Below are 72,089 nucleotides of genomic sequence, written 5' to 3' on the forward strand. Positions count from 1 at the left end.
TATCGATGCAGGAATCGTGTGTATCGATGCATGTGAATTTTACACTAATATGTATCGATGCTCAATGCGTATGTATCGATGCACAGGCTGACTCAAGTAGTCATGTATCGATGCAGGTGTCGTGTGTATCGATGCACAGAGTTTTTGGCTTTCCATGTATTGATGCATGGTTCGTATGTATCGATGCATACTGAACAAGAATTGTTTTGTGATTAATCACAGGCTACATGTATCGACGCAAAGGGTCATGTATTGATACATACTGACATAAAATGCATTTTAATTGTTATTTTAAAGGAAATTTTCAATGTAGGCTTATATGTGTGGTTATGCAACAATAGAATGGGATGAATTACAAAGTAAGAACACAAATATATCATGTAATGCAATGCATAACCAATTTGGATGATGATCACACAATTTGCTATCATTAAAAGTTAATTCAAGTTAAAGAATTCTTTCACAAACTCCCCCTTTTTGATGATGGCAAATTCTTGGCAAGATGTGTGATACTCCCCCTGAGTTTGTGCATATCTGCATTTTTCTCCCCCTTTGTCAACATCAAAAAGAGGAAGAACCATAGTTATCAAGCAGAAAGTGAAGCAGGGCATGGCAAAAATGGATAATAGGCTATCAATCACAAAGAAAGAAGCTGCAAGTTAACGAATCATTCACAAAGAATCATTCAAACAGTAAGGGCAATAACAAATAGAGGTAAACAGAAATTGAAAAGCATTTTAAGTGTGCGAACAAGTTTAAGAGTTACATACGCGAAACCATATAATGTGCAACAAAATAAAACATGAGCAATATGAAATGAGATGCAGTGAGATGAAAGGGTGATTGGTTAATTTGGATTGTTGCCACCACAGGACTCCTCATCATGTCTGTCAGGATCTCGGTAGCTTGGCGGAGGCGGAGGAGGAGGCATTGTGTCTGGATTTTGGCCCATGAAGGAGTATCGCCTAAATCGATTCTGAACTTCAATGCTTCTAAAGCTGTCCATAATCCCAGGATTTTCACGACAATCATCCATAAAGCCGGACATTTCGTTGTAGAACACCTGATGCCATTTTACCAAGTCTTGGTGCCAAGCGTGTTGATTATGATACATCCGTGTATGCTCATCATGCCAGTCCCGATGCTCGTTGTGCCATTCAGTTTGTTGAACATGCCAGTACCGTGCTTCTTCATGGCGTTCTTTGTTGACGATTTCCATCTGTTGAAGCATGTGAGTGATGTCCGCATTTGGTGTTGAGGCTGAAGTACCACCGGCGAATGGAGGGGCTGTAGGTTCAGGTACGTAGTTGGTGGGAGACCACCTTCGTGGCACCCACTCACCCCAACCAGTGTTGGCCTCAGCTTGAGGCACATCTGTTTCAGGCGCATCCTGCATTTCTTCATCAGGCTGTTCTTCAGCAACATGGATGCGTTCAGAAGGCACGTCAAAGTTGTAAATTCTGGTTTTGGATTTTCTTTCAAAAAAGTAGAAGCATTTGCGGTCTTTGTCCCATCGATATCCCATATGCGATAGAGTGGCAGAGTCAAATTCTTGAGCTGCAGATGGAGATAGGAGAGGCACAATAGGTAATGTAATTTTCCAAAACTTGAGAATTTTCATTACTTGAGAGGCATACCCTAGAGCCACAGTTTTGGAGCTGTCTCGCACATGAAATAGACGTTTTACAAAGTAGTTCGCCCAATTTAAGTGAATCTTATTTTGCAGAATGTAGAGAAGATGAATGCTAGGCCTATCCAACCGAGAGTGGCCACTGTTGGTTGGACGCAGAATGTGAGTAATGATCCAGTGCAGAATACGCGGAGTTTGTTTGATCATACCTGACGTGACGTGTTCGTCCTCACTCAACAGTCTATCAATCTTTAGGATAGAAGTTGTAAAGTCCTTCAGGTCAAATTCAGGATCAAAATGCAGGTCATGCCAGGACTTGAAAGCCATCGACGGAAGCGGCATTTGAAACACTGTTTCCCAATTACAGGCTTCAAAGGTATATGTTCTGACTCCGATAGAACACCGGAACATATAGCCTGTACCAGTTTGTAAACCAGCATAAAAGGCCCGGATGAAATCCTCATGATAGTCATCTTTTGTAGATAGAAAGGACCCAAGTCTTTGTGCATGTAACAGTTCAACTACTTCATTTAAGTGCAGATGAACAGCATCTGTTTTATCAAAGATATGAGGTTTCATTACCAACCTGGCCTTGAAGGATTCCTCAAATTCAGCAGCAATGGCAGGATGAAGAATGTCTAAGGCATTTGAAGGAACATCTGGTGGTTGCTGAGACGTACCGGCTGCTTCCTTTCCCTTTCCTTTTCCTTTGGCTCTGGCTGGAATGGTGCGTGGAGGCATGGTGATATGAGATTTAGGGTTTTACCAAGTTTGTGAGAGAGTGAATATGAGAAGGATTAGGGTTAGCCACTGGTTTTGGGGTTTTTGAGGGCAGATGAGATGAAGTAATGAGATAAGAGATGATATGATTGGTTGATGTGTCGATGCATGAGAGAGAAAAAGAATGCATTTAATTCAGATGACAGCAGTAAGTATCGATGCAGAGAGTTATGCGTCGATGCCAAGTATTTCAAAATTGTCATGTGTATCGATACATGCGATGGATGCGTCGATGCCTAGTGTTTTCAATTGCCTTGTGTATCGATACATGCGATAGATGCATCGATGCATACTGAATCAGTTTTTCAAAAAATTTAATTTCAGAGCATATGTATCGATGCAGGCTTCGTATGTGTCGATACATACTGATGCTGAACTGGTTTTTAATGAGTTTTTATGCAGTATGATTATGCAGTTGCACATTGTCATGATAATTTTGCTCAGAAATCAGATTGTTAATGAGCACACATTATAGACAGGAAGTATATTCAAGCAAACTTTACATCAACTAGAGTAAGCATATTTGTTCTAACAAACACAATCACTAATCAATAAGAAAATTGTAGAAAGGTTTGATATTACCTCTGTTGGAGAGATCTTGTGAAGGATAATTGACATCTAAAACAGTGCTTGTCACACACGGTGAGGCATAATATAATTAAGATGTAACATGCTTATGACATCAAATGAGATAGATCTAAGATTCCTAATTCACGACGTATGTTGAAGAAAGGTTCCGTTGCCAATGGTTTAGTGAAAATATCAGCAAGCTGATTTTTGGAGTCAACGTGCTCAAAGACAACGTCTTCTTTTTCAACATGATCGCGAAGGAAATGATGTCTAATCTCTATGTGTTTCGTGCGTGAGTGTAAAACAGGGTTTTTAGTAAGGTTTATGGCACTAGTGTTGTCACATTTGATAGGAATACGTTTTAGTTGAATGTTGAAGTCTTGTAGTTGCTGCTTAAGCCATAAAATCTGAGCGCAACAACTACCGGCTGCAACGTATTCAGCCTCTGCAGTTGACAAAGCCACAGAAACTTGCTTTTTGCTGTGCCAACTGACCAAGGAGTTTGAAAATAGGTGACACGTACCACTTGTACTTTTCCTATCTGATTTGCAGCCAGCAAAATCAGAATCGGAGTACCCTACTAGGCTACAATCACTTCCTTTAGAATACCAAAGCCCATATTTAGATGTTCCATGAAGATATCTAAATATGCGCTTCACCGCTTTTAGGTGCGATTCTTTAGGATTTGATTGATAGCGTGCACACATGCAAACACTAAACATGATGTCAGGTCTAGAAGCAGAGAGATACAAGAGAGATCCGATCATACCTCTGAATCTTTTGACATCTACACACTTACCGTGCTCATCCTTTTCTAGATTTCCGTTGGTAGGCATTGGAGTGTCGATTGATTTTGAGTCATTCATTCCAAAGCGCTTGAGTAGTTCTCTGCAGTATTTTGTTTGACATACTGCAGTACCTTCATCAAGTTGCTTTATTTGTAGTCCTAGGAAGTAGTTTAGCTCCCCCATTAGACTCATCTCAAATTCACCCTGCATAACCTTAGAAAATTCTTCGACCAAGTGTATGTTAGTTGAACCAAATATGATGTCGTCGACATAAACTTGAACTAAAAGAATGTGCTTCCCTTTGTGTTTAATAAAGAGAGTATTGTCCACTTTACCTCTTGAATATCCATGATCAATTAGGAATTTGCTAAGCCTTTCATACCAAACCCGAGGGGCTTGTTTAAGACCATACAAAGCTCTTTTTAACTTGAAAACATGATCTGGATTTTCAACATTTTCAAAACCGGGAGGTTGTGAAACATACACTTCTTCATTTATGACACCATTAAGAAAGGCACTCTTTACGTCCATTTGGTAAAGCTTAAAATCCTTAGAACACGCATAGGCGAGCAAAAGACGTATAGCTTCGAGGCGAGCAACTGGAGCATAAGTTTCCTCATAGTCTATGCCCTGCTCTTGGTTATATCCTTGTGCTACTAAGCGTGCCTTGTTCCTAGTAATCACTCCGTTTTTATCAAGCTTGTTTCTAAAAACCCACTTAGTGCCTATGATATGATGATCTCGCGGACGAGGGACAAGTTCCCAAACGTCATTTCTTTTAAATTGATTAAGCTCTTCTTGCATGGCCATTAGCCAAAATTCATCAATCAAGGCCTCTTTGGCATTTTTAGGTTCTACTTGTGAAACAAACGCGAAGTGAGAACAAAAGTTACTTATCTTAGACCGGGTCATTACTCCCTTTGAAATGTCTCCCAAAATGTTGTCGATGGGATGGTCTTTTGAGGATCTCCAAGCTGTTGGAAGATCATTCACTTCAGCTGTCTTTTCTTCCTCAATTTCTTCATGACTTGTATCTTCCTCCTTCTCATGGGCAGCTGTTTTGGACTGATCAATTTCCTCAACAGCTTCCTTGAGTATGTCTTCTGTAAATACACCTGCGTCATCAAAAGAAATACCTTTTCCGACATTTTTCGGATAAGACTCATCAAACGAAACATGAACCGACTCTTCAACAGTAAGTAAACGCTTATTATACACTCTATATGCTTTGCTTGACATTGAGTAACCAAGAAAAATACCTTCATCCGCTTTTGCATCAAACTTCCCAATGTTTTCCTTACCGTTATTCAAAACAAAACATTTACAACCGAATACGTGAAGATGTGACAAGTTTGGTTTTCTTCCTTTCAAAAGTTCATAAGGAGTTTTGTTCAAAATAGGGCGAATTAAGATTCTGTTTAGGACATAACAGGCTGTGCTAACAGCATCAGCCCAAAAGTATTTTGGTAATCCACCCTCATTAAGCATTGTTCTTGCCAACTCCTCTAGAACACGATTTTTACGCTCCACAACGCCATTTTGTTGTGGAGTGCGAGGGGCTGAAAAGTTATGCTCAATGCCATACTTGTCACAAAACTTCTCAAAGTGATAATTTTGAAACTCACCACCATGATCGCTACGAATTGTAACTATTTTGGAATTCATTTTGTTTTGGGACAGATTTGCAAAATTTTTAAAAGCAGAAAAAGTTTCATCTTTGCTATGAAGGAATATAGTCCAAGTGAATCTAGAGTAGTCATCAACTATTACAAAGCCATAGTAGTTTCCACCTAGGCTCTTTGTCCTAGAAGGTCCAAAGAGGTCCATATGGAGAAGCTCAAGGGGTCGTGAAGTTGAAATTACATTTTTAGATTTAAAAGACACCCTTGTTTGCTTTCCCATTTGGCACGCGTCACATAGGTGGTCCTTTGAAAATTTATTTTTGGTAGACCAACTACTAGATCCTTAGATACAACCTTGTTTAGCAGATCGAAGTTAACATGAGCTAAACGTCTATGCCAAAGCCAAGAATCATCATTCAAGGTGACTAGACATTTAGTATTTGTTAACGGTACATCAAACAAGTCAAGCATATAGATGTTGTTTACTCTTACACCCTTAAACACAATGTTTTGTTCAGCATGTTCAATTATGCAGCAAGTTTTTGTAAACGAAACTTTATAGCCCATGTCGCATAGTTGACTTATGCTTAACAAATTGTGTTTACGTCCCTCAACTAAATGGACATTTGAAATAGTAGTGGTGGAGGGATTACCTACACTACCTTTGCCGAGTATAGCTCCTTTGTTGTTGTCTCCATAAGTAACATATCCCTTTTTCTTTGCCTTGAAATCTATAAAAAGCGATATGTCACCGGTCATGTGCCTTGAGCAGCCGCTGTCAAGAAACCACCTTCTATCTACGGAGGCAAGGCACTCATCCTACAACATCAAAAGAGAGAAGTTGGTCCCCAATTTTCATTGGGTCCAAGAGGGTAAGTGTTAACATAGTTGCCTTTTGGCTTCCATTGATAAATACCTTTAGGGACTAGAAATCTCCTAAATTTGCATTTCTCAATGGTATGGCCAGCATGACAACAATAATGACATAAACCATGATGATGTGTTTGTTGTTTCTTGTTCATTGAATCCTTTAAAATAAAAGAGTATTTTGCATATGGAGGATTCAATGACTTCTTAAACAACTTGGGGTCAACGGCATAAGTAATTTTAGGTTGTAGCGCTTTCTCTAGTTTGACCTTAAGAGTGTTTACCTCTTTTTGCCAAACATAACAAGCGTCACAATACCTAACTCTACTACATCCGTCACTGTCAATAGTTTTTGAATTTTCTGCAATACTAGTTTTCAATGCTTCTAAATCAATTTCAGCTTTGTTTACTTTACCTTCCAAAAAGGAGAAGATATGTTTGTCGGAAGCTAGTCGTTTAAAAGCATCTACAGCTTCGTTATGCAGTTTTTCAAAAGCTATTTTTAATTCCGAAAAAGACATAGAGGAGAAGTTATTGAAGTAGGCTTGTTTTACCTTTTTGTCATTGTTTTTCTTCTTGTGGTAGGACTGAATTTTTGAGTGAGCCATAAGGCACAGATTTGCAGCTTCATCATCATCACTTGAGCTTTGTGTGCTTGATGAATCACTATCACTTTCCCATGCAATATACGCTCTCCTTTGCTTGCTGTACCCTTTTGGTGAGTCTTTTCTTTGGTCCTTATACTTCATAGGGCAGTCCGTTTTAAAGTGTCCGGATTTACCACAATTAAAGCATGATCCTCTTCCTCTACTCTTCTTGTTTTCTTCTTGTTTCGAATTTATGGATTGTCTTCGAAACTTCATGAGATTTTTGTCGGAATGCTTGACTCCATTTTTTCGAATGAATCTATTGTATCTCCTTACAAACAGTCCCATTTCCTCATCATCCGAGTCTTTGTCACTACTTGAATCTTTGTCGCTTTGCTCTTTTCGTGAGGACTTAGAGCTAGAAGCCACAAGAGCTATTGGCTTCTTCTCTCCCTCTTTGTCTCTTTTCTTTTCCTTCTCCTTCTTACTTTTATTCTCATATTTTTCAAGACTTTCCAAAGCTTGCTGATGTTCTTCCAGCTTTCCAAACAGTGTTGTAATCGTAAGTCTTGTAAGATCGTTGGCTTCCTTGATTGCTGTAACTTTAGGTTGCCATTCCCTGCTAAGACACCTGAGAATTTTATTAGTAGCAATTTCATTGGAAATAGGTTTTCCAAGAGCATTCAATCGGTTAGTTAGATGGGTGAATCTCTTTTGCATGTCGGAGATGGATTCTCCTTGTTTCATGCGAAAGAGCTCAAATTCTTGATTGAGTGTGTTAATGCGGGACTGTTTTACTTCAGTAGTACCCTCATGGGCAACTTCTAAAGCGTCCCACATTTCTTTAGCTGTCGTGCAATGTGATACTCGATAATACTCATCAACACCAAGTGCTGAAATTAACATGTTTCGAGCTCTCCAATCACACGACCACTTTTTCTCATCTTTCTCATTCCAATCATCTTCTGGTTTAGGTACTATGGCGCCAGCCGCATTAGTCATTGTAATTTGAAACGGACCGTTTTCAATGGCAGCCCATACTAACCTATCCACAGAATTTATATGAACTCGCATGCAGTCTTTCCAGTAGCCATAATTTTCACCGTTGAAAATAGGCGCTCTATTATACGCCCCCTTTGGTTCAGAATCCATACTGTTACAGGCAGCCACAGAGCACCAGCGAACCGGCGCTCTGATACCACTTGTTAGACGGTGTGGCTAGTGATCGAGAGGGGGGGTGAATAGATCACCTCTTTAAAAAGTTAACGGATTTGACGTTTAATCAGAGTTTTCAAAAATGGCGGAAGAATCGGTCCCGAATCGACTTCCGTCTATTCTGAACCGCTACTAGAAAGCCGGACACGCAAGTGCAGTTGCTGGATTTTAATGAGAATGACAGAATTAATGCACACAGAATATTAACAGATTGAATGCGCTTATCCTCAAATACTATTTCCAATGAACACAATCAAGTTAACCGTTTTATCAAACAGTTGGTGTGTGAGTGTTTGATGATAAACAACAATGGTGTATGACTAAAGGTTTTGTTATCACTGCTGTCCAGAAATATAATCAATCACCACACACTAACAGAATTTGCAAAACAGTATTGAAACGTAAAGAAGATTAAGGTAAGAGTAAGATACGCAGAGATTTGTTAAGGAAGTTCCCCACGTCGTCCTCGCGTGTGGGTACGTCTCCCTCTCAATTTCAAATGAAATTGAGAACTTTGATTATCAATTATTGCCGAATCCGTTGATACAAGGTTTTGATACAAAGACAGAATTTCTAAACTCCAAGAACCTCTTCTTGTATAAACCTTCACTTGATCTGAGCTCGATCAAGATTTTCCTGCACAAAGTTGCAAACAATTCACCGGTTCCACGACCTGCTTGCGAAATCCCCCGATCTCCAAACGCAACGCTGCGGCTGAATCTGTTCTGCAAATGTGACTCCCAAACCCTCAAGAACACACCAGTTCTTGAAGGACAAACCAGTAGGTTTTTCCTAGAAACCCCCTTCAATCTTCGACTTAGCTAGATCCTCGATCGTTCCACTGCAACCCACAGCTAGATCCTTGATCACACCACTGAACGTTATCTCGATACTTCTTTAATCCAAAGAACAAGAATTGTTATGTGTAATTGTTCTTGAAGAGAAGTGATTGAGAAGATGAAGAAGATGAAGTCTCTTTCAGGTTTCTATGTGCTCACTGACAATTGCTCCAACACTTCTTTGATCTTGTGTTCAATTGTCTTTTTGCTCAATGAATTCGTCCCTTTCACCTGCTGTTGAAACCTGTATTTATATCCTTAAAAAAAACAGTTGCTGTTATGACTTAAAATAACTCTGTGTATTGATACATACAAGGGTGCATCGATGCATACTGTAAGTTGCATAGATTTTTGGTGAAATTAACAAATCATGTATCGATGCAGGAATCGTGTGTATCGATGCATGTGAATTTTACACTAATATGTATCGATGCTCAATGCGTATGTATCGATGCACAGGCTGACTCAAGTAGTCATGTATCGATGCAGGTGTCGTGTGTATCGATGCACAGAGTTTTTGGCTTTCCATGTATTGATGCATGGTTCGTATGTATCGATGCATACTGAACAAGAATTGTTTTGTGATTAATCACAGGCTACATGTATCGATGCAAAGGGTCATGTATTGATACATACTGACATAAAATGCATTTTAATTGTTATTTTAAAGGAAATTTTCAATGTAGGCTTATATGTGTGGTTATGCAACAATAGAATGGGATGAATTACAAAGTAAGAACACAAATATATCATGTAATGCAATGCACAACCAATTTGGATGATGATCACACAATTTGCTATCATTAAAAGTTAATTCAAGTTAAAGAATTCTTTCACACTTATAACCATTTGTGGATCAATTCATGGTTGTGCTCTTTGTCATGAGGGTCTCAAGTCATGGGGACTCATTGATACGAACTTGATAGATCAATGGGATCATGCCTTACCTACAAAAGAGTAGCTAAATACAAAGACATATTTTTGGTATTTTGGTTAGTAAAAATGATAAGGTACAAGTATTATACAATCACATGGTGCTTGGTGATCTCTCCCAAAACAAACCCAATGAAATAGGGGTAAGGAGGATGACAAGGTATGATCCCAATGCTAATGCATATGATGAAATTGCATGAGGGATCTTAGGGTCAAAATTGGGGTCTTACAACCACCTTACCCCTCTTTCATAGGGTTTGTTTTGGGAGAGATCACCAAGCACTATGTGATTGTATCATGCTTGTATTTCATAATTTCACTAACCAAAATACCAAAACTATGTCTTTGCATTTGCTTAACTCTTTTGTAGGTAGGGCATGATCTCCATTGATCTATCAAGTTCACATCTAGGGTTTGAGACCCTCATGAACAAAGAGCACAACCATGAATTGATCCAAGAATGGTTTTGAACATCATATATGAGTCCCAATGGTTTCTACATGTTATATTGATCAAGCATTCTTAAAGAGTTTGAGGGTCATTTGCCTTGGAAACCCTAGTTTGACTAGGTATCTTAAGTAACTTCTTCAACAAGCTATCTCATTAATTGATTAAATTTCTCACGGGAAACTTCAAAATTCATAATTTTATGCATATATGATCTACCATGAGCGTAAAAAGTCAAGAGAATTGAAGATTAGCAAGTTGGTTGATGGTGGTTGGCCAGATGAATTCATTTGATCAAAACTAGGTCCCTAGACCCTATCTCCTACAATTTTAACCATATAAAAATGATTACAAGAGCAAAGTTACTCTAAATAACATTCCAAACAAAGTTCATGTTGAGACCTAGAGCTAGTTTTGCATGGAAAATCAATTTCTATGTTGAAACATTATAGGTCATTTTGCCTAAACCCTAATTTGAAAGTCAACTTCCCAAGGCCATAACTTTCTCAATTTTTATGAGATGAAAGCTTTCCAAGTTTAAAAATCAAATTCAATGTGTCTAATTCAACTTTTATGTTTGGAGTAAGAGCTAATTCAACTTTTATGAGCATGTGATATGAGGTTACATTATAGGTCATTTTTGACCTATACCATTGATCAAGTGATTTTTCCAAACTTCAAAAATGCATAACTTTATCATTTCAAATCCAAATGACATGAAATTGGTGACCATTTTGAATATATTTGAAATATCTACAACTTTGATGAATACACTTTTCTCATTTGAAGCTCACATAAAAAGTTACGCGAGGTGGAATATTGAGACATATGGCTTGACACTTTGAAAATTTTGGATATGTTAAAAATTTCCAAACTTCCACCTCAAATTTCTTCATGTTCCAAGCTTCAAATGAAAAAGTGTTGAATATGAAAGTTTCTCCTCTGGATCTTACCTTTCCAAAGAGCTCAAATCCATCCATTTTGGACAAGGAATGCATATGATGCGTATGGCTTGAACATGGTATCATCATTTGGCAAGGATCAAACTTCAAATCTTCACACACACTTGCCTTGCAATCCAAGTTGGTTTCAGACTCTCTCACACTCATTTATGGACCGAAGGCAATGATTTCATAGGCCTGTATGCACCTATGCACTCATGCATCATCAATGATCAATTTTGGAAAGTTATTTCAAGTGTGCAAATATCAATGGTTTCAGCTATAAATAGAGCCTCATATGCTCAACATTTCACACACGTTCGCGCCAGCTTTGATCCCAAACCTCTAACCCTCTCATTCCAAAGGATAATCCTGATAAATTCACTTGAATTTGAGATTGAATTTTCACTGTTTTGAAATTCAAAACCTCTAGGGATCCAATACCTTTTGAGGATCCCATTCTTCTTTCCAAGCATTTGGAGTGAGATCAAGCACGAGTCAAGGCAATATTAGCTGAATCCAGACCTACATTGAAGGTATTTTCCAGAAATTTTAATCTCTTCGATTCTCTCTAAATCTTGCTCAATTCCATTAATTCTTTGGTTGTCTAAAGTCCTACCAATGTAGGTAAGAAGATTTAGTTGCTTTGAGGTCAAATCATAGCAACTCAGTTCATGTTCCTCAAATTTCAACTCCATGTATCTCTTAATATACTTGGAGTTAGGATGAATTGAGGTCAGATTCGTGCTCAGTGACATTTTTACTTTAAAATCATGTCCTGCTTTTTAATTTTGGTGATGGTTATGATTGAACCAGTCCGACCAGGGTCGTTGGAGAAGACGACCGACCTTTGGACGCCGGTGGTGAGCTGGATTGTTCTGAGCCACAAGATCCTTTTGAAATGAAATAATCTCATGCGTTGGTTTAAATTACCAAGGTTATGGTTCGCTGACTAGAGTCCGTCGTGGATAGCGCGTTTGTGACCACTTGATCTGCCACCTCAATTAATGAGGGAGATCAAGTGGTCCACATTTTTTCTGATATTTTAATTTTAATTTTAACTGCTTTATTTTCATTAATTCATATTAATTTTAATATTGATCCCAAAAATATGGGAGTTTCACCAAAAAATTTCAAATAATTTCCTCTTTCATATTCTAAACTAAAATTATTTTTTGGATCATTATTAATATTTTTATGATTTAATTAATTTTGCATTTGTTTTTAATTGTTTAAAAATACTTTTAAGTGTCCAAAAATTATGAAATTTTTTCTCCAAGGTCATTTGACCTTGTTTGACCTATGATAAATCTCATGGTTATTTCTTTGGTGTTTTGATGAGGTTTTAGGAATTGGACAAACCATATTTAATTTAAATGCCCTATTTTAGTATTTTTAATTTGAATAAATGCCAAATAAATTTGTTGACCAATTGTGATGACTTGTTTGTGTTTGACTATTATTATTAGGCCTTGGTCAAGGTGGATTTGATTTTGTCAACTTAATATTATTGGATTTAGGGGATTGATGGAATGTACATTCCATCTCCCAAAATGAATGGATGATATTAATTTGGTAAAAGTCCTCCTTAGACCAATTTGTGTTTTGATCCATTCCCCTCCCACTTTATCTTATTCCCTTTCTTCATTCATTCATTCCATTTGGCCTATGATATATCAAAATCCTAAGGCTAGTTGATTGAAAAATTAACATGAGTATGAATGAGATTAGGCCACACCTTTTGCATATTCTTTTTGTGTGTGGTATGTTTCATGAGCATAGTTCATAATACTATGTCTCTAACATGCATTAACACCAAAATTCTATTGCCCGACCTCAAATAGTTATGACTTCTACATAAGTCCAATTACGATTGCTTAACATAACGCTAAATTTGTGACATAACAGCCATAATCATTCTAGTTAGTGAGATTGTAAGTATCCCCTCTTTCATGGTATTGTGTGGAAACTTGGACTTCTTTCCTTCTTTTGGAAGATATTTTGGCTCGAGGATTCATGCTTGTGATAAGTGGGTTGAGTGTTCCCCAAAGAATGTCTTAAAATGAAGAGCAAAAGCAAAACAATACTAACTTCTAACCTATTAACTACTAACATTTAAATTCAAGCCATTTACCTTAAAGCAATTTACTCTTAGCATTTTATTTCATTTTCCATTATTCATATCATTCTAATTGTTTATCTTAATGCAATTTTCTCTTTGTCCACTTGGACCATATTGTGTGATATATGTTGTTTGTGTATACTTTGTTTGTTTGTTTGGTCTTTGACCATTAATGTACATAATAACAACAAAAAACCCTAAAAAACATTTGTGTGGACTGTTGAATTGATCTTGGACAAATGAACTTAGAGTCTAGGCAACCTTCCTATGCTAAAAGACTTGGCCAATGCCAACTTATTGAGAAACCAAGTGCTTGCAATTTGAAACTTCATCTGATACATCATTCAAGATCTCGCTAAGTTCATCTGCAACATGATCATTGTGAAGTTGTTATTTTGAACCTGTGACTTGTTGAATTCATCTGTTTCATGGGCTACTCTGAAGAAGATCATGGAATGGATAAGCTTGGATGTGGCCATCTTTATTTAATGCCTTGCTCTTCAAGATAATATAATTGTGCATTTGTGTGTTGCTTGATTCTAAAAGTCCAAGCAAATTCTGGGTTTCTATTGACATTCTTGTCTATTGGAATTGCTACCCATTTGGTCAGATCTTTTCAACTCTAAATTTTTAATTTTGTACATAGGTGTAGCGGGGTATTCGTTACCTTTAGATTTATTGACTAAATTAAAAGTAAACCATACAAGTCGAGTCGCCACCGCACTTCTATTTATCCAAAGGAAAGGTTAGAAAGCGAACAAAAACCGAGAAGTTTTATCGAATCAAAACTAATAAAAATGTCAAAGATCAGGGTAAGGGGGTTGGTTACGCAATGGGAAGGTTTTAAGCACCCAAAACATCCTAGGTACTCCTAGGGAGCCCTTTTCACACTTGTTGTAAGGTTGGTATTTTTGTGAAAATTTGTTTGTGCAAACATGATTAGGGAGATGAGAAGAGAATATACAAGTTATTTACATTTTTTGTGTTTGAATGGATAAACCCATTGCCTACGTACCATCTTAAAAAAGATTAGGATTAAAACCTCGTAGTTCGAGGTAAAAATATCAAAAACAAGTTGGTGAATTGATTGGTCCAAAAGCCTTAAGGTCTTTTGTTATCCAAGGGAGAAAACTCAAGCTAAAACCATAAATCCACCATGTGAGGATAGCTTCAACATGCTAGTGAGGGGGTTAACCCTATAATAAGAATGAAAGACTCATTGTCCATCACTAAGGATATAGGTGAGTATTATATCTACCTCAAGGATAACTCAAACCTAATAGCTAAAGGTTATGAAAAGTTTTTGATAAGAAGGTTGCCATTGAAACCACAAAAGTATTTGAATGAGTTATATTTACCAATGAAAGGTATTTACAGAATATGGTCAAAGTTGACTTAAGGATTCAATTCAAGATAAGTATTATGAAAAGAAAATTTGAAAATCAAAAGCATAATGCTTAGGTTTCTAATGTTTGAAAACAAGAGTTAATGTTTGCACAAAAGTTTTGGCTTGGGTTAGAGTGGAAGGAAGAAGAATAATGGCTAAAGTCCTAATCATACAAGAGATGAAGGATAAGAAACAAGACCACAAATGGAGTTCATTTCTTGAGATCATATTGATGATCCAAGTAGCTCTCATCCATTGGAATAAGAAAGCAAATAAGTATACTCAAGCAATCAATCAATTAAGCAAAGCTCTTAGGAATCTTCCAATGGCTCTTGGATCTCTCACTTTAGAAGCACATGACAATGGTTCTTCAATTTGGCTCAAATAGGAATCCCTAGCACAAAATCACAAACATCAAAAAGGTCCATGAAGCAAATCAAGAATGGACAAAAGTGAGTTTAGAGATTTGGTCCTTCTAATCCATTTTCAACATTGAGGCATTTTTTACTCCATTTTGCATAGGGGGTATCCTAGAATCTAAGTCCATTTGTCCATTTTTTGCATTTAGTCCACAACAATCAAAATAAAATCACAAGCACAATAATATATACACAATTATGTGCTCAAGTGAGCAAAAGGAAAATTGCATTAACATAAACATGTTCTCAAATGAGCAAAGGGCAAAAGCAAATGAATAATATGTACAAGAATTGTAAATTGCATAAATGTAAAGTGCAAGAATTAAATGTTAATGATTAATGGTTAGTGTTAGAGTTAGTGTGCCATAAGGCAATTTAGCGCTATGTTAAGCAATCGTAATTGGACTTATGAAGAAGTCACAACTATCTGAGGTCGGTCAATAAGAATGTAGGCAACAACACAAGTTAGAGATTTTGATTAGTGAATCAAACTCCTACAACTTGTCATGCCAAAAAAAGATGAGACATGATCTTGTATTGATTTAGGTTCTTTGCTTGATTAGGAAGCAACCTATCCTTAATGCAAAGTCATTCACTTGATCCATGATCGAGATGAATTAGATTTGAATCAAGGAAGGTTAAACCTCCCATGTATCAAGGCTAACCACCAATCTTTAACTCATTGATAAAAAAAAAAGAAAAAAAAGAAGAAGAAGAAAAAGATGAATATTAAAGTGCATTAATGGAAATGGAATGAGATAATCAACAAGCATTGACCAAAGATAGGGGATATCAAGGTCAAACAATAGTAAACAGAAGTAAGATGAAGATTAGAAGTCAAGAAACAAATAAAATATTTTTGGTATTTTTCAAAATTAAAATAATACTTGAATTAAAATAAAGAAAGGTCAAACTCCAAATTCACTTCAAATCAACTTTGAAAAGTCCAAGTGAATTATCCTAAGTTCAACAAGGTCTAACAAAGTTTGACAAAAAATTTCAGCATTTTTAGAAATCAGAAACTATTTTTTATCAATTAAAAATGAATAAAAATAACCTAATTGAATTAAAATCTCAAATAAATCTCAAATCAATTAATAAATTGATGAGAATATTTTTCATAGATCTATCATCATTCAAAGAGATTGCAAAAATATTTTTTTACTTTTTGAATATCCAAAACTATTTTAAATGAATTAAAAATAACCAGAAAAGGGAAAATTCCTAAAAAATCTTAAATAATAAAATAAAAAATATTAAAAATCATTTTTAGAAACTAGAAACTAAAAGAAGAATAATGCAATTGGTCTCATGTTTTTTGGACCAATAATGAAGGATATATGAATTTTTGAAATGAAAAGGAATTAAAGAAATAAAAATAAAATTAAAAACAGAGATTAAAATAGCAAAAAATAACGTGGAGCGTTGGATGCAAAGCTCATTAATTGAGCTGGAAAATCGCTTGGTCCACACATGCGCGCCTACCATGCGCTTCAGTCAATGCATCACACCTTGCCTTTAAACAAGGCATGACATGGAACGGCTATGATTGAATCTGGAAAACAAAACGCACGACCATGATTTAATCTGGAGATTAGACGGTGGTGTACACCACCGTCTTCTCCGGCCAGCTTCCGGCGACGACCAAAGTTGTAGAGAATAAAAAGTTCATGAACAACCACGATCCAGGCACCAAACGAAAGATGGGGTGATGTACATCACCCCTGTACCAACCAAATTCACTCTAGAGTTTCATGGAGGAAGAAATCAGAGGTTGAATTTTGTGGAGTTCAACTGAAACTTGTTGGATTTTGAAAATTCAAAGCTCAAATCAAATGCCTCTATGGAGAGGACTTCAGATCACACAACAACAACAAGAAACAAGCAATATATAAGTAGATTCGAAGAACATAAAATCTGAAGTGAGGCTCTGAATTGAAGAGCTTGTGAGCATGATCTCTTGATGATTAAGCTTGCAGTGTGTTCTATGGATCAAAGTGAGCAAGGCTTAGGAACTGTAGATCTAAAAATCAATCAATGAAATTGAAGTTTATATCTGAAAAAATTGAGAGAAAATTGTGAGGTCCTTTGAGTATTGTTGAGGGATTAATCGTGCAGCATGTAAGGCGCCTTCAGGTTATTGAAATGAGAGGCATAAGGCACTTATTTATAGAAAAAGCAAGGTTGAGTGCATGAACAAAGCATTGCATGGATGGAAAGGGCCTCCATGCATGGGCCTGAACAGGAGCATGGAGGGCCCAATTCCACTTGGATTTGCAAGCTTATGTCAAATGAAATCAGAATAGATGTGCAGATTGTGTATGCTTAGCTCATGCAATGCATTTTTTAATGAGTTTCCAAAATTGTACCAATATGTTCAACCCTTTGAAAATGGCATTTCAAAAACTGAAGCATCACCTTATGGGTAATGGTTGGAAATATTTTTGCATGAGGATCATTTGTTATGTTTACCAAAACTTCATTTGACATTTGGAAATTGGTGAAAAATGATCATGAAGTGTAGGGTGCAAAACATGTACATGTGAAAATTTCAAAAATGGCCAAACTTCAAGCCCTTAAGTTTCAATGATGCAAGCTCCAAATGACAAAACTTTCAACATCCAAGTTGTAGATCGTTTCAATACAATCAATTTGGACTTAAACTTTGCATCATTTAGGTTTGTGATGAAGAAGTTATGGGCACTTGAAGTTGGACTTTTGCACATTTCAATGCCTTTGGTCCAAAGTGACCTATAATGTTTTGCATTATCACATGTATTTATTTTAGGATTATGAAATTTTGTTCAACATAACAATTGAAGTAGACATCTTAAAATTTCCAATTCATTTGATCCCACCTCAAAATCATGGAAAATGAAGGAGTTATGTCCTTGGGAAGTTGATCCAAAATGAGGGTTTCAGTCAAAATGACCTATAATGTTTTGAAATGGATGATGACCTTCCATGCTTCAAATAATTTTTTTACGAACATGAAAGTTGTTCATATGGTTCTTAAGAACATGTTTTCTTATGGGGTCATCTCCATTTGACAAACACATCAAAAGTTAGGTCTCATGGTACTTTCAAAATAGTCAGATGAATTGACTGATCAATTTCTCAAGTCCATACCTCAAATCTTGATGAATTGATGATTGAGGACACTCAAATAAGCTCAAATATGCATGAAATGATGAATTAAAGAACTTACCTTGATTGTATTTGATCATGGGTTGAGGTTGCTTCATGAGCAAGGCACAGTTAATGAACAACTGAATTAGGGTTTCCTTGGGAAACAAGCCTCAAGCCCCTTGGTTTGCTTTGATCAAATTGATGAATTGAGATACTTGGGAGGCATATTTGATGAATAAGATCTTTGTGAACCATTTTCATGCTTGCTTTCACCTTCAATTGGTCACATCAATGAGCATAGGGTCTCCTAGGAGCTTTGGATCTTGTGACTGCTCAAGCTACAAACAAAAGATGTTAGTGACATATTTTTATGCTTTTGGTTAGTAAACAAAATAAAAAAAGAAATAATATACAATTCAAGCATGCTTGGTGATCTCAAACCAACTCAATAAAAAGTTCCGACCCTAAGGTTAAGGAGCCAAGATGCTATGATCCTTAAGGCAAGATGAAAATGCAATGTTATGATGCCATGAGGGATCTTAGGGTCAAAATTGGGGTCTTACAGATGCCCCAATTTAAGGTCATTCTAGCTGGAGAAGTGAAGGTTAAACTCTTCATCTCGACGAGGTAGAATGGGCTTAAATAATAACAAAGAGACGAATTTTGGTCCCTAAGAGACCTCATGATGCAAATGTATGTATACAAAAAGGGTAATACTTTGTGGGGATATGTGTCTACAAAGAAGAAAAGAAATCAGGAGAAACTGACAATCTATATGAGTAATACACTCTAGGGGACTGAGACTCTGGGGACTCTTATGGGGATAAGAAAGGGAATAAAATGCGTGAGTAGGTCACGACTTAAGACTTGCTGAGAGACACAAGGGGAATTCCATGAAAAAAAATCAATGGATAGACTCGAGCTGACTCAAAGATGCGTGTATTGGGGAATATGCCAATACAGTAAAAACTATCCATAAAGCATACTTCAGATGAAAATCCGGACTCAGATGGGGAAAATCCACTAAGGGACTTCACCGGGGAATGTCCAACGAGGACTCATCTAAGGAAACAACAGAATGAGGTATTATCGGTTACTAGGTAATAAGCTCAAGGAAAACATGTGATCAAAACACCGGTATGAGAGTGAGAGAACAACACGCTCGGGGAGAATGAATATATAAGACCGTTATAAGGGTGAGAGATATCAAACATCCAAAATCATCTGAGGAAGACATAAAAAAAGGTATACTTAGACTCAGGAAATATGAGTCCACAGGGGACAAAAAGTCATAATAGGGAGCAGAAGGGAAGGAACACCAGAGATACCGGCTACTGGGCATATAATAGGTGACCAACCAAGTGTGAATTGGGGAATATTTCCAAGACACCCATCATCTGAAAAGAGGGCTAAAAAAGCAAACTCGATTACAGGATGGACATTCGATTCCATAAGGAAATACGAATCTTACTCGACTGGGGAAGACCAACAAACTTCGACCGACGAGCGCATGAGGTATATTATCTATTACCGTCAGAACGTAGATAATATACTCGCATGGAAGATTATCCATAACCAGTTACTGGGTTAATAAAGGATAAATCGACCGAAAGGAAAGGACATCGGGATACCCAATACTAGGTATAAAATGATGACCAATCAAAGGGAGAAACAATCATTACCAATCAAGGGTAAATGAAAGATGACTCGCCGGGGATACATTGCTTTATCAGAGCAATCATCCAAGAGACATAACACCGGCTACTGGGAGATATACTCAAAAATGAGGGAATATCGATACCGAATATTGGATAAAGATAACCAACAAAGAGGGGATTACATCTACCGGCTACTGGGTAGAAAACCACAGAAGAGTAACCGCCATCGGTTAGGATGAACAAAATCAAGGTTAAACCTGAAAGGGGATAAAATGGGGTTTATAACTACCGATATGAGGGTAGAAAACCGCAGAAATAGGACTTACAACTACCGGTATGAGGGTAGAAGGCCACATATTCCACCGGGGAAAAGATGGACAATTACTGGTTACTGAGCAATCGTTCATTACACTACGGGGAAATGCAGAGGGACAAACAAAAGGAGTCAATCTAGAAACAAACTAGAGAGACACAATGAAACAAGACTCAACCCAATGAGGATATAACTCAGGGGAGAAACTCCATCCCAATACATATTTTGGGAGGAAACAGAAATAATAATCATCCACGAGGACACAACTCAGTGGGGAATGTGGAAGGAAGGGTAGACACTTTCTGCCTATGGGGCTGACTCTATATGGAGAGGTCAAACACCAACATCTGCTTGGGGAAATATGTATCACCAAATAGCAGGAGATAACAAACAAAGATATATGGCAAAGAATGCAACATGAATAACTAAATGTCAAAAATTATACATGTATATGCGTGGTTCATGTATGATTGATGCTGACAAATAGATATATCTAACACAACCAGGTCCCAAAGTTAATGGACAACATCCGGTACTACATCTCAAAAAGAGAAAGCCAGGCCCACTGGAAAGAATCCAATCTGATGGGGGCTACAGATACCAGGAAACAAAAAACTCTGTAGGGAAAGGAGAACCAGTCACTCTGCTAGGGAAGGGATCAACAAATCTTCCTCAGAAATTCCCACGCCACTCTGAAATCAGGCAAAGTCTTGGCTGGTGAATATAAACACGGATAAAATCCGCCGTAGACAACTCTACTGGGGAAATTATCAGAGGGGGAAGTGAAACTCTATGGGGAATAACCACCAATCGAAAGTTCCAAAACCTACAAATTCCTTGCACTGCTGGAGAAATCATATCGGTTGAGGAGAAGGGAACACTACTCCGCTGGGGATGGAAAGATAAACATCTTCATCGACCACTCTGCTCGGGAGAAAACAACAAATGGGATTTGATCAGACAATTCCACTAGGGAAACATTGCTGATGACTGAACCGAGGATTACCTGCAGGCAATCCACTAGGGATACCCTACTGGTGACTGTAGCGAGGTATTTGTTACCATTAGAGATATTGACTAAATCCAAGGTAAACCATACAAGTCGAGTCGCCACCGCACTTCTATTTATCCAAAGGAATGGTTAGAAAGCGAACAAAAACCTAAAAGTTTTATCGAATCAAAAACTAGTAAAAATGTCAGAGATCGGGGTAAGGGGGTTGGTTATGCAATGGGAAGGTTTTAAGCACCCAAAACATCATAGGTACTCCTAGGGAGCCCTTTTCACACTTGTTGTAAGGTTGGTATTTTGTGAAAATTTATTTGTGCAAACATGATTGAAGAGATGAGAAGAGAATATACAATTTATTTACATTTTGTGTTGGATGGATAAACCCATTGCCTACGTACCATCTTAAAAAAGATTAGGATCAAAACCTTGTAGTTCGGGGTAAAAATCTCAAAATGAGTTGGTGAATTGATTGGTCCAAAAGCCTTAAGGTCCTTTGTTATCCATGGGAGAAGACTCAACCTAAAACCACAAATCCACCATGTGAGGATACCTTCAACATTCTAGTGAGGGGTTAACCCTATAATAAGCATGGGAGACTCATTGTCCATCACTAAGGATATAGGTGAGTATTACATCTACCTCAAGGATAACTCAAACCTAATAGCTAAAGGTTATGAAAAAGTTTTGATTAAGAGAGTGGCCATTGAAACCACAAAAAAGTATTTGAGTGAGTTGTATTTACCAATGAAAAGTATTTACAAAGTATGGTCAAAGTTGACTTAAAGATTCAATTCAAAATAAGTGTTATGAAAAGAAGTTGGAAAATCAAAAGCATAAGGCTTAGGTTTCTAATGTTTGAAAAGAAGTGTTAAATGTTTTCACAAAAGTTTTGGCTTGGGTTAGAGTGGAGGGAAGAAGAAGAATGGCTAAAGTCCTAATCATACAAGAGATGAGGGATAAGAAACAAGACCACAAATGGAGTTCCTCTCTTGAGATCATATTGATGATCCAAGTAGCTTCCATCCTTTGGAAAATGCAAGCAAAATAATTGTAAGCTCAAGCAATCAACATAATCAAACAAGCTTTTAGAAGATCCCCCAATGTCTCTTGTATCTTTCACTTTGGATGAACATGGCAATTATTCTTCAATTGGAGTTCTCATAGGATCCCCTAGCACAAAAGCACACACATCAAAGAATTCTATCAAGTAAATCAAGAATGGACAAGAGTGAGTTTAGAGGTTTGGTCCTTCTAATCCATCTTCAACATTAAGGTCGTTTTACTCCAATTTGCATAGGGAAAGTCCTAGAAACTAAGTCCATTTGTCCATTTCTTTGCATTTGGTTCACAACAATCAAAACAAAACACAAGCACAATAATATATACACAATTATGTGCTCAAGTGAGCAAAAGGCAAATTGCATTAAGATAAACATGTGCTCAAGTGAGCAAAGAGCAAAAGCAAATGAATAATATGTACAAGAATAGTAAATTGCATAAATGTAAAGTGCAAGAATTAAATGTTAATGGTTAATGGTTAGTCTTAGAGTTAGTGTGTCATAAGGCAAATTTAGCGCTATGTTAAGCAATCGTAATTGGACTTATGTAGAAGTCATAACTCTCTTAGGCCGGTCAATAATAATGTAGGCAACAACACAAGTTAGAGGTCTTGATTAGTGAATCAAACTCCAACAACTTGCCATGCCAAAAAGAGGATGGGGAATGATCTTGTATTGATTTAGGTTCTTTGCATGATTTAGGAAGCAACCTATCCTTAATACAAAGCCATTCACTTGATCCATGATCAAGATGAATTAGATTTGAATCAAGGAAGATTAAACCTCCATGTATCAATGCTAACCACCAATCTTTAACTCATTGATCAAATAGAGAAAAGAATAAGAAGAAGAAGAAGATGAAGTATTAAGGTGCACTAATGGAAATGGTATGTATTAATCAACAAGCATTGACCAAAGATAGAGAAGATCAAGGTCAAACAATAGTAGACAGAAGCAAAATGAAGATTAGAAGTCAAGAAACAAATAAAATATTTTTTTGGCATTTTTTAATATTAAAATAAAACTTGAATTAAAATAATAAAGAAAGGTGAAACTTCAAACTCACTTCAAGTCAACTTTAAAAAGTCCAAGTGAATTATCCCAAGTTCAACAAGGTCAAACAAAGTTTGACAAAAAATTTCAGCATTTTTAGAAGTCAGAAACTATTTTAAATCAATTAGAAATGCATAAAAATAACCTAATTGAACTAAAATCTCAAATAAATCTCAAATCAATTAATAAATTGATGAGAATATTTTTCATAGATTTATCATTATTAAAAGAGGCTGGAAAAATATTTTTGCATTTTTTTAATATCAAAAACTATTTTAAATGAATTAAAAATAACCAAAAAATAGAAAATTACTAAAAAATATCAAATAATTAAATAAAAAATATTAAAAATCATTTTTAGAAAGTAGAAATTAAAAGGAGAAGAATGAAATTGGTCCCATAATTTTTGGACCAATAATGAGACAGATGTGAATTTTTGAAATAAAAATGAAATAAAAGAAATAAAGTGGAAATTAAATCAGAAACGGAAAATAGGAGAAAACGTGGTACGTTGGATCCAGGCTCATTAATTGAGCTGGCACATCAGACAGTCCACATGCGCGCGTCCACCAAACACCAAGGTCAATGAGATACACACAACCATTAAAGAAGTCATAACATTAGACGCGTGAGATTCAATCTGGAAAAGGCAATGGACGGATTTGATTGAATCTGGAGACTAGACAGTGACCAGCGCCACCGTCTTCTCCGGCCAAATTTCGGCCATGCTCAAAGTTGTAGAAATAAAAATGGTAACCAAATGGCACGATCCAGGCATCAATCGAGAGCTAGGGTGATGTACATCACCCCTGTACCACTCAATTCCATTCTAGATCTGTATATTGAGAGAAATCAGAAGTGGAAATTCTGTGGCGTTCATATGAATTTCATGATTTTCAAAAATTAAAAGCATATCAATGTTGCCTGTATGCAGAGGACTTCAGATCACACAACAACAATGAAAATAGAACACTATACAAGCTGATTCGAAGCAATTATCAGTTGAAGTAAACCTTTTATTTGCAAGGCTTTGAGTCACAATCCTTGGATGCTTTTTCTTACAGTAGAAACTATGGATCAAGGAGAGAAGGTTTAGGAACTTTGAGATCTGAAAATTGATCAATGAAATCAAAATTCAGATATGAAAAATTTGAAGAAAAATGGATTTAGTTCCTTTAGTGATGGCTAGGATTTCAGTTCAGCAGCAATGGGGGCGCCTTAAGGTTGAAGAATTGAAGAGCATGAGCAATGTATTTATAGCTGAGCAAGGCTGAGTTGCATGAACAAATCATGTGCATGGATGGAAAGGGCTTCCATGCATGGGCCTGTACAGGCGCATGGAGGGCCCAATTCCAACTGGAAGTAATGCATGGTGCAACTAGAATGGACATGCAGATTTAGTAGTATCAGCTCATGCAAGGCAATTTAAATGATTTTCAAAAAATGCATTATTACATTCAAGTCTTCGAAAATGCCATGTTAAAAATAGGAACACCACCTCATGAGTAATGGTTGGAAAGCTTATTGCATAAGGATCATTTGTTATGTTGATCAAAACTCCATTTGGGCCTTGGAAAATGATGAAAATTGGACTTGAAGTGTAGGGTGCAAAACATGCATATGTGAGATTTTCAAAATTGGCCAAAGTTCAAGCCCTTCTGTCTCAATGATGCAAGCTCCAAATGACAAAATCTTCAAAGCAAAACTTATAGACATTTTCAAGGAAATCAATTTGGATCTTAATTTTGCATCATTTGGATTTTTTATAAAGAAGTTATGGGCACTTGAAGTTGGACTTTTTCATATTTCAATACATTTGGTCCAAAGTGACCAATAATGTTTTGCATTATCACATGTATTTATTTTGAGATTTTGGAATTTTTACCAACATAACATTTTAAGTAGACATCTTATGCTTTCCAATTCATTTGATCTCACCTAAAAATCATGAAAAATGAAGGAGTTATGTCCTTGGGAAGTTGACCCAAAATTAGGGTTTTAGTCAAAATGACCCATAATGTCTTGGAATGGATGATGACCTTCCAAGCTTCAAATCAATTTTTGATAAACATGAAAGTTGTTCATATAGTCCTTAAAAACATTTTTTGTCTTGGGTTCATCTCCATTTGACAAACACATAAAAAGTTAGGTCTCAGTGTATTTCAAAATAGTCAGATGAATTGACTGATCAACTTCTCAAGTCCAAACCTCATATCTTGATGAATTGATGATTGAGGACACTCAAATAAGTTCAAATATGCATGAAATTATGAATTAAGGAACTTCCCTTGAGTCTATTTGACCATGGATTGAGGTTGCTTCATGAGCAAGGCACAATTGATGAATAGATGAATTAGGGTTTCCTTGGGAAGCAAGCCTCAAGCCCTTTGATTTTCTTTGAACAAAATAATGAATTGAGATAATTGGGAGGCACATTTTATATATGAGAGCTTTTGGAACCATTTCCATGCTTGCTTTTGGTTAGTGAATAAAAAATGAGAAAAGCAATGATATACAATTCAAGCATTCATGGTGATCACAAACCAACTCATAAGAGATCCCACCCAAAGGTAAGGAGCCAAGATGCTATGATCCTTGAGGCAAGATGCAAATGTAATGTTATGATAACATGAGGGATCTTAGGGTCAAAATTTGGGTCTTACAGTGACCATACTAGGTGTAAGACCCCAATTTTGTCCCTAAGATCCCTCATGGCATCATATCATATCATTGCATTGCCTCAAGGATCATTGTGCTCCTTGCTTCCTTCCCTATGGGTGGGTTATCTTTTTGAGAGTGGTTCTTGATCACCAAGCATGTTTTGCATTTTTTTGCTTTTCTTTTTATCACTAACCAAAAGTACAAAAATATGTCATCTAACCATTGCCTTGCAGATGAAGTAATAACAGGTCAAGACAGTTAAAGGCATTCATTGAGCAATAGATGGTGGTCATTCTTGAGATTTGGACCCCACAATCATTATCAAGAGTTCATATGAGCTATGATATCATTTTGAAGCAAAATCCCAAGTGGTAGAGGCTTGAATTTCATCAGAACATGCTCAAATCATCTGAAGCCCTAAAAAGTCAACTGCCAAGTCAACTGTGGATTTGGAAGTGGGAAGTGACAAGAAATACTTCATTCATGTTCAAACAAGTCTCATTTGACATTTCAAACACTCACATTGAAGAATTTGAGGTCCAGTCAAAAATTTCCAAAAATAGAAAGTGACCTATAATTTGAATTTTCCAAAAATGGGAAGGTTTTAGCCCAACTTCAACTTCATATTACATCATAAATAAAGCTTCAAATGAAATTTTGTTGAACATGAAAGTTGTAGATCTTTCTCTCCCATTTCCAAAAAGTCCAAGATCATCAATTTCTTATGTGTGGTTAAGGAGATATGATCAAAACTTGGCAAAGTGTGCATGAAGATTCAAATGGACATAACTTTTCAACCAAAGCTCCAAATTGAATGGCTCTTTTTGCATCATTCTTCTTTTGACCTCTAATTTCCAAATCATGCATTACATACATGAATTATCATCACATGATCATTTGGTAGTTCATTGGTTTTTTGGAGGGAAATCATGAAATTTAAATTTGGTGCATTATTTGAATATTTTGCTATTACCATTGGCTCCAAAATTTGATTTTAAGTGAAAATGAACCAATTTCGTGCACTGTTCACACATGCATTCCATGCATAAGGTGAAAAAGCCAATTTGCACATACACCTTGAAAATGATTAATTACAATTAGCATTGGTTTAAGCATGATTAAAACAGGTTTAGCATAGCATATATAAACTAAAACCTAACTGTTTTCAGCATTAGCAATTCATTTTTTCAGATCTAGATCAAAACTCTCAAATTTTTCTCTCAAATTTTTCTTCCAAATTCTTCACATCCAAGCCATGGCAAGTGCTAGATTCATGATCGTGAACCTCTGTTGAACAAGTTTGCACGTGGAATTGAAGTAATTGGAGCAACATTGAAGCACACTCGAAGCTTAGAGCATTCATGGTGATTCCAAAATTTGCTGGATTCAGGTGTTGTTGAGCTTCTAATTCATCATCAATCACCTCAATAATCATTGTAGAGGAACTGTAAAGCACTGGCTGAGCTTGTAGCACGAGAAATCCAGATCTGCTCTTCAAGAGGTCATGAATCGATCCTCTTAATTCTCAAAATTATTATGATATTATTGTAGATCTTGTTGTTGTGGTCATGCTGAGCTTTGAATCGTGTGAAATGATGCCTTGTACATAAAGTTCTGCTTGTTTAAAGTTTGGATGATGATTTTTCTTTTCTTCGATCCATGCTTGTTCTAGTGTTTTTGTATGAATGGATCATGAATCCTTGATGTATATTGCATGATGAAGCGATTGGTATACTTTTGGATGATTTCTGGACAGGTTTGGGATTTTCTGGAAAATCCAGATGAAGATCTTCAAGATCTTCATCTTCAACCTTGTGTGTTCATGTTTAGGCCACGGTTTTCTGATTGGAAACGCTTTCCTGCGCCTTGCCACAGTGTCCTAGGGTTTGCGTGTGATTCGTCCATGTTTTGCATGTTTGGCATATCAATTGGTCCACATTCGTTTGACTCACACACTCAGCGTTTTGACCATGCCACCTCATAAATGAAACGCTGTGTTTCACTGCTTGGCGCCAACGCTTTTGAATTCATCCCTGGTTCGATTCCAGGCGATGCAACATATTCAAATGCTTTCACATATTTTCCATTTTCCCTCCATGTTCCATATGCTTGCTTCTTATGTTTTTTTTTTTAATTTTTTCTCATCTTTAAAAAATCATAAAAATTTGAAAATTAATCCAAAAATTACCAGGTTTTTTGCATCTTGTTCCTTATTCTCTCTAGTTTTTTATCATCATGATTTTACAAGTTGTGCTTGGCTGGATAATGTTTTGCGCTAGAATGTTTGGACATGTATGCTTATTTGACCTTGCCATGCTTATACATTTGTGAAATGCTGGTCTTTGATCCAATGATTCTGAAAATTTGCATGATGAAACTAGACACTTTTCTTGACATTTTGGTGTTGATTTGGTATTTTTATCAATTGTCATTTCTGTTTTATGATTGTGCTAAGTGTGACAATTTGTGTCACACCTTGTGATGTTCAACTTATGTGATGTGTTTGCCATTCCAAATGCACTCCAATTGCCATGATTTTTTGTATGATGCATGTTATGTGTGTCGTGATTGCTCATGAAATTTGTTGGAATTATTTGAAACCTTTCTGATTTAATTGAGATTTTTCATTCTGGTTGGTCACATTTGAGCTTTAAATTTTCCTTGAACTTCAATTGATCATGAAATGCTTTTGGTTAATTATATTGATGTGAGACCTTTTGGAATGTTTCAAGATGTGTTTGAAGTTGATTCATGTTAAATTTCAGCTTCTGTTTTAAATTTTTTCTCCACCTTTGACCCTAGGCTTTGACCTAGTGGTTTGTTGCTTATCTTTGAGCTTTGATTTCAGGTTGAACATTCAAGTTCCATAGTTGATGATGCTCTATCACTTGAACATTTGATGTTTACTTTTGATCACTAACATTGTGTGTTTTGTAGGGTTGATAACTCACTTGAGTTTGCTTTTTGGCTTATGCCATTGCTCATTGGGTTTGACTGTTTGATATCAATTGTTGTCTGTTTGTCTGTACAGTTGAACTGATTTGTTTAGTTGTTTTCAGGTACATAAGTTGCTTAAGTTCAATTTGAACTTTGGTTTGCTTGGTTGCTTAACCACTTAGGTATAATTCTCTTCTTCATGTAGTCTAGAAGACCTACAATTATTGGTAGGCACCTGTCTGAAGTCCTCCTTAAGAGGCAATGCTTGTGTTTGTTTAAGTTTGTCCCAAGCAGGAAAAGTCCTTTTATAAGGCAATTGGAAGATAAAAGAGATGTGTAATCCATCTCCTGCTAGTCAGTGTGTCCTTCACCTTGCTCACACAATATATTGATGCAATGTGAATACTAACCCAAGATCTTATAGAGTCAGTCATTTGTGGAGAAGAGTTCCTACTTTCTGAACTCACACACTTTCTATTGTTTAAAGCTCTCCCAGGCCAGGGATAAGAGCTATGAGGCACACCCCTCATCTCCATTTCATCTGCTTCACCCTAACTCTCAATGTTAGGGTTAAGAGCTCAAACTACCCCATTCCAGTTGGCTGTGAAGCCTAACCTTGCTTGAGCCTAATTGCTTGTGTATAGTGTGTGCTAATTGACTTGTTGGCTTGCTTGCTTGATTCATCTGTGCATATTTGCTTGAGTGTGCCTTTGTGCATTTATCATCATTAATTGTATATCATTTCATGATCATTGTTCATATCTCTGTGACATATTGTTTGTCCATTGAGGAGTCAATTGTAAGTCCATTTATTGGCAGTTGTTTCCTATGATCTGGAAGGAGTTGGGACTAAGACCATTTATTGGCATCCTATTTCCTTGGAGTCGAGTGTAAGACCATTTATTGGAAACTTGCTTCCTCTTGCATATTGCATTTGTTTTGTTGGTTGTATGTGAGGAGTCAATTGTAAGTCCATTTATTGGCAGTTGTTTCCTATGATCATTCTTTGGAGATTGGTATAAGTCCAGTTGATTGGCATCCGGTATCCATCTTTGTTTTGTGAGGCTAGTATAAATCCATTGATTGGTATCTGGTTTCATGTTTTCTTTTGTTTTAGGAGATTGGTATAAGTCCATATATTGGCATCTGGTATCCTTGTTTATTTTGTCTTGATTGGGAGATTGGTGTAAATCCATTGATTGGTATCCAGTATCCATCTTTGCTTTGTGAGATTGGAATAAGTCCATTGATTGGCATCCGGTATCCATTTATGTTGCTTATTTGTTACTCATCTGTTGCCTATTCCAAAGGAACCACTTGGATCATCTACATATGATCTCAAGAGGTGAACATCTAAGAAGTTTTACATCCCTAACCTTAACCCTTTTTGTTCTAAACCTCCTTTTGCATGTTGCTTCAAACCTGAAAAATATTGTGCAAACATTTTCATTTCTTTTCAAATTAGAAACCTGGGCCTTAAGCCCTTGATTTTCAGACTTCATTTTTTATAATACTTTTTTTGAATTGAATCCTAATCATACTTTGACCATATTTTTGTGAATACTCATAATCAATTAATTTCACTCATTCAATTGTTTTATGGCTTTGTCCATTCCTGATAAGTTTTTCATACATTAGCCATAGGTTTCAATTATCATAGTGGTTGATGTAAATCTTACCGTATTCTTAGTGAGTTGATTGTAAGTCTTCCATACTTATTATAGGGTTAACCCCTCACTAGTATGTTGAAGCTATCCTCGCATGGTGGATTGTTGATTCAGGTTGAGTTTTCTCCCGTTGATAATGAAAGACCTTAGAGCTTTTGTTTTAAAATCGATTCACTTACTTTTTGGAAATCTTTTAGCCGAACTACGGCGTTTTGATCCTTGCCTTCCATGGAAAGGTACGTAGGCAACGAGTTCATCCGTTCAAACACAAAAATAATAACTTGTATATTCTTTTCTCATCCTCCCAATCAATGTTTGCACAATAAATATTTCATAAACAAATAACTTTTCGTACAACAAGTGTGAAAAGGGCTCCCTAGGAGTACCTAGGACATTTTGGGTGCCTAACACCTTCCCATGGCGTAATTTACCCCTTACCCCGATCTCTGATCTTTCATTAGTTTTCTATGTGTAAAACTTCTTAGGCTTTTGTTCGCTTTTTAGCCATTCCTTTGGATAAATAAAAGTGCGGTGGTGACTCGATTTCTTTGTATGCTTTCCTTTTGATTTAATCAATAAATCATAAAGTGACGAATACACCGCTACAGAAAAATGGCGAATCTACTGGGGAGCTATTTCCTTGGTGGTATTGCCTACTTTTCACCCTTGTTGTGTGATATTGTTTATTTGTTATATGACATCTTTTTGTACAATTTGGGATTACTGTATTGATTGTAACGTTTGAATTGCTTGATATACAATTGCTGTTTGCTTGGTGATCTCTGTGAGATGAGTTCTATACCCGAACTCAAGTGCACCTTAGGATAGGAGAATGGCATAGTCTTGTCGACTTGTGTGGAGTATTCCTTAGCAAGTTGACATGCGAGTCCATTCACTTGGTGGAGGTCATGTTGGATTAATAATGTCACACAAGTTATTTGTGGTTAGGCATTATTCTTTCAATCATGTGCCGTAGAAGCCAAGGACCTTAGTTTACCAAGCCCATCTTGGCCTATTTTAGGACGTAGTGCGGAGGTCGTTCAGATGTAAGATCTGATGCGATTGTTATGTGATACTACACTCATAAGAGTCTCTCTTGAGAATATTTTTGGAATACGAGTATTCGTTCCTCCGATAATATCCGAAAGATGGGACGGTGATTATGGGAACCTCTGATAGAACATGCTCGGCAGGTTTAAACCCTAGTACACTCCCTTTGGGTGGTTCTTAACCGAGACTCCATGCTCGTGACTCTCAACAAACCTGTGATTCATGGTTTAGTCGTTCAGACAACCTTAATATCAATGGAACCTGGGTGTTGATAAGGTGAAAACCATAATCCACCAAAACGGATGATTGATATTAAGGAGGATTGAGCCGGTTCATGTACCGTTAATATCAATGGAACTTGGGTGTTGATAAGGTGAAAACCATAATCCACCAAAATGGATGATTGATATTAAGGATACTATGAGCTTTCCCATGACCTTTGTTTGGTGTGTTTTGCTTGATCCTTGAGTGTGATTGCTGCATTCATGCATTCATGTCATCAGAAAAATCAGAAAATTTTCAAGGAACTTAAAGGGTTTATTGGCCAAATTTTCAGACATGGAAAGACCAAAAAGGCATACAAAGAAGTACAGCTTTAGACAGCCCGATGTGAAAGAGTTAAGGAATCTGACATCTTATGTATTAGATCCCTTGGATTTCAAAGCTCGTTATGGGAAGCTTCTACCTCTGTTGACTACTCAGGTTGATGAGGGACTGATGAGTACTTTGGCGCAGTTATATGATCCTCTGTATCACTGCTTCTCTTTCCCGGACTTTCAGTTGTTACCTACTTTGGAGGAGTATGCTCATCTTATGGGTATTCCTATTCTGGATCAGGTGCCGTTCAGTGGCTTAGAGAGTATTCCGACTGCTCGAGAGATCGCAGACTTGTTGCACATAGATGAATCCCTGATTAAAGCGCATATGACCACCAAAGGTGGAATTTAGGGTCTTCCTTCTGAGTTTCTCATCGCCCAAGCTACCGTTTATGGGAAGGCCATGAGTGAGGATGCCTTTGAGGCCATATTTGTGCTGCTCATCTATGGATTGGTATTGTTCCCCAACATCGACAAATTTGTGGATGTGAACGCCATTAGGATCTTTTCTGTTCTTAATCCCGTTCCGACTCTGTTGGGTGATACCTATTTCTCTTTGCATCTGAGGAATGCAAAGGGTGGAGGAGTTATTGTGTGCTGTTTTCCTCTGTTGTATAAATGGTTTATTTCTCACTTACCGCAGACGGTCGCTTTCAAGGAGAACAAGGGATGTCTACGGTGGTCTACGAGACTCATGTCTCTCACTAATGATGATATCTCTTGGTATGATCGCGTGTATGATACAGTTCAGATCATTGATTATTGTGGTGAATTCCCTAATGTGCCTCTTCTTGGTACATGTGGTGGGATCAGCTACAATCCTATCTTAGCACGTCGTCAGCTTGGGTTCCCCCTAAAGGATAAACCTCATAACATTTTGTTAGAAGGTGTGTTCTTTCAGGAGGGTAAAGATCCCCAAGGCCTGAAAGCCAGAATGGTTCGCGCTTGGCGCAATATTCACAAGAAGGGTAGAAATGAATTAGGTCCGAAGAACCGCATCGCTTTGGAGCCTTATACTTCTTGGGTCAGACAGATAGCCTCAGAGTATCTTATGCCATATGACTTACCGAGACCTACACCGTTGGATGTGGTTGGGCCTTCAACCCTCCCTAACCAAGGCGTAGAGGAGTTGAGAGAAGAAGACCTTTCACATGCCTGGATCCGTGAAAGAGAAGAATTGCTTCAGCAGCTTAAGGAGAAGGACGCTCTGATCGAATTTCTCAAACATCAGGTGATAGATGATCCGAATGATACTTGGACTTCTCTGCTTCCTCAGTCTTCCAAATTCTGGAAGAGGAAGTATGATCGACTTGCTAAGGAGAAAGCAGATATGGAAGCAGCCTATGAGAGAGAGATCAAGAAGCTTTGTGCATCTCGTCTTCCAGCATCCCAAGCTTCTAGGGATCCATAGGATGTTTATTTTCCTTATCTCTTGTAATAATCAAACATGTTGTACTTCTTTGTTTCAAATATATTTGATGAGATATTTTCCATATGCAATTAAAATGATTAATATTAAAGATTTGCAAATAATACCCTGAAAGTTCCTTGAAAATAAAAACAAAGCATATGCACAAGCATTGCATGCATCATTTTGCATCAGCAGGTGTTGTTCTGGTCTTCTTGTCTGTGGCCTAACTCTGTGCTCTTCATTTATTTTGAAGACAAGCTGACTCACCGGTACTACACTCGAGCCAATTCTGCAAGAGTGATGGATCATTTGGAACAAGAGAATCGAGAACTGAAGGAAGAGGTCGCCAGACTGAGCGCTCTGATGGAGCAGTTTCTAGCTGCCCAGAATCAACCATCTCCACCTCCTGCAACTCCTCCCCAGAGGACCGTTATATCTGAAGTAGTTTCTTCTACTGTGCCAGCTGCAGTGCCCACTTCGTGCCAGCCATGCCAGACGGGTTTCCGTGGGGTATGCCTCCTGGTTTCATGCCAGATATTCAAGCTTCTACTTTTGCTTCCATGCCGGCATCTAGCCCGGTCCTTGCAATGCCTCCTCCTGTCGTGCATACCATTCCCAGGGTAGACGACACCATCTATCATTCTGAGCCATCTGAGGGCCCAGATGTTAATGAAAAGATGGATGCGATGAACGACCAATTCCTCGTGCTCCGAAAGGAATTGAAGACCCTCCGAGGGAAGGATTTATTCGGCAAGTCTGCTGCTGAATTATGCTTGGTTCCCGGTGTGAAGATTCCGGTTAAATTCAAAGTCCCTGACTTTGAGAAGTATAAGGGGAACACCTGCCCTCTTGCTCACCTGGTCATGTACGCCAGGAAAATGTCTACTCAGACTGATAATGATCAACTGCTGATTCATTATTTTCAGGATAGTTTGTCCGGTGCTGCTCTTCGTTGGTATATGAGCCTTGATAGTGCAAACATCGGATCCTTCAACGATCTTGGCGAAGCCTTCGTCAAACAATACAAATATAATATTGATATGGCTCCTGACCGTGATCAACTCAGGGCCATGTCTCAGAAGGATAAAGAGACATTTAAGGAATACGCCCAGAGGTGGCGAGAGCTGGAAGCTCAGATTACTCCTCCGCTGGAAGAGAAGGAGATGACTAAGATATTTCTGAAGACTCTTAGTTCATTTTATTATGAGCGGATGGTCGCGAGTGCTCCCTCTGATTTCACCGAAATGGTGAACATGGGGATGCGTTTGGAGGAAGGTGTCTGTGAAGGACAGTTATCTAAAGATGAAGGCTCTTCTAAACGATATGGTGCGTTTAAGAAGAAAGATGGGGAGGCACATGCTGTGCAATCTCATGCTAAACCAAGAAGACCCTCTGCCAAGAGGAAGCCTGTGCGTCATGCCAGCGGTCAGCATCAGGTGGCTCATATAACACCTGTTTTCAGAGATAATTCTCAGCAATATCAGCAGCCCAATCAGCATCATCAGCAACAACCTCAGTATCAGCAGTAACATCGTCCACAGCAACAGGCTTACCAGCCTCGTGGCAACACCAATAATCAGGCCAATTTGAATTATGATAGGAAAAAGATCACTTTTGATCCTATTCCTATGTCATATGCTGAGCTATAACCCTCTTTATTGGAGCGGAAACTGGTTACTCCGAGGGATCCTCCAGCTGTACCTGCTAACCCGCAGTGGTGGTACAAGCCCGATCAACATCGTGTTTATCATTCCGGTGCTCTGGGTCACAATATAGAGAACTGCTATCCATTGAAGACCAAGGTTCAAGACCTTATACGGTGCGGTATTCTGAGCTTTGAGGACTCAGGCCCCAATGTTACGAAGAACCCATTGCCCGAGCATGGGAAGTCGATTAACATGGTCCAGGGTTGCCCTGGCAAATATAAAGTCAAATATGTCAGCCATATTCGACAGTCATTGGTTGAGTTGCATCGTTTGCTGTGTGAGTACAATTATATGGAGCATGACCATGACAAATGTCGTATCTGCTCCGTTAATAGACTGGGTTGTCGCCAGGTGCGAAGAGAGCTTCAAGAGCTGTTGGATGAAGGTACCATAGAGATTCTTCAGAACAGAAATGTTGATGAGGATGAACCAGAGGTGAATGTGATTTCTCCTGTGTTCAAATTGCCCGAGCCTGTTGTCATCCGTTATGATGGTAGCAAGCCGAAGGTCTCTCCTTCTCTGGTGATCAAGCCTGCAGGCCCTGTGCCTTATGCTTCGGATAGGGCAGTTCCCTTCCGCTATAATCCAGTTGCTGTTGAAAATGGGAAAGAAGTGTCGTTGCCTTCAACCTCTGTGGTTAATATTGCTGATGTGAGTGGGTTGACCCGTAGTGGTCGTGTGTTTTCTGCACCCCCGAAGCCTCATGTTGTTTCTGATTCTGCTGAGCGTCCGGTTGTAACTGCAGTGAATGTTCAGAATCCGGCACCTGTTGCCAAACCCTCCTCTGTACAAAAGACTCATGTTTCTTCTGTTGGCCCGAGTGGCGTTGTGAATGGAGAATGTGATGAGATGCTGAGGCTCATCAAGAAGACTGAGTACAATATTGTAGACCAGCTTCTATAAACGCCGTCCAAGATCTCCATGCTATCTTTGCTTCTGAATTCAGAACCCCATAGGGAGGCTCTGCAGAAAGTATTGGACCTGGCCTATGTTGATCATGACGTCACAATTGAACAGTTTGATAGTATAGTTGCAAACATTACTGCTTGCAACACTTTGAGTTTCTGTGACGCTGATCTCCCTGAGGAGGGAAGAGACCACAACATGGCTTTACATATTTCCATGAATTGCAAGACTGATGCCATGTCCAACATGCTGGTGGACACTGGGTCATCTTTGAACGTATTGCCAAAGACCACTCTTTCGAGATTGTCATATCAGGGGCCTCCCATGAGGCAGAGTGGTGTTGTTGTGAAGGCTTTCGATGGGTCACGTAAGACCGTGATTGGGGAAGTTGATCTCCCAATCAAGATTGGACCAAGTGATTTCCAGGTTACCTTTCAGGTTATGGATATCCACCCATCTTATAGTTGTCTCCTTGGTAGACCATGGATTCACGAGGCTGGCGTCGTGACATCCACCCTACACCAGAAGCTGAAATTCGTCAAGAATAAGAAACTGGTTGTGGTAGGGGGAGAAAAGGCTCTCCTGGTTAGCCACCTGTCTTATTTCTCATATATTGATGCTGAGGATGAAGTTGGAACACTGTTTTAAGCTTTATCTATTGCTGAGCCAATTGAGAAGAAGTCTCTTTCATTTGCTTCCTATCGAGATGCGAAACTGGCCATTGAATGTGGTGCAGTTGCAGGTTTAGGGAAGATGATTGAGCTTGAAGACAAGAAATCCCAGGCTGGCATTGGCTATTCTTCTGGGGCATTCAATGAGAAAGGGTTGTTCAAGAGTGGAGGTTTCATCCATGCTGATCAGGCTGAAGAAGCTGCTGCTATCTTAGAAGAGGATGCAGAGGACTTGGGCAACTTTGTTATCCCTGGTGGTGTCTGCCATAATTGGGTCGCTGTGGATGTTCCTACGGTCGTTCATAAGTCAGCGTAATATGTTCACTTTGTTCAAAACCCTTCTCCCATGCCAAAAGGAGAAGTGATGACATTGTTGGCAGCATTTATACAATGATATTTCATTCAATTAATGCATTGTTAAACATTTGTTTTTCCATTGGTTTTCACTTTTTGCTTTTTGCATGAAATTAGTGATCACAAAAAACCCTAAAAAACAAGAATAAAAGCAATTTTTTTCATCTGCATAATGGTTTGCTTGTTTAAATTCTAAAGTTTTTTTTATTAACCAAAATCATTATGCAGGTTGATTCTAAAACCCATTGAACATAATGATCCAACGCCATCTCCCAATTTTGAATTCCCTGTATTCGAAGCAGAGGAAGATGATGTTGAAGGGATTCCTGATGAGATTACCCGTCTCCTTGAGCACGAGAAGAAGATCATTCAGCCGCATCTCGAGGATCTGGAAACAGTCAACTTGGGGTCTGAAGATTGTATTCGTATGGTGAAGATTGGGGCACTTCTTGAAGAGTCTGTCAAGAAGGGGTTGATCAGCTTGCTACGAGAATATTCCGATATCTTTGCTTGGTCGTATGAAGACATGCCAGGTCTAGATACAGATATTGTGCAACATTTCCTGCCTTTGAAGCCTGATTGTGTGCCTGTGAAGCAGAAGCTCAGAAGAACTCATCCAGATATGGCAGTGAAGATCAAAGAGGAAGTTCAGAAGCAAATTGATGCGGGGTTTCTGGTGACTTCTACATATCCTCAATGGGTGGCCAATATTGTGCCTGTGCCTAAGAAGGACGAAAAAGTCTGTATGTGTGTTGATTACAGAGATTTGAATAAAGCTAGTCCTAAAGATGATTTTCCTCTACCGCACATTGATATGTTGGTAGACAATACAGCTAAATTCAAAGTCTTTTCCTTTATGGACGGATTTTCCGGATATAATCAAATCAAGATGGCACCCGAAGATATGGCGAAGACAACATTCATCACACCTTGGGGAACATTCTGTTATCGAGTGATGCCCTTCGGTTTGAAGAACGTCGGAGCCACGTATCAACGAGCTATGACTATCTTATTTCATGATATGATGCACAAAGAGATAGAGGTCTATGTTGATGATATGATTGCTAAGTCCCGAACGGAAGTTGAACATGTTGAGCATTTGTTGAAGCTTTTTCAGCGTTTGAGGAAGTTCAGACTTCGCCTGAATCTGAACAAATGTACATTTGGAGTCCGTTCCGGCAAGTTGTTGGGTTTTGTTGTCAGCGAGAGAGGTATTGAGGTTGATCCTGCAAAGGTCAAAGCAATACAGGAGATGCCTACACCCAAAACTGAGAAGCAAGTCCGAGGTTTTCTTGGTCGCTTGAACTACATTTCCAGATTTATATCCCACATGACTGCCACATGTGCGCCGATATTCAAGCTCCTCCGGAAAGATCAGTCTCATGATTTGACCGAGGATTTCCAGAAAGCTTTCGACAGTATCAAAGAGTATCTGTCTGAACCTCCGATCTTGTCTCCGCCTGTAGAAGGAAGACCTCTGATCATGTATTTGACTGTTCTTGAAGACTCGATGGGTTGTGTCCTGGGTCAGCCAGATGAATCAGGGAAGAAAGAATCTTCTATCTACTACCTCAGTAAGAAGTTTACTGATTCTGAGTCTCGATACTCAATGCTTGAGAAGACGTGATGTGCTTTGGCTTGGGCTGCTAAGCGTTTGCGCCAGTACATGATAAATCATACAACTTGGTTGATATCCAGAATGGATCCAATCAAGTATATTTTCGAGAAGCCTGCTTTAACTGGGAGGATTTCCCGTTGGCAGATGTTGTTGTCTGAGTATGATATCGAGTATCGAGCTCAGAAAGCTATCAAAGGTAGTATCTTGGCTGACCACTTAGCGCACCAGCCGATTGAAGATCATTAGTCCGTTCAGTACGACTTCCCAGATGAGGAGATTCTGTATTTGAAAATGAAAGTTTGTGATTAGCCTACACTTGATGAAGGTCCGGAACCTGGTTCCAGATGGACGATGGTGTTTGATGGCGCTGTAAATCAGTATGGAAATGGAATTGGGGCAGTAATCATTACTCCTCATGGTACGCATATTCCGTTTACAGCGAGGCTAACTTTCAAATGCACGAATAATATGGCTGAGTACGAAGCCTGTATTATGGGATTGGAAGAGTGCATTGATTTGAGAATCAAGCATCTTGATGTGTATGGTGATTCGGCCCTGGTTGTCAATCAGATCAAGGGTGAATGGGAGACGAATCAGCTCGGTCTCATTCCTTATAGAGATTATGCGAGAAGGATTTCAACGTTCTTTATAGAAGTTGACTTTCACCATATTCCTCGAGAAGATAATCGGATGGCAGATGCTCTTGCTACGCTTGCTTCCATGATTGTGGTCAAGTATTGGAATGAAGTTCCCAATATCACTGTGATGCGCTTGGATAGACCAGCTCACGTGTTTGCAGTTGAATAAGTCAATGATGACAAGCCTTGGTATTTTGATATCAAGAATTTCCTCCAGAACCAGGTCTACCCGCCTGGGGCATCTGTGAAAGATAGGAAAACTTTGAGAAGGTTGTCAGGCAGTTTCTACCTCGGTGGTGAAGTGTTGTATAAGAGAAATTTTGACATGGTTTTGCTCAGATGCATGGATAGACACGAAGCAAACCTGTTAATGACTGAGGTCCATGAGGGTTCATTTGGTACTCATTCCAATGGACATGCCATGGCTAGAAAGATGCTGAGAGCAGGCTACTATTGGCTAACAATGGAGTCTGACTGCTGCAAATATGTGAAGCAATGCCACAAGTGTCAGATTTGTGCGGATAAGATTCATATTCCTCCGACACTTCTGAATGTGATTTCATCACCATGGCCTTTCTCCATGTGGGGAATCGACATGATCGGCATGATTGAACCGAAAGCGTCCAACGGACACAGGTTTATTCTCGTAGCAATTGATTACTTCACCAAATGGGTTGAAGTCGCTTCGTACGGGAATGTGACCAGGCAGGTGGTTGTGAAGTTTATCAAGAATCAACTGATTTGCCGTTATGGTGTGCCAGATAAGATCATTACTGATAACGGATCTAATCTGAATAATAAGATGATGGAAGATTTGTGCGGTGAGTTCAAGATTGCACACCATAATTCCTCTCCTTACAGACCCAAGATGAATGGGGCTGTTGAAGCTGCTAATAAGAATATCAAGAAGATTATCCAGAAGATGACAGTCACGTACAAAGATTGGCATGAGATGCTACCATTCGCTTCGCATGGGTATCGTACATCTGTCCGCACTTCAACAGGGGCAACCCCTTTTTCTCTTGTTTACAGCATGGAGGTTGTTCTCCCAGTAGAGGTGGAGATCCCATCAATGAGAGTATTGACTGAAGCCAAGTTGACTGATGCTGAATGGATTCAGAGTCGTTACGACCAACTGAATTTGATTGAAGAGAAGCGATTGACTGCCATGTGCCATGGTCAGTTATATCAACAGAGAATGAAGAAAGCATTCGATAAGACGGTCAAGCCTCGTGTGTTCCGAGAAGGTGACCTCGTGCTCAAGAAAGTCTTGTCTTTCGCGCCCGATTCCAGGGGAAAGTGGACTCCAAACTACGAGGGTCCATATGTTGTTAAGAGAGCCTTTTCAGGCGGTGCGTTGATTCTTACAACAATGGATGGGGAGGATTTCACTCGTCCTGTGAATTCAGATGCAGTCAAGAAATACTTTGCCTAAAAAAAGTGAAAGAAAAACAGAATAGCTCGCTAAGTTGAAAACCAGAAAGGGCGGCTTAGGCAAAAATGAGCGTCTCGGTGGAGAACCCGAAAGGGCGATCCAGGCAAAAGTTAGAGACATGAAAAAAAGAATATTTGCATCCCGCTAGATTGAGTACCTCACCTTGGGGCAATCTAGGCAAAAATTAGGGATTTGGCAAGTAACTGCATCCTGACAAGACTTTCTGTTCCACAGCTGTCTTTTCGTCAGAGATTCTCGATTCGTCGTCAACTGAAGCTTCGAATACATCGAGATTCAAATTGGTAGAGAAAGGATCATTATGTTCAATGTAGCCCTCTTCCAATATATATCACTGATTTCAAATTTGTACAGATCTATGGAGTCTTTCCATTTGCAGGCTACCATTCCATCAAATAAATTTGAGCTTTTATCCAATTATTTGCACTCTTATTTGTTTCAATTCAACAAATGTTTTGCATGTTTTTAATTGATAAAATGTCATTGTTTTAAACAAATAAATTTTTTTCAAATTGTTGATTTAAACAAAGTGAATATTCACAATGATAAAAGGATACTTAAGAATTTCTCAGTGCTCTCCCAAGGGTGGCATGATTTCCAACAGGTAAGACATTTGTTCATATTCCTGGCATGGTTCTATCCTCTTTGTCCATATTGTTGTTGGGGTTGTTCCCTAAGCAGAGCTTCTGTTGAGATTTTTTTCCCTGAGCAAAGTGTTTGTTGAAGACTCAGTTTTTTTCTTCTCCAGCAGTAGATCCTCCCCAGCATGGGTGCTTTCCTTTTTGGAAGATTCGATAGTTGGCGGGTTGACATCCCGGTGCTTTGTCTGTATCCTCAGTGCAGTCGCCTGCAGAGTTGTTGATATGATATACTGCATTTATGCTATACCTCCCCATCAGAGTGCTTGTTGAGGTTTTCACCTCTTGTTCCCTTCAGCGGAGCAGTGATTATATCCTCCTCAGCAGTTGTTGGGTTCTTTTTGGAAGGTTCAGTATTTGGTGGTTGATCCCCAGTCCTCCTTCTCCTCCCTAGTGGAGTCACCAGTAGATTTGTGGTATGGTGGATTGTATCTGTGTGATTTCCCCACAGAATCCCCGCCAGAGTTGATATCCTCAACAGAGATGGTTGGGTGGTGATTTTACCATTTATAGATTTGGTTGATTCCTTATTGCTTGATCCCCAGTAGAGTGGCTTGTGGCAGAATCTACTTGTGTGATCTATTTTCCCTCAGTGGGTTTATCCCCGATGGAGTGGCTGACAGTATCCCCATGTAGAATTGCTTATGCAGCTAGATTCTACTTGTGTATTATGTTCTCTTCAGTAGTTCTTGCTTGTGCAAGTGAACTCTTGTTTCCCAGTTGACACTGAGGATCCCCTGCAGAAACCTCAGGATTTCTCCATTTCCCCAACAAATTTGTCTTTGTGGCAGTTTCTGCCTGTTGTGAACTTCTGTTCCCCAGTTAGGTTGATTGATGATCCATCACTCAGAGATTTTGTGATTTCGTTGATACCTCTGATCTTTTGCCTCCCCGCAGATCTTTGCTTTTTAGCATGTGGAGATCTCCAGCAGATTGGCTTTCCAGTTGGATTTCTTAATTTTCCTCTGGAAGTGTAGTACCGGGCGTTTGATTCCTGGACGTGTTTGTGTTAGAAATGTCTGTTTTGTCAGCATTCATCAAACATAAATTGCGCATATTCATGCATACTCATAAACATTCAGATATTCATATTGCATCTTTTGTCATATATCTTTTATTTGTTGTTCCCTGCTATTGGTGATATGGATCTCCTTTATAGATCTCCCCAAGCAGATGTCGGGTGTCTAATCTCTCAATATAGAGTCAACCCCATAAGCAGAAAGTGTCTGTCTTTCCTTCTGCAGTTCCCCACTGAGATATATCCTCGTGGATGACGGTTGTTTCCGTTTCCTCCCAACACATATATTGGGATGGATTTTCCTGATGAGTTATATCCTCATTAGGACGAGTCTTGATTCAGTCTGTCTTTTCGGTTCAACCCCGAATTGGCTATTTGTCAACTGTGTCTCGTGTTTCCCTGTGGAATAAATGAGTGAATTGCCCAGTAACCGGCAATAATTCTTTTTATCCCTAGTGGAGTTTGGGCCTCTACCCTTATACCGGTAGTTGTAAGTCCTATGTTCCTTTTCCCTCTTGGCGGAATTTGTGGTTATATACCTTTTATTCCTCGGCAAGAGTCGTTGGTGGTTTGTTATAAACCCTGTTTTGTTTCCCGTGCGGAATTGTGATTCTTTCATCCCCCACGCGGAGTCGTTGGTTTTCTACCCAGTATTCGGTAGTTGTAAACCCTACCTTTTTATCCTCATCAGAGTTGATGGCTACTACCCCGTATTCGGTAGTTGTCAGTCCTGCTCTTTTATCCCCTAGCAGAGGTAACCTTTGTGGTTCGTTCTGGTTGATGGTGGATTTTGTGGTCTTCTACCCCGTATTCGGTAGTTGTAAATCCTTTTTTTGTGGTTTTTTCTCCCCAACGGAGTCTGTGCTTTCTTCATCTTCAACCTTGTGTGTTCATGTTTAGGCCACGGTTTTCTGATTGGAAACGCTTTCCTGCGCCTTGCCACAGTGTCCTAGGGTTTGCGTGTGATTCGTCCATGTTTTGCATGTTTGGCATATCAATTGGTCCACATTCGTTTGACTCACACACTCAGCGCTTTGACCATGCCACCTCATAAATGAAACGCTCGTTTCATTGCTTGGCGCCAGCGCTTTTGAATTCATCCCTGGTTCGATTCCAGGCGATGCAACATATTCAAATGCTTTCACATATTTTCCATTTTCCCTCCATGTTCCATATGCTTGCTTCTTATGTTTTTTTTTAATTTTTTCTCATCTTTAAAAAATCATAAAAATTTGAAAATTAATCCAAAAATTACCAGGTTTTTTGCATCTTGTTCCTTATTCTCTCTAGTTTTTTATCATCATGATTTTACAAGTTGTGCTTGGCTGGATAATGTTTTGCGCTAGAATGTTTGGACATGTATGCTTATTTGAGCTTGCCATGCTTATACATTTGTGAAATGCTGGTCTTTGATCCAATGATTCTGAAAATTTGCATGATGAAACTAGACACTTTGCTTGATATTTTGGTGTTGATTTGGTATTTTTATCAATTGTCATTTCTGTTTTATGATTGTGCTAAGTTGGTGTGACAATTTGTGTCACACCTTGTGATGTTCAACTTATGTGATGTGTTTTCCATGCCAAATGCACTCCAATTGCCATGATTTTTTGTATGATGCATGTTATGAGTGTTGTGATTGCTCATGAATTTTGTTGGAATTATTTGAAACCTTTCTGATTTAATTGAGATTTTGCATTCTGGTTGGTCACATTTGAGCTTTAAATTTTCCTTGAACTTCAATTGATCATGAAATGCTTTTGGTTAATTATATTGATGTGAGACCTTTTGGAATGTTTCAAGATGTGTTTGAAGTTGATTCATATTAAATTTCAGCTTCTGTTTTAAATTTTTTCTCCACCTTTGACCCTAGGCTTTGACCTAGTGGTTTGTTGCTTATCTTTGAGCTTTGATTTCAGGTTGAACATTCAAGTTCCATAGTTGATGATGCTCTATCACTTGAACATTTGATGTTTACTTTTGATCACTAACATTATGTGTTTTGTAGGGTTGATAACTCACTTGAGTTTGCTTTTTGGCTTATGCCATTGCTCATTGGGTTTGACTGTTTGATATCAATTGTTGTCTGTTTGTCTGTACAGTTGAACTGATTTGTTTAGTTGTTTTCAGGTACATAAGTTGCTTAAGTTCAATTTGAACTTTGCTTTGCTTGGTTGCTTAACCACTTAGGTATAATTCTCTTCTTCATGTAGTCTAGAAGACCTACAGTTATTGGTAGGCACCTGTCTGAAGTCCTCCTTAAGAGGCAATGCTTGTGTTTGTTTAAGTTTGTCCCAAGCAGGAAAAGTCCTTTTATAAGGCAATTGGCAGATAAAAGAGATGTGTAATCCATCTCCTGCTAGTCAGTGTGTCCTTCACCTTGCTCACACAATATGTTGATGCAATGTGAATACTAACCCAAGATCTTATAGAGTCAATCATTTGTGGAGAAGAGTTCCTACTTTCTGAACTCCCACACTTTCTATTGTTTAAAGCTCTCCCAGGCCAGGGATAAGAGCTATGAGGCACACCCCTCATCTCCATTTCATCTGCTTCACCCTAACTCTCAATGTTAGGGTTAAGAGCTCAAACTACCCCATTCCAGTTGGCTGTAAAGCCTAACCTTGCTTGAGCCTAATTGCTTGTGTATAGTGTGTGCTAATTGACTTGTTGGCTTGCTTGCTTGATTCATCTGTGCATATTTGCTTGAGTGTGCCTTTGTGCATTTATCATCATTAATTGTATATCATTTCATGATCATTGTTCATATCTTTGTGACATATTGTTTGTCCATTGAGGAGTCAATTGTAAGTCCATTTATTGGCAGTTGTTTCCTATGATCTGGAAGGAGTTGGGACTAAGACCATTTATTGGCATCCTATTTCCTTGGAGTCGAGTGTAAGACCATTTATTGGAAACTTGCTTCCTCTTGCTTATTGCATTTGTTTTGTTGGTTGTATGTGAGGAGTCAATTGTAAGTCCATTTATTGGCAGTTGTTTCCTATGATCATTCTTTGGAGATTGGTATAAGTCCAGTTGATTGGCATCCGGTATCCATCTTTGTTTTGTGAGGCTAGTATAAATCCATTGATTGGTATCTGGTTTCATGTTTTCTTTTGTTTTAGAAGATTGGTATAAGTCCATATATTGGCATCTGGTATCCTTGTTTATTTTGTCTTAATTGGGAGATTGGTGTAAATCCATTGATTGGTATCCAGTATCCATCTTTGCTTTGTGAGATTGGAATAAGTCCATTGATTGGCATCCGGTATCCATTTATGTTGCTTATTTGTTACTCATCTGTTGCCTATTTCAAAGGAACCACTTGGATCATCTACATATGATCTCAAGAGGTGAACATCTAAGAAGTTTTACATCCCTAACCTTAACCCTTTTTGTTCTAAACCTCCTTTTGCATGTTGCTTCAAACCTGAAAAATATTGTGCAAACATTCTCATTTCTTTTCAAATTAGAAACCTGGGCCTTAAGCCCTTGATTTTCAGACTTCATTTTTGATAATACTTTTTTTGAATTGAATCCTAATCATACTTTGACCATATTTTTGTGAATACTCATAATCAATTAATTTCACTCATTCAATTGTTTTATGGCTTTGTCCATTCCTGATAAGTTTTTCATACATTAGCCATAGGTTTCAATTATCATAGTGGTTGATGTAAATCTTACCGTATCCTTAGTGAGTTGATTGTAAGTCTTCCATACTTATTATAGGGTTAACCCCTCACTAGTATGTTGAAGCTATCCTCGCATGGTGGATTGTTGATTCAGGTTGAGTTTTCTCCCGTTGATAATGAAAGACCTTAGGGCTTTTGTTTTAAAATCGATTCACTTACTTTTTGGAAATCTTTTAGCCGAACTACGGCGTTTTGATCCTTGCCTTCCATGGAAAGGTACGTAGGCAACGGGTTCATCCGTTCAAACACAAAAATAATAACTTGTATATTCTTTTCTCATCCTCCCAATCAATGTTTGCACAATAAATATTTCATAAACAAATAACTTTTCGTACAACAAGTGTGAAAAGGGCTCCCTAGGAGTACCTAGGACGTTTTGGGTGCCTAACACCTTCCCATTGCGTAATTTACCCCTTACCCCGATCTCTGATCTTTCATTAGTTTTCTATGTGTAAAACTTCTTAGGCTTTTGTTCGCTTTTTAGCCATTCCTTTGGATAAATAAAAGTGCGGTGGCGACTCGATTTCTTTGTATGCTTTGCTTTTGATTTAATCAATAAATCATAAAGTGACGAATACACCGCTACAGAAAAATGGCGACTCTGCTGGGGAGCTATTTCCTTGGTGGTATTGCCTACTTTTCACCCTTGTTGTGTGATATTGTTTATTTGTTATATGACATCTTTTTGTACAATTTGGGATTACTGTATTGATTGTAGCGTTTGAATTGCTTGATATATAATTGCTGTTTGCTTGGTGATCTCTGTGAGATGAGTTCTATACCCGAACTCGAGTGCACCTTAGGATAGGAGAATGGCATAGTCTTGTCGACTTGTGTGGAGTATTCCTTAGCAAGTTGACATGCGAGTCCATTCACTTGGTGGAGGTCATGTTGGATTAATAATGTCACACAAGTTATTTGTGGTTAGGCATTATTCTTTCAATCATGTGCCGTAGAAGCCAAGGACCTTAGTTTACCAAGCCCATCTTGGCCTATTTTAGGACGTAGTGCGGAGGTCGTTCAGATGTAAGATCTGATGCGATTGTTACGCGATACTACACTCATAAGAGTCTCTCTTGAGAATATTTTTGGAATACGAGTATTCGTTCCTCCGATAATATCTGAAAGATGGGACGGTGATTATGGGAACCTCTGATAGAACACGCTCGGCAGGTTTAAACCCTAGTACACTCCCTTTGGGTGGTTCTTAACCGAGACTCCATGCTCGTGACTCTCAACAAACCTGTGATTCATGGTTTAGTCGTTCAGACAACCTTAATATCAATGGAACCTGGGTGTTGATAAGGTGAAAACCATAATCCACCAAAACGGATGATTGATATTAAGGAGGATTGAGCCGGTTCATGTACCGTTAATATCAATGGAACTTGGGTGTTGATAAGGTGAAAACCATAATCCACCAAAATGGATGATTGATATTAAGGATACTATGAGCTTTCCCATGACCTTTGTTTGGTGTGTTTTGCTTGATCCTTGAGTGTGATTGCTGCATTCATGCATTCATGTCATCAGAAAAATCAGAAAATTTTCAAGGAACTTAAAGGGTTTATTGGCCAAATTTTCAGACATGGAAAGACCAAAAAGGCATACAAAGAAGTACAGCTTTAGACATCCCGATGTGAAAGAGTTAAGGAATCTGACATCTTATGTATTAGATCCCTTGGATTTCAAAGCTCGTTATGGGAAGCTTTTACCTCTGTTGACTACTCAGGTTGATGAGGGACTGATGAGTACTTTGGCGCAGTTCTATGATCCTCTGTATCACTGCTTCTCTTTCCCGGACTTTCAGTTGTTACCTACCTTGGAGGAGTATGCTCATCTTGTGGGTATTCCTATTCTGGATCAGGTGCCGTTCAGTGGCTTAGAGAGTATTCCGACTGCTCGAGAGATCGCAGACTTGTTGCACATAGATGAATCCCTGATTAAAGCGCATATGACCACCAAAGGTGGAATTCAGGGTCTTCCTTCTGAGTTCCTCATCGCCCAAGCTACCGTTTATGGGAAGGCCATGAGTGAGGATGCCTTTGAGGCCATATTTGTGCTGCTCATCTATGGATTGGTATTGTTCCCCAACATCGACAAATTTGTGGATGTGAACGCCAATAGGATCTTTTTTGTTCTTAATCCCGTTCCGACTCTGTTGGGTGATACCTATTTCTCTTTGCATCTGAGGAATGCAAAGGGTGGAGGAGTTATTGTGTGCTGTTTGCCTCTGTTGTATAAATGGTTTATTTCTCACTTACCGCAGACGGTCGCTTTCAAGGAGAACAAGGGATGTCTACGGTGGTCTACGAGACTCATGTCACTCACTAATGATGATATCTCGTGGTATGATCGCGTGTATGACACAGTTCAGATCATTGATTATTGTGGTGAATTCCCTAATGTGCCTCTTCTTGGTACATGTGGTGGGATCAGCTACAATCCTATCTTAGCACGTCGTCAGCTTCGGTTCCCCCTAAAGGATAAACCTCATAACATTTTGTTAGAAGGTGTGTTCTTTCAGGAGGGTAAAGATCCCCAAGGCCTGAAAGCCAGGATGGTTCGCGCTTGGCGCAATATTCACAAGAAGGGTAGAAATGAATTAGGTCCGAAGAACCGCATCGCTTTGGAGCCTTATACTTCTTGGGTCAGACAGATAGCCTCAGAGTATCTTATGCCATATGACTATCCGAGACCTACACCGTTGGATGTGGTTGGGCCTTCAACCCTCCCTAACCAAGGCGTAGAGGAGTTGAGAGAAGAAGACCTTTCACGTGCCTGGATCCGTGAAAGAGAAGAATTGCTTCAGCAGCTTAAGGAGAAGGACGCTCTGATCGAATTTCTCAAACATCAGGTGATAGATGATCCGAATGATACTTGGACTTCTCTGTTTCCTCAGTCTTCCAAATTCTGGAAGAGGAAGTATGATCGACTTGCTAAGGAGAAAGCAGATATGGAAGCAGCCTATGAGAGAGAGATCAAGAAGCTTTGTGCATCTCGTCTTCCAGCATCCCGAGCTTCTAGGGATCCATAGGATGTTTATTTTCCTTATCTCTTGTAATAATCAAACATGATGTACTTCTTTGTTTCAAATATATTTGATGAGATATTTTCCATATGCAATTAAAATGATTAATATTCAAGATTTGCAAATAATACCCTGAAAGTTCCTTGAAAATAAAAACAAAGCATATGCACAAGCATTGCATGCATCATTTTGCATCAGCAGGTGTTGTTCTGGTCTTCTTGTCTGTGGCCTAACTCTGTGCTCTTCATTTATTTTGAAGACAAGCTGACTCACCGGTACTACACTCGAGCCAATTCTGCAAGAGTGATGGATCAGTTGGAACAAGAGAACCGAGAACTGAAGGAAGAGGTCGCCAGACTGAGCGCTCTGATGGAGAAGTTTCTAGCTGCCCAGAATCAACCATCTCCACCTCCTGCAACTCCTCCCCAAAGGACCGTTATATCTGAAGTGGTTTCTTCTACTGTGCCAGCTGCAGTGCCCACTTCGTGCCAGCCATGCCAGCCGGGTTTCCGTGGGGTATGCCTCCTGGTTTCATGCCAGATATTCCAGCTCCTACTTTTGCTTCCATGTCGGCATCTAGCCCGGTCCTTGCAATGCCTCCTCCTGTCGTGCATACCATTCCCAGGGTAGACGACACCATCTATCATTCTGAGCCATCTGAGGGCCCAGATGTTAATGAAAAGATGGATGCGATGAACGACCAATTCCTCGAGCTCCGAAAGGAATTGAAGACCCTCCGAGGGAAGGATTTATTCGGCAAGTCTGCTGCTGAATTATGCTTGGTTCCCAGTGTGAAGATTCCGGTTAAATTCAAAGTCCCTGACTTTGAGAAGTATAAGGGGAACACCTGCCCTCTTGCTCACCTGGTCATGTACGCCAGGAAAATGTCTACTCAGACTGATAATGATCAACTGCTGATTCATTATTTTCAGGATAGTTTGTCCGGTGCTGCTCTTCGTTGGTATATGAGCCTTGATAGTGCAAACATCCGATCCTTCAACGATCTTGGCGAAGCCTTCGTCAAACAATACAAATATAATTTTGATATGGCTCCTGACCGTGATCAACTCAGAGCCATGTCTCAGAAGGATAAAGAGACATTTAAGGAATACGCCCAGAAGTGGCGAGAGCTGGCAGCTCAGATTACTCCTCCGCTGGAAGAGAAGGAGATGACTAAGATATTTCTGAAGACTCTTAGTTCATTTTATTATGAGCGGATGGTCGTGAGTGCTCCCTCTGATTTCACCGAAATGGTGAACATGGGGATGCGTTTGGAGGAAGGTGTCCGTGAAGGACAGTTATCTAAAGATGAAGGCTCTTCTAAACGATATGGGGCGTTTAAGAAGAAAGATGGGGAGGCACATGCTGTGCAATCTCATGCTAAACCAAGAAGACCCTCTGCCAAGAGGAAGATTGTGCGTCATGCCAGCGGTCAGCATCAGGTGGCTCATATAACACCTGTTTTCAGAGATAATTCTCAGCAATATCAGCAGCCCAATCAGCATCATCAGCAACAACCTCAGTATCAGCAGCAACATCGTCCACAGCAACAGGCTTACCAGCCTCGTGGCAACACCAATAATCAGGCCAATTTGAATTATGATAGGAAAAAGATCACTTTTGATCCTATTCCTATGTCATATGCTGAGCTATATCCCTCTTTATTGGAGCGGAAACTGGTTACTCCGAGGGATCCTCCAGCTGTACCTGCTAACCCGCAGTGGTGGTACAAGCCCGATCAACATTTTGTTTATCATTCCGGTGCTCTGGGTCACAATATAGAGAACTGCTATCCATTGAAGACCAAGGTTCAAGACCTTATACGGTTCGGTATTCTGAGCTTTGAGGACTCAGGCCCCAATGTTACGAAGAACCCATTGCCCGAGCATGGGAAGTCGGTTAACATGGTCCAGGGTTGCCCTGGCAAATATAAAGTCAAATATGTCAGCCATATTCGACAGTCATTGGTTGAGTTGCATCGTCTGCTGTGTGAGTACAATTATATGGAGCATGACCATGACAAATGTCGTATCTGCTCCGTTAATAGACTAGGTTGTCGCCAGTTGCGAAGAGAGCTTCAAGAGCTGTTGGATGAAGGTACCATAGAGATTCTTCAGAACAGAAATGTTGATGAGGACGAACCAGAGGTGAATGTGATTTCTCCTGTGTTCAAATTGCCCGAGCCTGTTGTCATCCGTTATGATGGTAGAAAGCCGAAGGTCTCTCCTTCTCTGGTGATCAAGCCTGCAGGCCCTGTGCCTTATGCTTCGGATAGGGCAGTTCCCTTCCGCTATAATCCAGTTGTTGTTGAAAATGGGAAAGAAGTGTCGTTGCCTTCAACCTCTGTGGTTAATATTGCTGATGTGAGTGGGTTGACCCGTAGTGGTCGTTTGTTTTCTGCACCCCCGAAGCCTCATGTTGTTTCTGATTCTGCTGAGCATCCGGTTGGAACTGCAGTGAATGTTCAGAATCCGGCACCTGTTGTCAAACCCTCCTCTGTACAAAAGACTCATGTTTCTTCTGTTGGCCCGAGTGGCGTTGTGAATGGAGAATGTGATAAGATGCTGAGGCTCATCAAGAAGAGTGAGTACAATGTTGTAGACCAGCTTCTACAAACGCCGTCCAAGATCTCCGTGCTATCTTTGTTTCTCAATTCAGAACCCCATAGGGAGGCTCTGAAGAAAGTATTGGACCTGGCCTATGTTGATCATGACGTCACAATTGAACAGTTTGATAGTATAGTTGCAAACATTACTGCTTGCAACACTTTGAGTTTCTGTGACGCTGATCTCCCTGAGGAGGGAAGAGACCACAACATGGCTTTACATATTTCTATGAATTGCAAGACTGATGCCATGTCCAACGTGCTGGTGGACACTGGGTCATCTTTGAACGTATTGCCAAAGACCACTCTTTCGAGATTGTCATATCAGGGGCCTCCCATGAGGCAGAGTGGTGTTGTTGTGAAGGCTTTCGATGTGTCGCGTAAGACCGTGATTGGGGAAGTTGATCTCCCAATCAAGATTGGACCAAGTGATTTACAGGTTACCTTTCAGGTTATGGATATCCACCCATCTTATAGTTGTCTCCTTGGTAGACCATGGATTCACGAGGCTGGCGCCGTGACATCCACCCTACACCAGAAGCTGAAATTCGTCAGGAATAAGAAACTGGTTGTGGTAGGGGGAGAAAAGGCTCTCCTGGTTAGCCACCTGTCTTCTTTCTCATATATTGATGCTGAGGATGAAGTTGGAACACTGTTCTAAGCTTTATCTATTGCTGAGCCAATTGAGAAGAAGTCTCCTTCATTTGCTTCCTATCGAGATGCGAAACTGGCCATTGAATGTGGTGCAGTTGCTGGTTTAGGGAAGATGATTGAGCTTGAAGCCAAGAAATCCCGGGCTGGCATTGGCTATTCTTCTGGGGCGTTCAATGAGCAAGGGTTGTTCAAGAGTGGAGGTTTCATCCATGCTGATCAGGCTAAAGAAGCTGCTGCTATCTTGGAAGAGGATGCAGAGGACTTGGGCAACTTTGTTATCCCTGGTGGTGTCTGCCATAATTGGGTCGCTGTGGATGTTCCTACGATCGTTCATAAGTCAGCGTAATATGTTCACTTTGTTCAAAACCCTTCTCCCATGCCAAAAGGAGAAGTGATGACATTGTTGGCAGCATTTATACAATGATATTTCATTCAATTAATGCATTGTTAAACATTTGTTTTTCCATTGGTTTTCACTTTTTTCTTTTTGCATGAAATTAGTGATCACAAAAAACCCTAAAAAACAAGAATAAAAGCAATTTTTTTCATCTGCATAATGGTTTGCTTGTTTAAATTCTAAAGTTTTTTTTATTAACCAAAATCATTATGCAGGTTGATTCTAAAACCCATTGAACATAATGATCCAACGCCATCTCCCAATTTTGAATTCCCTGTATTCGAAGCAGAGGAAGATGATGTTGAAGGGATTCCTGATGAGATTACCCGTCTCCTTGAGCACGAGAAGAAGATCATTCAGCCGCATCTCGAGGATCTGGAAACAGTCAACTTGGGGTCTGAAGATTGTATTCGTATGGTGAAGATTGGGGCACTTCTTGAAGAGTCTGTCAAGAAGGGGTTGATCAGCTTGCTACGAGAATATTCCGATATCTTTGCTTGGTCGTATAAAGACATGCCAGGTCTAGATACAGATATTGTGCAACATTTCCTGCCTTTGAAGCCTGAGTGTGTGCCTGTGAAGCAGAAGCTCTGAAGAACTCATCCAGATATGGCAGTGAAGATCAAAGAGGAAGTTCAGAAGCAAATTAATGTGGGGTTTCTGGTGACTTCTACATATCCTCAATGGGTGGCCAATATTGTGCCTGTGCCTAAGAAGGACGGAAAAGTCTGTATGTGTGTTGATTACAGAGATTTGAATAAAGCTAGTCCTAAAGATGATTTTCCTCTACCGCACATTGATATGTTGGTAGACAATACAGCTAAATTCAAAGTCTTTTCCTTTATGGACGGATTTTCCGGATATAATCAAATCAAGATGGCACCCGAAGATATGGCGAAGACAACATTCATCACACCTTGGGGAACATTCTGTTATCGAGTGATGCCCTTCGGTTTGAAGAACGTCGGAGCCACGTATCAACGAGCTATGACTATCTTGTTTCATGATATGATGCACAAGGAGATAGAGGTCTATGTTGATGATATGATTGCTAAGTCCCGAACGGAAGTTGAACATGTTGAGCATTTGTTGAAGCTTTTTCAGCGTTTGAGGAAGTTCAGACTTCGCCTGAATCCGAACAAATGTACATTTGGAGTCCGTTCCGGCAAGTTGTTGGGTTTTGTTGTCAGCGAGAGAGGTATTGAGGTTGATCCTGCAAAGGTCAAAGCAATACAGGAGATGCCTACACCCAAAACTGAGAAGCAAGTCCGAGGTTTTCTTGGTCGCTTGAACTACATTTCCAGATTTATATCCCACATGACTGCCACATGTGCGCCGATATTCAAGCTCCTCCGGAAAGATCAGTCTCATGATTTGACCGAGGATTGCCAGAAAGCTTTTGACAGTATCAAAGAGTATCTGTCTGAACCTCCGATCTTGTCTCCGCCTGTAGAAGGAAGACCTCTGATCATGTATTTGACTGTTCTTGAAGACTCGATGGGTTGTGTCCTCGGTCAGCAAGATGAATCAGGGAAGAAAGAATCTTCTATCTACTACCTCAGTAAGAAGTTTACTGATTTTGAGTCTCGATACTCAATGCTTGAGAAGACGTGTTGTGCTTTGGCTTGGGCATCTAAGCGTTTGCGCCAGTACATGATAAATCATACAACTTGGTTGATATCCAGAATGGATCCAATCAAGTATATTTTCGAGAAGCCTGCTTTAACTGGGAGGATTTCCCGTTGGTAGATGTTGTTGTCTGAGTATGATATCGAGTATCGAGCTCAGAAAGCTATCAAAGGTAGTATCTTGGCTGACCACTTAGCGCACCAGCCGATTGAAGATCATTAGTCCGTTCAGTACGACTTCCCAGATGAGGAGATTTTGTATTTGAAAATGAAAGTTTATGATTAGCCTACACTTGATGAAGGTCCGGAACCTGGTTCTAGATGGACGATGGTGTCTGATGGCGCTGTAAATCAGTATGGAAATGGAATTGGAGCAGTAATCATTACTCCTCATGGTACGCATATTCCGTTTACAGCGAGGCTAACTTTCAAATGCACGAATAATATGGCTGAGTACGAAGCCTGTATTATGGGATTGGAAGAGTGCATTGATTTGAGAATCAAGCATCTTGATGTGTATGGTGATTCGGCCCTGGTTGTCAATCAGATCAAGGGTGAATGGGAGACGAATCAGCTCGGTCTCATTCCTTATAGAGATTATGCGAGAAGGATTTCAACGTTCTTTATAGAAGTTGACTTTCACCATATTCCTCGAGAAGATAATCGGATGGCAGATGCTCTTGCTACGCTTGCTTCCATGATTGTGGTCAAGTATTGGAATGAAGTTCCTAATATCACTGTGATGCGCTTGGATAGACCAGCTCACATGTTTGCAGTTGAATAAGTCAATGATGACAAGCCTTGGTATTTTGATATCAAGAATTTCCTCCAGAACCAGGTCTACCCGCCTGGGGCATCTGTGAAAGATAGGAAAACTTTGAGAAGGTTGTCAGGCAGTTTCTACCTCGGTGGTGAAGTGTTGTATAAGAGAAATTTTGACATGGTTTTGCTCAGATGCGTGGATAGACACGAAGCAAACCTGTTAATGACTGAGGTCCATGAGGGTTCATTTGGTACTCATTCCAATGGACATGCCATGGCTAGAAAGATGCTGAGAGCAGGCTACTATTGGCTGACAATGGAGTCTGACTGCTGCAAATATGTGAAGCAATGCCACAAGTGTCAGATTTGTGCGGATAAGATTCATATTCCTCCGACACTTCTGAATGTGATTTCATCACCATGGCCTTTCTCCATGTGGGAAATCGACATGATCGGCATGATTGAACCGAAAGCGTCCAACGGACACAGGTTTATTCTCGTAGCAATTGATTACTTCACCAAATGGGTTGAAGTCGCTTCGTACGCGAATGTGACCAGGCAGGTGGTTGTGAAGTTTATCAAGAATCAGCTGATTTGTCGTTATGGTGTGCCAGATAAGATCATTACTGATAACGGATCTAATATGAATAATAAGATGATGGAAGATTTGTGCGGTGAGTTCAAGATTGCACACCATAATTCCTCTCCTTACAGACCCAAGATGAATGGGGCTGTTGAAGCTGCTAATAAGAATATCAAGAAGATTATCCAGAAGATGACAGTCACGTACAAAGATTGGGATGAGATGCTACCATTCGCTTTGCATGGGTATCGTACATCTGTCCGCACTTCAACAGGGGCAACCCCTTTTTCTCTTGTTTACAGCATGGAGGTTGTTCTCCCAGTAGAGGTGGAGATCCCATCAATGAGAGTATTGACTGAAGCCAAGTTGACTGATGCTGAATGGATTCAGAGTCGTTACGACCAACTGAATTTGATTGAAGAGAAGCGATTGACTGCCATGTGCCATGGTCAGTTATATCAACAGAGAATGAAGAAAGCATTCGATAAGACGGTCAAGCCTCGTGTGTTCCGAGAAGGTGACCTCGTGCTCAAGAAAGTCTTGTCTTTCGCACCCGATTCCAGGGGCAAGTGGACTCCAAACTACGAGGGTCCATATGTTGTTAAGAGAGCCTTTTCAGGCGGTGCGTTGATTCTTACAACAATGGATGGGGAGGATTTCACTCGTCCAGTGAATTCAGATGCAGTCAAGAAATACTTTGCCTAAAAAAAGTGAAAGAAAAACAGAATAGCTCGCTACGTTGAAAACCAGAATATTTGCATCCCGCTAGATTGAGTACCTCACCTTGGGGCAATCTAGGCAAAAATTAGGGATTTGGCAAGTAACTGCATCCTGACAAGACTTTCTGTTCCACAGCTGTCTTTTCGTCAGAGATTCTCGATTCGTCGTCAACTGAAGCTTCGAATACATCGAGATTCAAATTGGTAGAGAAAGGATCATTATGTTCAATGTAGCCCTCTTCCAATATATATCACTGATTTCAAATTTGTACAGATCTATGGAGTCTTTCCATTTGCAGGCTACCATTCCATCAAATAAATTTGAGCTTTTATCCAATTATTTGAACTCTTATTTGTTTCAATTCAACAAATGTTTTGCATGTTTTTAATTGATAAAATGTCATTGTTTTAAACAAATAAATTTTTTTCAAATTGTTGATTTAAACAAAGTGAATATTCACAATGATAAAAGGATACTTAAGAATTTCTCAGTGCTCTCCCAAGGGTGGCATGATTTCCAACAGGTAAGACATTTGTTCATATTCCTGGCATGGTTGTATCCTCTTTGTCCATATTGTTGTTGGGGTTGTTCCCTAAGCAGAGCTTCTATTGAGATTTTGTTCCCTGAGCAGAGTGTTTGTTGAAGACTCAGTTTTTTTCTTCTCCAGCAGTAGATCCTCCCCAGCATGGGTGCTTTCCTTTTTGGAAGATTCGATAGTTGGCGGGTTGACATCCCGGTGCTTTGTCTGTATCCTCAGTGCAGTCGCCTGCAGAGTTGTTGATATGATATACTGCATTTATGTTATACCTCCCCATCAGAGTGCTTGTTGAGGTTTTCACCTCTTGTTCCCTTCAGCGGAGCAGTGATTATATCCTCCTCAGCAGTTGTTGGGTTCTTTTTGGAAGGTTCAGTATTTGGTGGTTGATCCCCAGTCCTCCTTCTCCTCCCTAGTGGAGTCACCAGTAGATTTGTGGTATGGTGGATTGTATCTGTGTGATTTCCCCACAGAATCCCCGCCAGAGTTGATATCCTCAGCAGAGATGGTTGGGTGGTGATTTTACCATTTATAGATTTGGTTGATTCCTTATTGCTTGATCCCCAATAGAGTGGCTTGTGGCAGAATCTACTTGTGTGATCTATTTTCCCTCAGTGGGTTTATCCCCGATGGAGTGGCTGACAGTATCCCCATGTAGAATTGCTTATGCAGCTAGATTCTACTTGTGTATTATGTTCTCTTCAGTAGTTCTTGCTTGTGCAAGTGAACTCTTGTTTCCCAGTTGACACTGAGGATCCCCTGCAGAAACCTCAGGATTTCTCCATTTCCCCAACAGATTTGTCTTTTTGGCAGTTTCTGCCTGTTATGAACTTCTGTTCCCCAATTGGGTTGATTGATGATCCATCACTCAGAGATTTTGTGATTTCGTTGATACCTCTGATCTTTTGCCTCCCCGCAGATCTTTGGTTTTTAGCATGTAGAGATCTCCAGCAGATTGGCTTTCCAGTTGGATTTCTTGATTTTCCTCTGGAAGTGTAGTACCGGGCGTTTGATTCCTGGACGTGTTTGTGTTAGAAATGTCTGTTTTGTCAGCATTCATCAAACATAAATTGCGCATATTCATGCATACTCATAAACATTCAGATATTCATATTGCATCTTTTGTCATATATCTTTTATTTGTTGTTCCCTGCTATTGGTGATATGGATCTCCTTTATAGATCTCCCCAAGCAGATGTCGGGTGTCTAATCTCTCAATATAGAGTCAGCCCCATAAGTAGAAAGTGTTTGTCTTTCCTTCTGCAGTTCCCCACTGAGATATATCCTCGTGGATGACGGTTGTTTCCGTTTCCTCCCAACACATATATTGGGATGGATTTTCCTGATGAGTTATATCCTCATTAGGACGAGTCTTGATTCAGTCTGTCTTTTCGGTTCAACCCCGAATTGGCTATTTGCAAACTGTTTCTCGTGTTTCCCTGTGGAATAAATGAGTGAATTGCCCAGTAACCGGCAATAATTCTTTTTATCCCTAGTGGAGTTTGGGCCTCTACCCTTATACCGGTAGTTGTAAGTCCTATGTTCCTTTTCCCTCTTGGCGGAATTTGTGGTTATATACCTTTTATTCCTCGGCAAGAGTCGTTGGTGGTTTGTTATAAACCCTGTTTTGTTTCCCGTGCGGAATTGTGATTCTTTCATCCCCCACGCGGAGTCGTTGGTTTTCTACCCAGTATTCGGTAGTTGTAAACCCTACCTTTTTATCCTCATCAGAGTTGATGGCTAATACCCCGTATTCGGTAGTTGTCAGTCCTGCTCTTTTATCCCCTAGCAGAGGTAACCTTTGTGGTTCGTTCTGGTTGATGGTGGATTTTGTGGTCTTCTACCCCGTATTCGGTAGTTGTAAATCCTTTTTTTGTGGTTTTTTCTCCCCAACGGAGTCTGTGCTTTCTTGTGGATAATTGCCGGACGCTAGCAATTTTATTCTCAGCTATAGTTTTGTGGTCTTCTACCCCGTATTCGGTAGTTGTAAACCCTAATTTCTCCCCTTTGCAGAGTTAACCTTGTTGTTCATCCTAACCGATGATGGTTACTCTTTGGCGGTTATTATTATCCAATATTCGGTTTTGATATTCCTTCCTTCTTTCTTCTGGGTAATTGCTCTGAGTAAGCAATTGTATCCCCAACAAGTCTTCTGGATAATTGCCGTATGCTCGCAATTTTATCCCCTTTGAAGTCGCCAGTGGGTCCTTTCACCGTATGCCAGTGATTTGTTCCCCGGATCATTGATTTTTGTATCAATGCATCCCCTGCGAGTCCTCTTTCATTTACCCTTTTGTTGGTAATGATTGTTGCTCCTTTGATCGGTCATCTTTATATACCTAGTTTTGGTATCCCGATGCCTTTCTTTTCGGTTGATTTATCCTTTATTAACCCAGTAACCGGTTGTGGATAATCTTCCATGCGAGTATACTATCCACGTTCTGACGGTAATGGCCAATATATCTCATGCACTCTTCAGTCGAAGCCTGTTGTGTTTCCCCAGTCGAGTAAGATTCGTTATTCCTTTGCGGAATCGAATATCCGTTTGTTTCTTGGATAATTGTCGGATGCTTGCAATTTATCCCCTGTGAGTTGTCTTTCGTTTACCCTGATGTTGTTGGAATCAATTGTCTCTCTTCGGTTGGTCACCTATTATATACCCAGTAACCGGTATCCCTGGTGTTTCCTTCCATGCGAGTATATTATCTACGTTCTGACGGTAATATATAATATATCTCATGCGAGTATGCTATCCACGTTCTGACGGTAATGGATATTATATCTCATGCACTCTTTGGGTTTTTTCCCCAACTGAGTAAGATTCGTTTTCCCGTTGCGGAGTCGAATGTCCATCCTGTAAGTTGATTTGCTTTTTCAAGCCCTCATTTCGGATGATGAGTGTTTTGGCATATATACCAATTCACGTTTTGGTCGGTCACCTATTATATATCCAGTAACCGGTATCCCTGGTGTTCCTTCCTGTCTGCTCCCTATTATGACCTTGGTCCCCTGTGGAGTCAGATTTTCCTGAGTTTATGTACCTTTTTTAGGTCTTTCTCAGATGTTTGGTTGATTGATATCTCTCACCCTTATAGCGGTCTTAGATATTCATTCTTCCTGAGTTTGTTACCCTTATACCGGTAACGCCTTATTCTTTGTTGCTTCCCCATGAGAGTCTCTTTGTTAGACTTTCCCCGGTGGAGTTTCCGTTGTGATTTTACCCTTGTGTTGTACTGACGTTTTCCCTAATATATGCAGTTTCCCTGGCAAGGAGGTTCTGTGTGAATCTTTTCCCCAGTCTGAGTCCGGATTTTCATCCGAAGTATCCTTTGTGGATAGTTTGGGTCAGCTTGAGTCTTTCCATTGGATGTGTCTTCCTTTGGAATTTTCTTTTCCCCAGTTCGAGTCCTTTACTCCCCAGTAAAGTCTCAAGTCCAGTCGTGTCATGCTCATGCTATGTCTAATTCTCGTTTCCTTTAATTCAGAGTCGTGTCCTGCTCACGCATTCTTTTTCTTATCCCCATGAGAGTCTTGTTGGAGTCTCTGTCCCTGGTGAGTGTATCACTCCGATGGATTGTCTTTTCTTCTTTGTGGACCCATATTCCCCACAGAGTTTTCCGTTTTTTGCATGCATACATCTGCATCATGAGGTCTCTTATGGACCAAAATTTGTCTCATTATTGTTATTTAAGCCCATTCTACCGCGTCGAGATGAATATTTTAACCTTCACTTCTCCGGCTAGAATGACCTTAAATAGGGGCATCTGTAAGACCCCAATTTTGTCCCTAAGATCCCTCATGGCATCATATCATATCATTGCATTACCTCAAGGATCATTGTGCACCTTGCTTCCTTCCCTATGGGTGGGTTATCTTTTTGAGAGTGGTTCTTGATCACCAAGCATGTTTTGCATTTGTATATCATTGCTTTTCTTTTTATCACTAACCAAAAGTACAAAAATATGTCATCTAACCTTTGTCTTGCAGATGAAGTAATAACAGGTCAAGACAGTTAAAGGCATTCATTGAGCAATAGATAGTGGTCATTCTTGAGATTTGGACCCCACAATCATTATCAAGAGTTCATATGAGCTATGATATCATTTTGAAGCAAAATCCCAAGTGGTAGAGGCTTGAATTTCATCAGAACATGCTCAAATCATCTGAAGCCCTAAAAAGTCAACTGCCAAGTCAACTGTGGATTTGGAAGTGGGAAGTGACTAGAAATACTTCATTCATGTTCAAACAAGTCTCATTTGACATTTCAAACACTCATATTGAAGAATTTGAGGTCCAGTCAAAAATTTCCAAAAATAGAAAGTGACCTATAATTTGAATTTTCCAAAAATGGAAAGGTTTTAGCCCAACTTCAACTTCATATTACATTATCAAGAAAGCTTCAAATGAAATTTTGTTGAACATGAAAGTTGTAGATCTTTCTCTCCCATTTCCAAAAAGTCCAAGATCATCAATTTCTCATGTGTGGTTAAGGAGATATGATCAAAACTTGGCAAAGTGTGCATGAAGATTCAAATGGACATAACTTTTCAACCAAAGCTCCAAATTGAATGGCTCTTTTTGCATCATTCTTCTTTTGACCTCTAATTTCCAAATCATGCATTACATGACATGAATTATCATCACATGATCATTTGGTAGTTCATTGGTTTTTTGGAGGGAAATCATGAAATTTAAATTTGGTGCATTATTTGAATATTTTGCTATTACCATTGGCTCCAAAATTGGATTTTAAGTGAAAATGAACCAATTTCGTGCACCTGTTCACACATGCATTCCATGCATAAGGTGAAAAAGCCAATTTGCACATACACCTTGAAAATGATTAATTACAATTAGCATTGGTTTAAGCATGACTAAAACAGGTTTAGCATAGCATATATAAACTAAAACCTAACTGTTTTCAGCATTAGCAATTCATTTTTTCAGATCTAGATCAAAACTCTCAAATTTTTCTCTCAAAATTTTCTTCCAAATTCTTCACATCCAAGCCATGGCAAGTGCTAGATTCATGATCCTGAACCTCTGTTGAACAAGTTTGCACGTGGAATTGGAGCAATTGGAGCAACATTGAAGCACACTCGAAGCTTAGAGCATTCATGGTGATTCCAAAATTTGCTGGATTCAGGTGTTGTTGAGCTTCTAATTCATCATCAATCACCTCAATAATCATTGTAGAGGAACTGTAAAGCACTGGCTGAGCTTGTAGCACGAGAAATCCAGATCTGCTCTTCAAGAGGTCATGAATCGATCCTCTTAATTCTCAAAATTATTGTGATATTATTGTAGATCTTGTTGTTGTGGTCATGCTGAGCTTTGAATCGTGTGAAATGATGCCTTGTACATAAAGTTCTGCTTGTTTAAAGTTTGGATGATGATTTTTCTTTTCTTCGATCCATGCTTGTTCTAGTGATTTTGTATGAATGGATCATGAATCCTTGATGTATATTGCATGATGAAGCGATTGGTATACTTTTGGATGATTTCTGGACAGGTTTGGGATTTTCTGGAAAATCCAGATGAAGATCTTCAAGATCTTCATCTTCAACATTGTGTGTTCATGTTTAGGCCACGGTTTTCTGATTGGAAACGCTTTCCTGCGCCTTGCCACAGTGTCCTAGGGTTTGCGTGTGATTCGTCCATGTTTTGCATGTTTGGCATATCAATTGGTCCACATTCGTTTGACTCACACACTCAGCGCTTTGACCATGCCACCTCATAAATGAAACGCTGTGTTTCATTGCTTGGCGCCAGCGCTTTTGAATTCGTCCCTGGTTTGATTCCAGGCGATGCAACATATTCAAATGCTTTCACATATTTTCCATTTTCCCTCCATGTTCCATATGCTTGCTTCTTATGTTTTTTTTTAATTTTTTCTCATCTTTAAAAAATCATAACAATTTGAAAATTAATCCAAAAATTACCAAGATTTTTGCATCTTGTTCCTTATTCTCTCTAGTTTTTTATCATCATGATTTTACAAGTTGTGCTTGGCTGGATAATTTATTGTGCTAGAATGTTCCTTATTCTCTCTAGTTTTTTATCATCATGATTTTACAAGTTGTGCTTGGCTGGATAATTTATTGACCTACCCATGCTTATACATTTGTGAAATGCTGGTCTTTGATCCAATGATTCTTAAAATTTGCATGATGAAACTAGACACTTTGCTTGACATTTTGGTGTTGATTTGGTATTTTTATCAATTGTCATTTCTGCTTTATGATTGTGCTAAGTTGGTGTGACAATTTGTGTCACACCTTGTGATGTTCAAATTATGTGATGTGTTTGCCATGCCAAATGCACTCCAATTGCCCTGATTTTTTGTATGATGCATGTTATGAATGTTGTGATTGCTCATGAATTTTGTTGGAATTATTTGAATCCTTTCTGACTTAATTGAGATTTTTCATTCTGGTTGGTCACATTTGAGCTTTAAATTTGCCTTGAACTTCAATTGATCATGAAATGCTTTTGGTTAATGATATTGATGTGAGACCTTTTGGAATGTTTCAAGATGCGTTTGAAGTTGATTCATGTTAAATTTCAGCTTCTGTTTTAAATTTTTTCTCCACCTTTGACCCTAGGCTTTGACCTAGTGGTTTGTTGCTTATCTTTGAGCTTTGATTTCAGGTTGAACATTCAAGTTCCATAGTTGATGATGCTCTGTTACTTGAACATTTGATGTTTACTTTTGATCACTAACATTGTGTGTTTTGTAGGGTTGATAACTCACTTGAGTTTGCTTTTTGGCTTATGCCATTGCTCATTGGGTTTGACTGTTTGATATCAATTATTGTCTGTTTGTCTGTACAGTTGAACTGATTTGTTTAGTTGTTTTCAGGTACATAAGTTGCTTAAGTTCAATTTGAACTTTGCTTTGCTTGGTTGCTTAACCACTTAGGTATAATTCTCTTCTTCATGTAGTCTGGAAGACCTACTGTTATTGGTAGGCACCTGTCTGAAGTCCTTCTTAAGAGGCAATGCTTGTGTTTGTTTAAGTTTGTCCCAAGCAGGAAAAGTCCTTTTATAAGGCAATTGGCAGATAAAAGAGATGTGTAATCCATCTCCTGCTAGTCAGTGTGTCCTTCACCTTGCTCACACAATATGTTGATGCACTGTGAATACTAACCCAAGATCTTATAGAGTCAATCATTTGTGGAGAAGAGTTCCTACTTTCTGAACTCCCACACTTTCTATTGTTTAAAGCTCTCCCAGGCCAGGGATAAGAGCTATGAGGCACACCCCTCATCTCCATTTCATCTGCTTCACCCTAACTCTCAATGTTAGGGTTAAGAGCTCAAACTACCCCATTCCAGTTGGCTGTAAAGCCTAACCTTGCTTGAGCCTAATTGCTTGTGTATAGTGTGTGCTAATTGACTTGTTGGCTTGCTTGCTTGATTCATTTGTGCATATTTGCTTGAGTGTGCCTTTGTGCATTTATCATCATTAATTGTATATCATTTCATGATCATTATTCATATCTTTGTGACATATTGTTTGTCCATTGAGGAGTCAATTGTAAGTCCATTTATTGGCAGTTGTTTCCTATGATCTGGAAGGAGTTGGGACTAAGACCATTATTGGCATCCTATTTCCTTGGAGTCGAGTGTAAGACCATTTATTGGCAACTTGCTTCCTCTTGCTTATTGCATTTGTTTTGTTGGTTGTATGTGAGGAGTCAATTGTAAGTCCATTTATTGGCAGTTGTTTCCTATGATCATTCTTTGGAGATTGGTATAAGTCCAGTTGATTGGCATCCGGTATCCATCTTTGTTTTGTGAGGCTAGTATAAATCCATTGATTGGTATCTGGTTTCATGTTTTCTTTTGTTTTAGGAGATTGGTATAAGTCCATATATTGGCATCTGGTATCCTTGTTTATTTTGTCTTGATTGGGAGATTGGTGTAAATCCATTGATTGGTATCCAGTATCCATCTTTGCCTTGTGAGATTGGAATAAGTCCATTGATTGGCATCCGGTATCCATTTATGTTGCTTATTTGTTACTCATCTGTTGCCTATTCCAAAGGAACCACTTGGATCATCTACATATGATCTCAAGAGGTGAACATCTAAGAAGTTTTACATCCCTAACCTTCACCCTTTTTGTTCTAAACCTCCTTTTGCATGTTGCTTCAAACCTGAAAAATATTGTTCAAACATTCTCATCTCTTTTCAAATTAGAAACCTGGGCCTTAAGCCCTTGATTTTCAGACTTCATTTTTGATAATACTTGTCGCATCCGCGAAAAACAACCGGCGGGCTAAAACAAAAAAACACACAGAGCCGCCACTGCGCGTTATTTATCCCAAGATAGGGAAAGGAAGCGCTCAGAGAAACCTGGAAAAAGCATGGTCTCGCGACCAAAGAGAGAGGGTAAGGGAATCGGTTACGCAAGGGGAAGGTATTAGCACCCCTCACGTCCGTCGTGCTCGACGGGATCCACGTTCTAAAAGAAAAGAAAAGGTTGCTAAAACACCACACACACACGCACCGAAGACAACACAGATGGGGTTAAGAGGAAGAGAGCTCGATAGGACGTCGCATCCTATGCCTACGTATCTCGTCTGGAACGAGAATCAGAGCTGTCGTAGTTCGGCTCACACACGCCAAACAAGCAAACACAAACACAGGCAAACATGGAGCCTGAATGCCAATCACTGGACTTACATCAGCATCCGAACCAAACACACAATCAGGATACGGACAGCCAATCGCTGGGCTTACATCCATATCCTGACACACAAGAAGATAACAAGCAAACACACACAAAAAAGAAAAAAAAGTGCCCGGAGAGACCTCGCACGGTCTCCTGCCTACATACCTCGTCTGGAACGAGGATCAGGGCGATGTAGTTCCCCTGAAAGGGAAAGAAATTCTAGCCAGAAACCAAGGGGAGACACACTACCAGGGAGCTGTACTCGAGCCTAGTGTTATCATGCATCATTGCCCTATGTTGTGGTTTCTACCTACTTGCGCAACAACAAGCTAATCCTATCCAGGAAGAAAGCAAGCATGCAAGCATCAATCACAATAAAACAAACATTTCACATAGCACACACTATATCCAGTCAAGTGAGGCTCAAACAAAGGGTTCGACTGCCGAAGCAAGTCATCTGTACAGGGAGAGAGGCTAAGGTGAAGCAGATGAAAGGTGAGTGAAGATTAGACTTCACACCTCTTATCCCTGTCCAGGGAGAGCTTCAGACAAAGGAGCGTGGGTCCAGAATGGAGGGACCCTTCTACGCTCAAGACTCTGACACAACTGTACAAAGTACAAGATCTTGGGTTTGTGTCCCAATGCGTCAACACAGTGGTGCGAGCAGAGGGACGACTCAACAGAATAGCGGGGGATAGATTGCATATCCCTTGGGTTCCGCCAATTGCCTCATAGAGGTCTTTACCTACTTGGCACAAAAGTAAACAATCACAAACATCGCCTCTTAAGGAGGACTTCAGACAGTTGCCTGGCCAGGTAACAGGCCAGGTCTTCCAGACTACATGAAGTATAGAGATTCTACCTCAACTGGTTTAAAAACCAAGCAGCAGCAAGCAAGTTCTTAAAGAACTGTAAGCGACTAAATGTACCTGAAATCAATCAAGTATCATCAGTACTCAGACAAACCAACAATAAACAGCAAAAGTCAATCTATACAGACAACACAAGTTAATGCACATAAGTGCAAGCCATGAGCTCAAGCTCAAGCATCAAACCCTACAATACAAAACCAATGTTAGTTTACAACATCAAACAAAACTCAATTTAATCAACTTGCACTTTTTCCCTTAAGCCTTTTGCATTTCAACCTGAAAATCCAAACCAAATGTGAGAAACTAGACCATTAGGCCAAGCCTAGGGTCCAAAGGGAATGAAAAAATCAAAACAGAAAGTGAAATTTATCCAAAATCACATTCAAACAAATTAGAAGCAAATGCAATTGGTCCCATGCTCATATCACTCACCATTATCATTTTATGCACAAAATAGCACCAAACATGCAATTTGCAACTCCAAATGACCAAACAGAACTATCTCAATCAAACGCATATCAAAACAATTCAATTAATTCCACAAACATTCACACCTAAACAGGACACATTCAAGGCATAGCATGTCAATTTTCAGCTCAATTGGACAAAATAAAGTAGGTCAATGAAAATCAAGAAGTCTAGACACATTTATACAAGCCAATTCAAGACATCAACATAAGCATCAACTTCCAAAAATCATAAAACAGTGACAAGGCATGAGAAATGAATGGGATCAACACCACAATGACCTATAATGTGTCTACAATCCACATGTTAAATTTCATCTTCATCCAATACACTATGAGAATTTCACAAACAAAATGCTAACATGTGTCACACAATGTTACCAAATGAGCACACAGGGAAGAAAATTATCAATCAATTAGAAAATTCCATCAACAAATCCAGAAAAAATCACATGTTATCTTGACATATCAATGACCATCCACACAAAATTTCAGCTCAAATCAACATCTCTAGGCATTTTAAATAAAATCATGAAGTTGACCTAGCTTGGTGTGACACAAATTGTCACACCTTAATCAAAAAATCATACCTCATCAATCAAGTATCCAAAAATCACAAACTCTACATGAAAATCACCATCAACATGTCCAAAACAAGCATAAAAATTTTCCTCCATTTATTTGCAAGCATCATCATTTCATGAAGGATTTGGCAAAACATATGCAAATGTGACACATACAATCAAACCTTAGGCCAATTAAATTTCCACACGTGCACAAATTTCAAAAAAATCATAATTAAATTCTTCACATCATCATGAGAACAATGCAAAAAATTTCACAAAATTTGGATGAAAAATGAAGCCTCTATGAATTTTCTAAGATCATGTAATCAAATGAAATAACCAAAGAAAATGAAAATGAAATAATAATAAATTAAATAGGACCAGTGGCAAACTTGTAATACTAACGCGCCTGATCAAAACGACGTAGTTTCGTTTAGGTTACATGGCACGCTCTGATAGGCTGGCTTAGGCGGTAAACAACATTTGAAACAAGGCCATGCGAAATAGAAGATCAAACATGCTTTCCACACGTTCTTCACCAACAGCAAACTCAGAAAATTCCAGAAAATGAAAATCATCAAATCGCAACCAAAATCTACAAACTTATAACCGTTGGAACCGTCTGAACGTGTACATGACGAATACATAACTAGCTTAGCCTAATTCCTAACATACAATCGGGATCGAGCGATTTTAGTTTCACATCCAAACATTCAAACTCAGATTTCTCTCACCTCACTCAATCAATTCACAAACCAAGCATATCATGTTAATCTAAGTTGAATAATCTACAAAACGCATGTCACAATTCAAGAAATGGTGAGATTCGAAAATTAACCTTATGATGAAGCAGTCGATGATTCTTGATGTATTTTCGAGCCTAAAACCAAAAACAAATTGAGATTGATGGTGAGGAAGTTGAATACAACTCGTGCCTTAGCTCAAGGATGCTTAAATTGGAAGAATTCTCAAAATGCCATTGATGAGCTCATGATGAACAGTCCACGAATCTGAAGCTTCTTCCACTAATTCACCAAAACAGTTGTAGAGCAATGTATGTGGAGCACGAATCAAGAAGAATCAGCAAAAATGATTGAGAATTGGTGAAGATTTGATGAAAAATGTTTGATGAAGATTTTGGAGAATTTGGAAAAATGGAGGGAAAGTTGGTTAGATTTCTTGGAATGTGCAATTGTGATTAACATTCTGTTACAATTAGTAACTTATACTCCACCTTAATCCAATGCACTAATCTCAATTAGCTTAATTCAAGTAATTAGCATAATGTGAAACTTAAGTGAAAGTTCCAAAATGGCCTTGCCAAATATTGCCATGTGACAGCTCATGACAGCTCAAACAACTTCTAATTTACATTTGGAGAGTGTTGCAAAAATCCTCATTTCAAAATTCCATGTATTTCTCCAATTGGACCATTTTGCCCTTGGATTTTAATTGTTGCACTTGAAAATTGACCTTTTGCATTGACCATTTTTGATGAATTTTGATTATGCACCATGAAAGTACATGTGAAATGGAGTTTTCTCATAAAAAGATCACTCATTTTGGACATTCCATGTGAAAGTTATGCCACTTTGATTGTAGGCATTTTTGGAAAATGAATGGACCATAACTTGTCAACCATACATGAGAATTTAAAGTTCTTGGACTTTTTGGAAAGGTGAGAGCAAGATCTACAACTTTCATGTTGAACAAATTTTCATTTGAAGCTTTTTTGGACACGTAATTTTGTGATGAAAAACTTTCCATTTTTGGAAACTTCCATTACAAGTCACTTTCTATTTTTGGCAATTTTTTGTCTGACTTTATTTTCTTCATTCTTGAGCTTTGACATGTCAAATGAAGCTTGTTTCAACATGAATGAAGTGTATCCAACTCTCTCCCACTTCCAAATCCATAAAATCAAGCACAATTGACCACAGTTGACTTTTTCAGCTGATAGATGAATTTGGCAATGCACTGATCAATTTGAGCCCCAATTCTCTGATGAAATGGCTCAAGGATGAAACCCTAGCCTCCACAAGCTCAATACAAACATGAAATGATCCCCATATCCATCATAGACCCCATCTCCATGTCATGCCCTGATTGGCCCAATGCAGCTGATTAGGGTTGACCAATGGTCAAAACCCTAATCCCAAGGTATCTGATCAATCTCTTGAATGTCCTGGATGATATCAAGACCATGATGATGATGATGTATCATTGCAACCAAGATGTAGACCAATCTCCTTGAGAACCATGAAACCCTAATTTGAACCACAACCCTCAGACAATTAGTGATCCAGTCCAATGAAACCCTAGCTTGCATCATGACCTCTTCATTTCTGATCAAGACCTAGGAGGATGACTTGCACAATGTAACCACATGATATGCAATATGCAATGCCTAATGACCTAAAATGATATGCAATATGTTAAACTAGTCCCAAGAGAGGAGGGCAAATTTTGAGGTGTTACAGCTGCCCCTATTCAATCCACTGTGAACCTGTCGATATGAATAGCCTCGGCTTTCAGATGATCAGGATGAAGAGTGATTGAATACCAAGAACAGACGAACAATTTGCACTCTGATGGGAAATAATTAACAATGCCTGTCAGAATCGGCAAAGAAACACAATCTTCTGAAAAAATCCGTCTGGTACGGAAAAGTCGGCCTAATCACCGAAACAGCAACGTCGACCTGGATACCTAAATAAATGGTAACGTAGGGATAACCATGGCCTGGACACCACATATCCGCTGGGGATTATATTTCTTCTTTTTCTTCCCCCCTTTTTTTTTTGTTTTTCTTGAACCCCGAAATTTTCTTTTGCGCAAATGATCCCGGATCACTGCATTTGAACCCCGTTCTCCTGTTTGCCAAAATAATGAACCCCATTCTCCAGTTTGAAACCCAGTCCCCTGACGATAACTTACGATCGCCAATATGAACCCCAGCTCCAGAAAACACCTCGTGTCTCCTTTTCTCCATTTGGACCCCGATCTCCAGAAAATGCCTCAACACTTCCTTTTCTCCGTTTGAACCCCGATCTCCAGAAAATGTCGCAACATTTCCTTTTCTCCATTTGAACCCCGTTCTCCCATCTCTCGTGATAATTCCGCTGGCAACGACGGAAATAACACCAAACCACTCTGAGGGCGACATATCAGAGGGTACACCTTCACAAAAGGAAGGTAGCATGTGCATCTCTTCATCCGAAGACACCCATAACGACTTCCGTTGGCATCCGCCAAAGTCTAAGGTGACACATGAACAGAAGATAATCCTGAGGACCTCATCCCGGATGTAATCTTCAACTCCAATCTCCATATGAACCCCAGAAAATGCCTCAACATTTCCTTTTCTCCGGTTGAACCCCGAAAATCGCGCTGATCGCGTAACGTCCTTCGATTTCAATCCCATCTCCATTCGACGGAAAAAACTCATCCAGTATCGCACTACTGGAGAACATTGCTGATCTGACATCATGACGCTAGACTCCTCAGAGTAACATCTTCACCATCCGGCGAAACAAAAACTTCAAGCGGTAACCACGGCTTGAATTGCGCTGATCGCAAAATATTTCCATCTCTGTCCGACAGAAAAATTCCTCCAATATCGCACTACTGGGGAATTACTGTGATTAAAACCACGATGCTAGACTCCTCGGAGTAACATCTTCACCTTTGAACAAACCACCTCTCAAATAGTAACCACGGCTTGAGACTAGCTTATACTTGCAATATGATGCATGACTTTTTCTGCGTAATGCTCCATAACTATGGAAATGCTACGCGCTTTATTATTTTTCTATGCAACCTGCTATGTGTTAGATGCCCAAAAGTGCTTATTTGAGCTATCATATGTGGGCATCTTTCACTCTTATTCCTTGCTAATGTGGTCAAAACCACATTCATTTTACATAGAATGCATCACATTGATAAGCAAGCTTGGTGCCTTTGATTTGTGTGTTATTGTGCAGGAAAAGGCATGAACTAATTGAAAATGAAGACACAAGAAAATTGGCAAAGGAACCAAGTTCACAAGCATTCTATCTGCCAGCTCGCTAGGCGAGGATGTGGCGAAGCAAAACCTTCGCTAGGCGAGCTCCTGGCGAAAGGCTCCAGTAAATTGGTTAATTAATTCGCTAGGCGAACTGAAGGCGAAGTGGTAGCGAATTCAGTCTGCTTTGGTGAAAAGAGC

This window comes from Lathyrus oleraceus, chromosome 1, assembly GCF_024323335.1.
Source record: "Lathyrus oleraceus cultivar Zhongwan6 chromosome 1, CAAS_Psat_ZW6_1.0, whole genome shotgun sequence".
NCBI classification, from domain to species: Eukaryota; Viridiplantae; Streptophyta; class Magnoliopsida; order Fabales; family Fabaceae; genus Lathyrus; species Lathyrus oleraceus.